Here is a 72,089-nt window from a genome sequence, read left to right as displayed (position 1 = left end):
CCACTTTCCATTATTTTAGCTGAAGATCTCAACTGTCTCGCCTCACAATCTTGGCAATCCATATTTCCATTGGTGGCCCCTCTTATTATGTATAGTAATCTGTCTTTCCTTTCATTCACAATGTGTATTGTCCTTTTATATAATCTCTGGTTCTTCCATATCCAAAGAAATATATTGTATCTTATAAGATATATTATAAATAAAGGATGAACCTCCATAGTGTAGCAAGATCTTGGATTCTAAGATAATATGGTATCAAAGAGCATTCTTTTGCTCTAATGAGCAAATTCTCGAAGCTCCACCAAGATAATTTGATTGATCCTGGGTTTTCCTCTTTTATAGTTGATGCATTCCGAGGTTGTCAAGGTGGCAAGGCGACCAAAGCGATTGGGCGGCGCATAGGCGACCAAAGCGATTGGGTCAAAAATTTTCAATACAAATACTTTTAAACTACTTTTTAATACTACTTTCTATAATGAGTTAAAAAAAAACATTCAATAGTCACATTCATCCAAAACAGAAAGCATTCAAGAATCATAATTATGAAAAACTATCCAAAAAAAAAGAACACAAACATAAGTTTATCATAACAATGAATATGTACTAACAAGACAAACATGATAAATTAATAGATCTCATTATTCCGATTTCCAAGTCATTGTCCATTAAATAATTCGTTGATACTCGATATTGAGTATGGCTCATGCTTCACATTCTATTGCCGACAGGCATGGGGTCTTAGGAGGCCACCCCGATAGGGGTGTGGGGGTAGCGCCCCCAAAGTTTATAGAGGTCCTATGTCACTTTGGGCCTCAGAATTCCTTTGCAATTTGGGACTCGATTCCGAAATGACTAAGCTATTAAATTTATATATGGTTTTATAGAATAAAAATACTAAAAAATTATTATGTATAAAATGTCAAAAAAAGTGGATGCTTTAGCGTCTAGGTGGTAATAAGGTGCACAAGGCGACAAAGCGGTAGAGTTTAGGTGAAAAAACAGCACGTCAATTAAGCGGTTCAAAACAAAGCGGTTGAAAAACCGCTTTGCTGCCTAGGCACAGATGCTTTGACAACACTGATGCATTCCTTTTCTAATGGGCATTGAATCTCGTCCCTTTGCTCCTATGAGCACCAAATCCCCTTCCACTGCTCCTACAACAACTTCAACCCCTCTCTCATTCTCTTCTGTTAGCCATTACTGCTTTTAGTCTGTTATTTGCTTTAACTCACACAAGGAACCTTCATATTTCACTGTAGAAGAATCCAAATCGAATTTTAAGAGTAGATATGGGGTCCTAGTAAAAAGCAAAACAAAACTAAAGGACTCCTTCACAACTTAGGAACCCAACAAGGACTCTTTAATAATTTAACATATATGGACTCAAATAAAAAACAAAAATAGGTCTAGGGTTCCACAAACATAATGGACCCAACTAAACCCTAATTTGGACTAAAAAAAAAGTGCTACGTTACCAAAATAACCTTGCTGGTACTAGGGGTCGTAAGGCTCCTGGAAACAACCCTAGGCGATATTTCGTCCCTGAATTTGGTTCACCTCAGCAAGGCTTAAACAACAAATTGGAAGATGTTTGTTTGTTAAAATATTTGAGAAATCTTGACTTATGTCTGAGTGACATAGCAATGCCTTTACTTATATTAGTAACTAGCCAAAATAGGAACATATCTCCCTAATGTGGGACTATTACAATGAAAATAACTTGATAAGACAAGTCTACTAGTAATAATAAAATAACTAGTACTATTGCCAAGGAACAAATTTCGGTTGAAACTGGAATTTCGACCTTGCAAAAGGCCGAAATTTCGACCGAAACTGGACACTTTTTTTCTTCAGGATTTTGGAACTTCAATTTCGGGCCTCATATGGACTCAAAATGATTTGGATTATTGCATCTACCTATTTCAAGCATAATAAACACTATAGAACTACTAGTTTACCAAAAAATCCCATTGAAAATGTAACATCCAACTTTTCAAATATATACTACATATGAGAAGAAGTGAAAATTTTACCAATTACTGGTCTACTCTATTCCATGTCTCCCTCTTCCGTCTGCACCCCATACAAATGACAATACAAGTCCCATGATGTTTACCCCATATAGTTGTTGACGTAGTCAGCAACTATAGCTTTGTACATGGCCTCATCCACATGCCTAAGATTTCCTGATGGCAGGAAGTGACATACATGCTTCTAGTAATGGCCTCCTATTTTTAAATATAATATATATATATATATATATATGGAACACGCAGGCTCCGACCGGTCATCAACCACGCAGGGTCGGTATTACATAAAAGCGAGAGACAGAGAGAGAGAGAGAGAGAGAGAGAGAGAGAGAGAGAGAGAGAGAGAGAGAGAGAGGTGAACTTCGAGGATCATCTAAAAACAGGCTAAGAGTCCTCAAAAATGCGTCCCTTCAATATAGGGGGGAGAGGTCCTTTTATAGAAGAATTTGTTCAGTGCCAAGAATTAATGTATCATTGGTCGTCCATTGGATTCTGTCGGCAAAACTTCAGCCGTTGGATTCTGTCGGCAGGACTTCGGCCGTAGGATTGCATTGGATTTTGTCAGCAAGACTCCAACCGTAGGATTGCATTGTTCTCTGTCTGCAAGATGTCGGTTGCTTGATTTCTTCAAAATTGATTTGATTGATAGTGACTTGTTTTGACAGTGATTTGGTGTGGTCTCGCAACGTCCCTTGGATTTGTCGGCAGGATTTCAACCACAGGATTGGTTTATTGTTTAAGGACCGAATCAAGGCATTCCACGTGTCTGAGACACTGTTTTCCCTTATGAATCGGTATCAAACGTAACCCTATTTGGATCGGCCGGGTTTTGGCTTAACTATTCATTGACTCGGAATAGTAACGATTTCAGGGACCCAATTTGGACCAGCCGGGTTATGGCCGTACTATTCAGACCGGAATAGTCAACGGGTGAAACAGTTTTAGCACCCTGTTTCAATAAGGTGGCCTGTGTTGACGCCAAGGCTAGCGTACCATTTTTTGTTGACGTCATGGTTGACGTATATCCAACTTCAAGTCCTGGATACTGGACTAATTGTTCAATTTAATTTTTGGGTACGGGGTCGACCTCGTCCTCGTCCTCCACCACGTCCTGATGAGGACTGGACAACAGAAGTAGAGGCAACAGATTCTTGAAAATGAGGGAGTAAGTCGATCTCAGCAAAGGGATCCTGAGCATATCCCGCGAGTTGACATTGGTTTAGTGATTCATACATGGAGCGTGAGTCACATTATTGCTATCTTGTTCGTCATCTTCATTAGCGGAATCCAACTTCGCTAGTTGGGCTTCGAGTTGGGCCTGTTGGGCTAAGAGCAAGGGCCCGCTTCGAGAGCTTGAGGAAGATGCATTTGTTGGGACTGGTTCTAATCCAGTCAAGGATTTGATAAGAGCTTGCTTTTCACATTTGCTAGTGTTGCAAGCATCCCACCACTTGATGTGGAAATTCCTAGCGAGGGAAGGGAAAGACCAGCTGTTGACTGAAGAGCCAGGACTCCTTGAGTATTGTTCAATGATACCATAATCCCAGTACATAATCCATGCAAGTTTGCAATGGTTATAAAACCTGAGGAGATCAGGTTGAGTGGGGACCGTGGCTGTGTGTTGACAGAACAAGGTGAAAGCTTCTGTTACTCTGATTGGTAGAATTTCTGTTGTAGGACCATAAACTTCCCACCATTGGTTAAACCATAAGGGAAACGTTCCTGCGAACTTATGGTCAAAGGCAAAGAACCACGAATGGCGCTCCTTCTTGTTCTGGAAAAGGAAAGCATGAGTCCAAGCCTCCATATAATCGTAGTAGTTGTACTTGGGGACAAATCCATAAGGAGTTGGGAATGTCCTTAGATCAAGGGGATGTTTTCCCCATTGTTCAGGAGTGATGATTTGTGTGATGATGACAGTTGTGTGAATCACCAAAGTTTTGTCATATTGGTCAAAATTTTGTTTTAAAATGACAGAATCAGTGTCAACGAGGATATATTCATAAAATTGTTGGTCTCTAGCAAGGCTTGTCGAGTGGTAATTCCAATCTTTGTAAAAAAGATGCCTGGCAATTTGTACTGGTTCCATCCCATTTTCGGTCCAACAAGGTTCCATAGGGAAGAGGGGGACAACATAGTCCTTTTTCACAAACTGGCTTTTACCGGTTGATCTGACGGACTCAGATCGGGTAGACCAGGTTTGCATTGTTTGTTGGGTTTGAATTGTGGCGGGGACCTGAGATGGGGACCCAATTAGTTTAGCAATTGATGAGGTATTGGTTGAAGAAGGAAGGGGGAGGATTCCTGCAATGACATGAGAATAAGGCACCAGGTGAGTGTTTGGTTGATTTGATGGAGAAGCAAGGTAGACTTTGTTATAGGAAGCTCGGGTTTTGCGGATAGAAAGAGAGGACTCCTTAGGGGGAGCCATTATAAGATTGATAGACTTCTGGCCCTGGAGGAATTCATGAGTTAAGAAGTCAGGAATGTAATTGGTTTCTCCTTTAATATATTCAATATCAAAATCAAAACAAGAAAGTAATGCTTGCCAACGAGCAAAAATTTGTTTTGATGCAAGATTTTTAACATCAATTTTCAAAATTGATTTCGCTGATTTGCAATCAACTCTTACCAGAAATCTTTGATTTAGAAGATCAGGTTCAAAAGCTTGGACGCATAAAACAATCAATAAAACTTCCTTTTGGACGGTGCTGTAATTGCACTGAGCATTGGTCCAGACACCTGATGCAAATCGTATTAGTAATTCTTTGCCTTGATCAATTTGTTTTAGAATGCCCCCATACCCTAGGTTAGAGGCATCAGTCTCAACTACCCTGGGGAGGTTGGGTTTGGGAATGGATAAAAAGGAAATATTTTTCACTAATTGTTTAAGTTGTTGGATTGCTCGAGTTTGGTATTAGTCCAAGCAGGAGGAGTTTACTTTAGCCGCTCATATAAAGGTTTACTAATTTGAGCAATGTCCGGGATGAAGTCACGAACGTAATTAAGGCTACCAAGAAATCTTTGCAATTGTTTTTTGTCAAGAATTTGGTCAAGGAAATGGTCAGCAAAGGCCATAGATCGATCAATAGGGATAATGGTTCCATGATAAATGTCATGACCAAGAAATCGAATTTTGGTCTTGAATAATTCTATCTTCTTGGCACTTAGTACTAAACCATTGTTTTTCATTATTTGGTAGAATTTATAGAGATGTTTTACATGTTGGTCTAGGCTATTACAAAAGACGAGAACATCGTCAATGTAGGCCAAAGTAAAGGATTGGTAAGGATTGAAAATATTGTTCATTATGTTTTGGAATTCACTGGGAGCATTTTTCAATCCAAATGGCATTACATTCCATTCATAATGACCAAATGGGACCGTAAAAGCGGTCTTATACCTGTCCTTTTCATGGATTTGTATTTGCCAAAATCCGGATTTCATATCAAATTTGGAGAAGATCTTGGCTTGGTCAATTCTCCCAATAAGATTTCTGCGATTCTGCGATAGGGTAATTACCAGCCTAGGTGAACCACGCTCAATTTCAGATTTTTTATTAACATAAAAGGCCACACAACTCCAAGGAGATTTACTGGGCCTAATTAACTTCTTTTTCAAAAGATCTGCTATTTCAAGCCTACAAATTTCTTGTAGTTCATGTGACATTTGTATGGCATGGGCCTTAGTTGGGATATTGTTTTCATTGAAATCCTTGTTATAAGGTAGGCTAACAATGTCTTGTTTGCAATGCTATAATGCATTAGGGAATTCAGAGCATAGATTTTGTTCTAATAATGATTTGAATTTATTTATTTGTTTGTGGACGAGAGGGAATTAATTTTCTCATCAACATGTTTATAAGAAATTTCTTGTTGAAGGAATTGGAGATGTTGTTCTTTTGTCTAAATTTGGTTAATTGTTGAGATAGCCAAGGCTTTTAATTGATTTATTTCTCTAGTTTGAGATTTTTCGAGAAAAGTAAAGAAGACTTCTTTACCCTTGAGATTAGCTTTAATACCATGTCAGTAACAGTGGAGGGTGATCATTTCGATGAAAGGCTGGCCAAGAATGACCGAGGTATTCATATTTTTCACCAAAATAAATATCTGTTTAAGGCAAAGTCCATCGTTACAGATATGGACGTCAGATAATTTATAATTTATGTGCAAAGGCGAACCATTTGCTCAGAAGAGTCGTTGGGTAGTTTTTTCAAAAAACTTTGTAGGGATGAGGCCTTCTTGGATGCAATTTAGAGCCGCACTAGAGTCAATTAGGGCTATAACAGATTTGGTACATGATCCGGAAACAACCAAAGTTACTCGGACATGCCACTGCTGGCATTGGACTTTAGCAATTAATTGGATAAATTGTTCGGTTGTATTTTCAAAGGGATTGATAAAATCGATGAACTGTTTGGGGGAGTGGGCAGTAGGATTAATCTAAGTATCCGCAACTTGTGCTTTAAGAATTTTCAATTCTTGTTTAATTTGTTTAATTTCGGATTTCAAATCATTGGTTGTAGTTTCTAATCGTATGATTCTAGAATCCTCATTCTTAAGTTGAGATCTAGAGCTAGAAGCTTGGAATCGGGTGAGAACATTGTTTATGTCATAGTTTGGATTTTGTTGTCGAATTGGTAATTCGGGGCTCAAGGAATCTTTAGCCTTTTGTAAATATTCCTGTTTAAGAACCGGGTCTTGGATTTGGTCGACAAAATCAAGAAAGAAACTTGGAACAGTATCATTCTTGATCATGAAGACTTGTTCAGAATCGGGACAGTGACATTGTCCTAAAGTGTCACAATTGCAGGCCAATAATATATTGTCCGAATCAGACATATCATCCGTCTGGGAAGTAATGTGATTTATTTGTTCAGATTCGGAGGAAGAATCCTCAACGAATATTTGGTTGATTTGTTCTCTTAAAGTAGGATCGTCAATAATCAAATTAATTTGTTGATGAACTCTACAGTATCTAGCAATGTGACCGGGTTTACCACATTTAAAGCAATTTCCCGTTATTTTTTGTTGGGGTGATTTTTGTTTGAATTGTGGAGTTCTTTGTGGTTTATGGAATTTATTAAAAGGTTTGTTGTGTGTTTGAGGTTTCCTATAGTATTGGTTTGTGGGTTGTTCAAAATTTCTTTTATATTTTTCTTTAGATTTAAATTTATCTGATTGTCTAGTTTTTGATTCATTTTTTAAAGGAGCCAGGCCAAATTGGTCACAAAACCCCCCTAATTCTTTTTTATAGTGCTTAGATTCCATTTGTATTTGTTTCTTAAGACGTAAATCAATACAGAGGGCAATGGCCTCATCATTGATTAGGCTAATGAGATCACCATATGTCAAATTGTCATATGGTATTTCTCCATTGTTATTTTTTCTTAAGACTTGTTTAATTTTTTCAGAAAATATAGTTGGCAAACCAGTTATGAATTTTTCTTTCCAAAAAGGAGAATTTATATCTTTTCTAGTTTTAACTTTGGTTAAGAAGGTATCTTTATACCATCTGAAATTTGTTAATTGTCTGCATTTCAAATTCGTTAATTGTTCAGAAGTTCTGTCTTGGAGTCTAGAAGGATCTCCAATAAAGTGCGTAACAATAGTATAAATTAAAGTATTAACAGTATCAGAAATTGGTTGATCATTGTTATCAAGGATTGGTTGGTTATTTTCATTTTTCTGGACAGAATTTAGGATTTGTTGTAGTTGAGGAATAGTGAGAATGTTATCCCACCATCCCTTTAATTGGCCAGTGAAGCCAGCTATTAAAAGCATGGTGACAGCTTGGTCATCTGTTTCTTTGAGACGATACGCATTGGCCACCATTGTCATTTCTTGAAGTTTATTGATTAGTTGATATTCAGTGAGGCCATCTACGTTCCATTCGTAGATGATTCCAGATTGATATTGGGCTTGGTAATGACCCCGTTCTTCGAGCAGAAGATCAGGATAGGTTGGTCTTGGATAAAATTGAGGTAATTGGTAATGGGAAGTGGGTTCATTTTTAATTGGTTGGATGAGACTAGCATTCATAGAGTTAGAATCATACTGCATCATATGTTCCATATCACATTGCATTATGTTTGTTCTGTATGTGTATGATTTCTCAATATGGAATAACTACCTTGCTGAGTTCTTCGAACTCATTCCTTTTGTACAAATGTTTTTAGATTATCCTACAGGTACCGAAGACTACGATGGCACCCCCTTCGAGATGGACTATGATTCCGTATACTACCCTTTGGGTAGTGGCATCTGTGAAGATCCGAGTGTTGGTGCCGAGGAGGATTACTACCCGCACCAGGGTTAGCCCCACGGTTGTGAGGGAGCGGCAAAGTTGGGTTTACTTCATTCGTACCATTGAGGAGACTATTATTAGAGTAGAGGAAACCCTAGCTTAGTGCCCCATTCCCCTGGTGTATTTTTGGAGTATTTGGGCCTGTAATTAACTTGTTGGATTTATCTTTCAGATACTTGGACATGTAATTAACGTTATTACACTTCTTTTCCGCTGCTCTAAGAGAGTGGTTATCATACCCTCTCTCACCTTTATGATTATGTTCACACTTTTCCATTATCTGTCTTCCGCACTCTGATTTATTTAATCTTATCTTATTCATGATACTTAGTATTAATTGTTTTTACTTTGATTATCTTTGTTCATGATTATGTCATTGTGTATGTGGGAGGCATGGACCTACGAATCTTGATCCTTGGACTATGGATCACATTCCCGGGTATTCCAAATGGGGTACCGGCTGGGTGGATGTGATAGTTTGAGTCCATAAATTGCTTTATGAAGCCTGCAAACACGAACATTGTCCTCCCCTTGAGCAACATACCCTGGAGGTTGCTCCATATAAACTTCTTCATGAAGATCACCATATACAAATGCATTTTTTTTTTGTCAAGCTGAAAAAGAGGCCAATCATAATTCACAGCCAAAGATATCAAAACACGGACATAATTAAGTCTCTCCACGGGAGAAAAAGTCTCAAAATAGTCCACACCATATGTTTGTGTATAGCCCTTAGCCACCAAGCGGGCCTTAAGCCTTTCGACCGTACCAACAGAATGGTACTTAATAGTATACACCCATCGATAGCGGACCACATCTTTCCCAAGAGGTAAGTCTACTAAAGACCATGTATGATGCGAATGTAAAGCATCCATTTCCACATCCATGGCGGCTTTCCAGCCAGGAATTTTAAGAGCTTCAGTAGGATGGGTTGGAATATGAATGGCAAACATAAACAAAGCAAGGCAACGAAAGCTAGGAGGGAGATGAGAGATAGAGGCAAAATTGGAAACAGAATAAACAATGTTAGAGTGTAAAGTACAAGTACGAGTACCTTTCCTCAAAGCAATTGGTAAGTCATCTGAAGGCGGAGTGGGATCTCCACTAGAAATCCGCCAGTGGAGAAGATGAAGAAGGAACATCTGTAGGGCTAGCTTCAGGCTCCACTAAAGGAGAGCCGCTAATATTGTTAGGAGGAACTCTACTATCCACAGTATGTTTTGCCAACTTATGTCTCCGTTGATAAACCTACAGAGGAACATTGCTAGTGGAAGGAACTAAAGAGGGAATAGGAGGAGTATCATCCAAAACACAGTTTTCAACAGATACAGATTGATTAGGATAATGAGTGTCTTCAAAGAAAGTCACATCTGCACTTGTAAATTGTTTGCGAAGAACCGGATCATAACAGTGAAACTTTTTTGAGTACGTGAGTACCCAAAAAAAACCCACTTAACGGAACGGGGGGAAAGTTTATCCAAATGATGTGGTATGTGAACAAAACACTCAACCAAAATTTTTGGGTGGAACTAAAACGGTTCTCTATTGGGAAAAACAATTGAAAAATGAGATTTTTCAGAAAGCAATGTCATAGGCATTCGGTTAATTAAATGACCAGCAGTCAAAACCGCATCACACCAGTAACTCTTGGGAACATTCATCTGAATCAAAATAGCATGTGCAACCTCCAAGAGGTGACGATTTTTGCGTTCAGCCACTCCATTTTGTTGGGGAGTGAATGAACAACTAGTTTGATGAATCATTCCATCACATAGGTTAGATATATCATGTTGCACATATTCAAAAGCATTATTAAACCGAAAAATTCTAATAGGAAGAGAAAATTGAGTCCGAATTTCATGAATAAAACTTTTAAATGTAGTTAAGAACTCTGTCTGATCCTTTAAAAGATACAACCATGTAAGACGGGAAAAATTGTCCACAAAAGTGATAAAATATCGAAAACCATGCCTATTACTAATTCTAGAAGGACCCCAAATATCGGAATGAACAAGAGAAAATAAGGACTCACTACGAGGGATAGAGCATGGAGGATAAGTGGCACAATGATGCTTCCCTAACTCATACACTTCACAATTAAATTTAGACATTGATTTAAAAGAAGGAAATAGAAATTTTAATCTAGGTAAAGATAGATGGCCTAAACGACAGTGCCACTGGAGAGCGTCTACACCATCATCAGAGAGAGCCGCAATAGGGGTAGCATAGTCCAGACAATAGAGTCTGTTCCTTTCACACCCTCCACCAATCATCTTCCTTGTGTGAAGGTCCTGTAAAACACAAGAAGTGGGAGTAAAAGTCACAGAGCAATTTAGTGCTTTAGTTAATTGACTAACAGATAATAAGTTAAAAGGAAAGTTAGCACATGAAGTATGGAGGACAAAGTAAGAGAAGGTGTAAGAGAAACACTTCTAGAGCCTAGAATAGGTGTGGAAGTCCCATTAGCTATGACAACAGAATTTTTAGTGGTAGATTTAAAAAAAGAGCTGAAAAGTGATGACTTACCAGTCATGTGGGAAGAGGCTCCTGAATCTATGATCCAAGGGGTGGGAGTAGAGTGACAAGTGATGTGTTTCCTGCATGAGAAAGTGTGGCAGTAGAAGTACCAATGGATGTGGGAGCGCCAGTCTCAATATTTTGCAATTGGCAAAGGATATGGCTTACATCTTCTCTTAGAGTCTTAGACAAGTCCTTGAAGAAGATCTAGAACCACTATTGTTGTTTGCTACAGTATCAGTACCACCATAAAAAATGACATGATTGGCAAGGTGCTTGGCCCTGGCTTTCCATGTTTAGCCCAACAAGCTTCCACTAAGTGCCCTGTTTTATCGCAATGAGTACAAAGTCGAGATGTCTTATCAAACAGTTGAACACCACAACCTCCAGAAGACTTGCTAACTCCCCCTGAACCACAACCATGTCCCCTTCCACGAGAGGTAGTAAAGGCTGAATTTTCTCATTTAGAACTTTTTTCTGGAGAACTCGCTTCAAGCAAGGCAATACGCTGAAGTCTAGAATATGCTTCACTAAGGTTAGAGACATGCTCACCAACAAGAAGATGTCATTTGACAGATTTCAGTTCAGGGTTCAATCCTGCAAGAAAACTTGGACACAAAAAATTCATTCCATTGGGCCTTAGAGTCCCTGCCTCAAGATTTTGAAAGCTAAAGCTCGAGCCCCCATGTGGGCTCCGCATATGCCTTCATGTACTTCTGCCAATGCGTACTGGGCACCTGCGAGGCCAACACACTTCAAAAGTGGTCCCTCGATCGATCTTTTGTATAAGATTCCCTCAACCATGGTGAACTTCGCGGCGCATCTTTTCACAATGTTAGCCTGAGTTGGATCTTCAGGCAACTGGTCTTGTCTTAAGTACGCCACCAGTTCATCCATCCAGGATGGCTCCGGTTCTTTGATCTCCATCATATCCAAGGCGTCGATGCTAGGTTCGTAAACGACTTCCTGGTAGACCAAAGCTTCTATATCTACGATGCTAGCAGAAGCCAGCTTGGCCAGGAAGTCGGCTTTTGAATTTTCTTCTCTGGGAATCTGAAAGAACTTGCATCGATGGAATTGAAGCTTTAAGTTGTTTGCCATGTTCAGATAACTTGCCATTTTCCCCTCTGGCCTCATCATCACCTTTCACTTGGCTTATTATCAATTGAGAATCGTTGTGGATTCTCAGATTTTGAACACGCAGAGAAGTTGCTAGACGGAGGCCTACCAACAAGGCTTTGTATTCGGCGACATTGTTGGTTGCCGGGAAGGCGGAGCGCAACGCATAGTTAATGACAAATCCAGCACTAGGCCGGCTCCGCTTCCCGCAGCGTTGCTCGCTCCGTCCATGAACGAAGTCCACATTTCTAATGGTTTTTCTTTACTTTTACCGTCATCCCATCCAGCCACAGACTCTACAATGAAGTCTGCCAAAGCCTGGCCTTTTATTGTTGTTCTTGGCTGGAACTCTATTAGTGTTCGCTTAACTCCACGGCCCAAGCAACCATTCTCCCCGCCAAGTTCGGTAGATGAAGGATCTTCTTCAGGGGGCATTTGTGAGAATAGTTACTGGATGAGATTTGAAGTAAGGCCTTAGCTTTCTGATAGATACTATCACAGCCAGGGCCAACTTCTCGATTTCAAGGTATCGGGTTTCAGCATCTAGGAGGACATGAGAGACATAATAAACAGGCTTCTGGATGCCTTCATCTTCTTGAATTAAAACAGAGCTTACAACTTTTGGAGATGATGCAAGGTACATAAACAGATTTTTCTTGGGAGTGGGACACACCAATATGGGAGATGAACTCAGCTTGTCCTTCAGTTCCTCGAAGGCATTCTAACATTCATCTGTCCAGATCATCTCTGCCGTAGTGTTAAGAGTTCTCAGGGCTGCAAAGAAGGGTTGACAGCGCTCACCAGATTTAGCTAGGAAGCGGCTCAAGGCTGCTACTCTTCTCGTCAGACATTGGACTTCCTTCATGGTTCGCGGCGGCTACATGTCTAAGATTGCTTTGATTTTCTCAGGGTTTGCTTCTATGCCTCACTGCGAAACCATGAATCCAAGGAACTTCCCAGACGACACTCCAAAGGCGCACTTCTCAGGATTTAGCCGCATCTTGTGCTTTCGGAGGACGTCGAAGGCCTCCGCCAAGTCGCAGATGTGGTCATTGGGATCAACGCTTTTGATCAACATATCGTCTACATAGACTTCCATGTTTCTTCCAATTTGTTCGTTGTAGATTTTGTTGACGGCTCGCTGATAAGTCGCACCGGCGTTCTTCAAACCAAAGGGCATCACCCTGTAGTAATAACTTTCGCGGTTGGTCATGAACGCAGTGTGAACCTCATCCTCTGGTGCCATCAAGATCTGATTGTAACCAGAATAGGCGTCCATGAAGCTCAATGCTCCATGCCCCGCAGTTGCATCAATCAACAGATCAATCCTTGGTAAAGGGTAATAGTCTTTTGAGCAAGCTTTGTTGAGATCAGTGTAATCTGTGCACATTCTCCACTTCCCGCTAGCCTTCTTCACCATCACCACATTAGCTAGCCATTTAGGGCATTCTATCGGTGAGATGAAGCCTGACTTGGCAAGTTTTTCCGTTTCTGTCTGGATAGCGATCTGCTTCTCAGTGGAGAAATTTCTCCTCCTTTGGATAACAGGGGTGGCCCCCTTGTTGATCCATAAATGATGTTCTGCTATGCTCCAATTGATTCCAGGCATATCTTCGGCTAACCAAGCAAAAATGTCAGCATTCTGGGATAGGAAGGAAGTTAGTTCCTTCTTGAAAGTCTATGGTTGTGAAACCCAGCCCTAACCTTGACCCGGAAACTTTGTTATTTGTAGGTCCAGTGACCCGAAGTAAAGCAAGAAGTCAGCTTTGGGCCATCCCAGTGGAGGACTTGGTGTCTGGCTTTGAATCCATGAGTGTTGATGATGAGGTTCTATTTATGGAAACTGAATCTTGATGAAGATCGGATTAGTTGATGGACTTGGAGTGCTCTCTATCATGGTTTGAAGGCATTTCTACCTATTAGGCAAATCACTTGGTATGTGTGCAAAACCCCTTTAGGGTTGGATTTGATCTGGGCCTTCAATTCCCTGTTTAGAAGTTGCTGAACTGATTGGTCGACTCATTGGTCGACTGGACCAGTCGACCAATCCAATTGACCAATGGGTTCTGTCTTTGGTAATTAGGTCTTGCTTGCTCTATTTAAGTCCAATCTCGAGTCTACTTCGTATTTTCTGCCTCCAAACTCTTTGGAATGAACCAAAGACCTCTGCAAGTCATCTCCCTTGCGTCCTTGGTGTTTATCTTGACGGATCTTCGTCAAAACTCGTGTTCTTACACAAAAAGGTATGTTTACACTCTCTTCTTCTTCATCATCCTTGTTTTCTTTCCTTTTTGAGTTGAGACAGTAGAGGAGATGTTGCATTCTCTGTTGCAAACATCTCTGAACTTATCTCTCATGATCTTCCTAAGGATTAATGGCTAATGCGATGATCTTAACCATGATCATTGCAAGCTTTTGAAGGAATCATGATCAAATCATGATCTTGTCTTTGTTCATCTTTTGATTCAAATTCTGATCTTCTTAGATCTATTATATTGATCATATTAGTAGTCAATCGCTGTGTTTTCTTTACATAATCCATGATCTATCAATCTCTAGTTGTTTCTCTTCTATCATACCATGCTTTCTTCAAGAATCATGACTGATACATCTATGGTAGGTTTTGTTTCCTTATTTAGATTTATGTTCTTAGATCTATTTTCTTGAAGATCTAAGTATGCCTTCCATGATATCTTTATCAAAATCAATGATTCATTCTCCTATTGTTCGTGTCTATGATTTGTATTCTTGAATTCTTCAAGAACCATGATTAATCTAATTATGGTAACTTTTGTTTCCTAATTTGTAACTTGAAAACTTGATTCGATTAGTGTTTTGAGGTCCTCTATATGTTAGGATACTACCAATGTAGTTTACTCCTTGTTTAGTACCCTTTTGAACCACCAAATTCGGTTCTGTATTCTTAAAACTCTGATTTTGTAGGCCACTGTCTCCATTGGTCGACTGATTGGTCGATGGGACAGTGGACCAATCCATCGACCAATGAGTACAGCAACTCCAGATTTGGTCTGTTTTGGATGTTTTTATATCTTTTCTGTTAGGGATCTTTCCTAATATATTGTATACACTTGTTTAGGACCTTCTTTTCAAGTTTGTCAAGATCTTACTTGATTTCTTAAGATTCCTTTGCAAGTTATAAAAGGTAAGGATGGTTACTTCCTTAACAACATAAATTGCATATCTTAGTTTCTATATTTGAATCTTGTTAATTTATTTCTTTAATTAGATTCTTACAATGTTATACTATTGTGGTACTGTTTTGATATCAGTAACATTACTTGTTTATATTAAATTGACTCATGTATGATTTACTTACCAGTTATACACAAGATGATTGTAATTATTGATTTCTTTCCATATATGAAGTTACCATATATGTGATGTTATGAATTGATGCTTGTGTATGCTTAAGTATGGTTTGGAAAGGAGAGGTGTCCTTTTGACACTTCTGTCCTAGGACTACTACGGGAATATTATGGGATGTTTCCGGAGATGCCCTCTGGACACCTTCCTAAACTGTTGGATGACATATTTAGGACTGTCTAGTAGTGTTTGGCTAGGATGTCCTGTTATGTCAGACCCTAATCGGAGGGGTATTGAGACCGAATAACCCGTGGTAGCAATGGGGATTCATGGGCGCTCAAGACCGGTAACCAACCCGTGAGAGGACAGGAATCACATTGTGGGGGCCATTTATCGGTAGGGTTGCATATGGTTAGACTTGGGCTCACGGGCACTCAAGACCGGTAACCAACCCGTGAGAGGACGTGAGAGCTTCCCGTTTACCATATATGGATGACCAATAGGGTTGATGAGTCCGTAGTCAGGGACTATGAGGACTCTAGTGTGAAGGATACCGGAAAGGATCGCCAGGGGCAAGGAATGGACGTATCTGGATTTGACTTGATGTAACTGAGTAGAAGACTTGCATTTGGCTAGGCTTTAACCCTGACATGCGCCGGTACTTAGACCAATGGTGATGTGAGAGAGTGGTGACCTATACCCCAGCCATGGAATGTCCTGAGGGATGAAGGACCCATTACCAACTGATGATGAGTGAATGAGACTTTCCTAAAGAAGTACGGTGCTATGACTTAAAGCATGTCTGCCATTAGAGACCAGCATACATAGAGTTAGATTCATACATTCATTGTTTGTCTCATACCACATTGCATTTATGTTTGTTTTGTAATCCTGCCATTTATGTTATTATGGATTTAACTGCTTTATTGAGTTTCTTTGAAACTCATTCCTTTTGTACAATGTTTGTTAGACTACTCTACAGGTTCTGAGTATCATGACTGCTCGTATGAAGAAGCGCAAGGAGAAGAGGCATATCTCCAGGAAAGTGATTGCGGTTACGACAATTACACTAAAGATCCCGCTAGTGGTTATGCTCCATACGATGCTTAGTCCGACCATAGAGTGGAAGCGCCCTTGTGCCATTTATGAGATTTATACTTATAGGGATATTGTCTATAAGATTTAGAACAATTTAGTTACCTATTGTACCTGCTATTGGGATTAGATTCTATTCTGTTTCTTCTCTTTTAGAACTACATTTCTGCTGGTTGTAGAGTGGGATTTCGCCTCACTTTACTTATTTGATTTAGACACTCTGATTATATTTAGTACTCTGATTTATATATGATTCATTCTTTCCTTATTTGGATCTATGGTTTATCTTTCGCACATCGATTTTTATTGTTCATGATTATGTTATTGTTTATGTGGGAGGTTGATTACTCGATACCTGATCTTCGGGCTGTGGATCACACTCTCGGGTATGCCAGTTAGGGTACCGGCTGGGAGGATGTGACAATGGTTGCTCCAAACCAATGCTTGTCTCCCTTTCTGGGTGCTCTGAGCTCAGGGGAACCTTTTGTAGCTTTTCTACTGGTTCACTACGTTGCAGCTGGTTTTCATCCCTATCATCGCGGACCTCCACAACAAAAGTTGCTCCTATGACAGGAGTTGCTGGTTGTTTGTGGATGAAGTTCAGGTAGCATATTCTAGACTGCCTTTGGTCCATCTTGCAGGTACATATTCCTTCGGCAATTGGGAATTTCATCATCATATTTCTGGGTGAGATGACTGCTCCCAATGCTGTGAGCGTTGGGCGTCCCAGGATGATGTTGTATGCTGAGAGGTTCCGTACGACCATGAACATGTTGGGTATGGTCACCTGTTGAGGGAAAGTTTCCACAGTCAGATCCAACTGGATATTGCCTTCCACTGTTGTGGAGCTTCTCGCAAAGCCATAAAGCGAGCTGCTTGTCGGCTAAAGGGCTTCTTGGTCTATCTTGAGCATTCGGAATGCGTCAAGGGACAGGATATCTGCTGAGGACCTTGTGTCCACCAAGACCCGATAGATCATATGATTCGCCAATCGAGCTTTGATGACGCCGAGGTGCTGACATCAACAAGCTCTTTCTTAACGAAGGTGATGGGCTCGCTTTGAACAAAGTGAGTAACTGCAGTGGGCTCCACGGTGCTAACGACGCATGTTTTCTGCCTCATCTGGCTAACTGACCCGGGATTAGGCCTCCCGAATATTGTGTTTATTCGAGGGAGATCCTCATCCCTGGGGGCCATTGGAGCCTTCCCCGAGATCTGTCATCTTCGGCCGGGGGAGTGCGGCTGCATCTTCTGGGAGACTATGATGGTTCTCGGCGATGAGATCCCTTTACATGCTGATCCAGTTGCCCTCTGGCTATCAGCTTCTCAATTTCTATCTTCAACATTCGGCAATCATTAGTATGATGCCCCTTGTCTTTGTGGTATTGGCAGTATTTTGACATGTCGGCTCTATTTTGGGGCTTCGCCAACAATTTTCCGGGCGTCCTCAGAAGTTTGGAATCTCCCGAATTGCGAATCTGCATCAATACCATAGATCGTGACTTGTTAAGAGGAGTAAAGGCTTCATCATCCTCTTTGATCACTTTCCGGCCACACCATTCCTACCGAGGCTTAATGTCCTTCTTTGCGTAGCGAGGTTAGGAACTAGGCTCAGCAGCTTTCCGGGCAGGTGGACCCTCTTGGTCCCTAAAATGGCTCCAATTGGCCTCCAGAACTTCTTCCACAATTGCCATTTCGTACCCCACGTCCAGGAGTTCAGCTAGAGTTTTCGGCTTCTTTTTGACAATGGAAGTGATTAGCTTTTCGTTGGTCACAGCTCTTTTGAATGCTGTGAACGCCACATTGTCGTCAAGATCTTTGATCAGTATAGAAATATTGTTGAAGCGAGAGATGAAGTCTCTGATGGACTCCTGTCGGCCTTGTTTGAGAGCCAGCAAGTTGTCATCTGTTTTGTCCTTCTTAATGCCACTCTTGAACCTTGCCGCAAAGGCATACCCCAACTCCGTAAAGTTGTGTATGGAGTGCTTGGGAAGTCTAGAGAACCAGGTAGTGGCTGGACCAGTTAGAGACGCTGGGAAGCATCTGCACTTTATGAAATCTCCACCTCTGCACATAGTCATGATCGACGTGAAGTGACTTATGTGGGCCATTGGGTCCGTCGTTCCTTTATAGGAAGTGAAAGTGGGGGTATGGAACCCTACCAGCAAAGGAGCCGTCATTATCTCCGGGTGAAGGGATCCTGACTCAGCACTAGTTGTACTTCGTCTGGGACCTTCTTGTCTAGCTGAAAGAGACGTTCATTCATGTCCTAGACCTGGCGATATAAGCTTTCATCGCGAATAGATCCAGAGATGTCAAAGGACTCACCACTTCGGCGAGGGCCCTTAGACTCTGCCACCTGCTCCTTCATGGGTCGTTTGGTTCCTGCTGTCTGGGCACGCTTAGTGACAACTTTGGGGCAAGAGAAAGTATCGTTGAGAGCTCCCAGCCTATCAAAGACAAAGCCGTTAGCTCCCTTTCTGGTAACTTTAGTCTTTCCCTTGTCCTTACGCTTGACTGGCTTTTGATAGCGTGTGTTGCCATCGTCCCTCAGGGCCTTATCGACAACGTCAACTTGGGTAGGGTTACCAATTTCATGAGGACCGGTTGGAGGAACAGGAGAAGACACAAAATGTCCTCCCTGAGCAGCCATGGAGTGCAAGGAGCTGAGCATCTCGAACATCATCTGCTGCATGTTAGGTTGTGTTTCTGGATTGGAGACGGGAGGAAACATCTGGTGGGGGAAGATCACCAGGAGGATCAGGAGCAATCTCCTGCATCTCACATCCCACGGTGGGTTGTACTTCCTTCGAAAATCCTTCCCTGGTCTTCCGATCGAGAAAGGGATGCCCGCTCTGGTGACTCTTCTCCAGCCATTCTCGTGACTCAGTTGTAAGGAAAGTGACTAAGCTTTTTGTCAGCGTTTTCCACAGACGGCGCCAAATGTTGGTGGGGAAGTCAGGCTTCTCGACCAACCCCGATTCTTCTTTATTCCGGTCCTCCTTAGCTTCCTGATGACAAAACAAGGGTGAGAGTGGGCCGCCTCTGAGGACGGGAAGCCACCTCCAATGATTAAGTCAGTCTCAAGGAAGAAGCTGGGAATCAATGCTAGCGAAATAAATGCTAAGGATTTGCGGAGGAATGTTTCTCATGGAGTTATAAGGGAGAGTAATGGCTGGAGAAGCTCTGGTTATACCTGGGAGTGTTGCCTTATTTATAACGAACCTGTGACCTTTTCTCGCCTGCAATGGCCGACTGACCCTTCATGATATAGCTCAACGGTGGAGATGGCTTCTAAGACCTGGTGACGTCATCCTCTGATGGTTGCAGACCCCAGGGCTGCTGTGAACACCTTTTGTAATCAAGGAGTCAACTCAAGCATCAGCTGGATGTGACATTGTTCTTTGGTTGAGGAGACAAAAAGTGGTGTCGCTGTTCTTGTAGCAGTCGCAGAACGAATGTTGGACATCCATGCTGTCTCTTATCACTGCACGGCCTTTGGGACATTTATTGCTGAAATTAATACTATGAGACACCGCAAACGAGGAGATATCAAGGATCCCCCAAAGGCTGCTGGCCTTGTTGAAAAGACACTGGGCATCTGGGCTTGCCAGTGAGTCATTCCAGTACCGCCCTTCGTCAGCCAAGAAGCCTCTTGTCTCATCTGGCGAGCAACAGTTGGTTTAATCAAACCACTATGGTTTGGTGGTTCCTTTCGGGTTACCCACAACAAAATTGAACATCATCCACTCTATGGTTGGTTGACCTTTGTAAGTGTTCAGACGGTTCAGCAAAGGGAAATACAAAATAAATAAATTCCGTGATACCATAAAGACATGGCAGTCATTAAGATTAATTAATTCCTTTTTTTTGGTAAAATGTAAGTTGCATTCTGAATTTAATAATTTCTGAAATGTCAGGGGCATATTATTAAAACTTAGTCCGGTTTGCTAAAAAGATTCATCCGAAGCATGCAAAAGCCCACATTTTCTTCTTCTTCTTTTTTTTTTTTTTTTTGGTAAAAGCACACATTTTCTTTCAAAAGTTGATAAGTGATAACAGAAGAAAATAGAAACAGAAAAGCCGGAAAAAACCGAAGAGCAAAACAACAGAAACAAAACAGAAAACATCGAAACCCATAAACCCGCGAGGATCTTGCTTCATTTCCTCGTACTCCCAAGGAAGAAACAATAAGAGAAAATTGATGATCCATGGAAGAAAACTAATACAACCGAACGATCCTCAATCAACGGAAAAGCGAAAAAACTAATATCTGGATCCTCTGCTTCATCATTTGGTTTTACCTGGTAATCGTTTCATCGGTTGATTTCATGAATTTTAAACTGATATGTCGCCGGCTTTGGTAGATTATCAAACTTCGACGACAACATCAGGAATGCAATCAACAAACCCTAACGCTTCCAAAGGTCAGATCTCTTCCCCCTTCCTCTTTGGTTTCAGCGATTTTTCTTCCAACAATTTGCAACGGCAATCATCGATTACAGATTCTGAGGCAATGAACTCCTCAAAATTCGGTCATGGAGCGGCTTCCAGAAATGGGAATGCAAATGAGGCTAATATCGATTACGGTTTTGCTTCCCCTGCTGTGAATCGCGTAGCCTCTGGAAAGCCATCGGTGACACCAGCATCGGGTCTTTCGAAGCCTCGGTTGGCGAAGGTGAGGAAACACTTGGGTGGGCAAAAGGTGAGGTCGACACCTTTTTCGCAGACTCAGGCCGATTCGAGTTTCAATCCATTCCGTTCAGTTTCGGTTGGTTTGGATCAAACTGAAGTGCGTGATAAATGGCAGAGTTTGAATCCCATCTCGCCAGGTTCTGCTCAGAAAAATGAAGGCTCCAATGCTTTTGTCGCTGCAAATTCTATTGATATCAAGTTCGGCAAATCCGAAGATGCGGCCTTCATATTTGGAGCGAATCGTTCTTCGGTTCCGAATTCAAATGTGGAAAAGGGCGGGCTTGGTGCAGGGGTCGGCAAATTGCCTCACGAAGAAAGGAATAAGTTGAACATTGGAAGCGAATTGGAACAAAAGGTTTCTAAAGATTCTACTTCTAGTCTTAGCGCGGGTGGAAAAGGTTCTGATTTAGATGGAGGCAATATAGAGCCACCGGCAAATGCCAACAATGTACAGAAGCCTGAAGAGGTCAATGTTGGTTCTAAGAATTTTGGGGGGAGCAATTTTGCATTTGGAGGAAGTGACAATGGGGAAAGCACGGCATCCAAAATTCAGGAGCAAATGAAGAAATTGCAAAGAGAAGACCCTGGGAAGGTCGATGGTCCAGAGCATCGTACAAATGCTGATGCAAACCCTAGAGCTAAAGATAATAGCACTTTTGTCTTTGGTAATGGCAAGTTTACTGCAAGTTTTCCTGATAGAAGCCACCTAGCAACTATGCTTCCTGATGAGATGAAGAAGCTGAACGTGCAGGACTCTGGGAATAATGATGGTGTTGTGAAGACAAAAGAGAGTAACCATAAGGCCAGAAACAATGACAGTTTTTTTTTTGGGAGTAGTGAAAAGTATGCTGGTGGTTGTGCAGAAGGTGTGCTGCCTGAGGAGACAAGGAAGTTGAACATCGGAGATGGGATGAACGACTCCACTGGTCAAACGAGTATAAGATCCTTCTCTAGCACACCAAAACAACAGCCTGTCACCTCTTCAGGCAGCAATCTATTTGCTGATATAAATAAGAAGTTAGAATTCACTGCAAAAATAGGTGCAGTTAAGGATCAAAAGTTAAAGCAGAGAAAGGGAAGATTCAGGCAGTCTGCCCCGCGTTACCATCTGGCTGGGCAAGAGCATTTTTCTTGGGTGAATAGGTCCCGTGAAAATTCAGAATCTCCTAGATCTTATTCGCCGATGGATTTTTCTCCTTATCAAGAACCTCTAGCAGGTGATGAGGGTTCTCGAGAAACTTCAATGGCATCAGATGAATCCTTCCACATTGACAGTAGCCCTATGTCGACTGATGCACATCAAACAGTCCCTACTGATTCAACAGCTGAGGCGTTGGCCGCCGAAGCACAACAGTTACATAGATACAATGGGGAAGGCTTCAAGAGCAGTTTTGAGCAAGCTATCGGTGTTCATCATTCTTTAGATGAGTGTCTATCTGGTGCAGAAACTGAGGGTTTTAGGTCGAAGATGGAAGATGTTGACATGGATAGCAATGCCAGTGCTGCTACAACGACTACTGAAACTAGCTTGAGCTCAAACATGGAGAAACAAGAGACTGATGCAAGGATGCCTTCTATTTTTGCTTCAACAACAGAAGATGCTAGTGAAACTCGTTTCACCTTTTCTGCGCCATCATCTACAAAAGGTCATCTATCAACTGCAAAACGTCAGCACAGAAAGGATCGATTTAGGGCTGGGATGGATCCATGTGACTCTGCACAAAATTCAAAACTTCAGATGGCATCTACACCATTGCCGTTTCTTCCTTTTCCCAGTAGTTCCTTGCTTTCAGGTGCTAGTCAGAGTCAGAGAGGAAATTCATTCACTTCTGAAAGCAAAGTGAAGATTAGATCTGAAATGTGTAAAGAACCAGATATCAAGCAAGAATCGGTTTCCATCGCAGCACCACTTGCTCAGGAGTCTTGTGAAAAGTGGCGACTCAGGTGAATCTTTGTTTAAAACTTTTAACTAGTTGTGTATCGGAAATTTGAAGGGAATTTACTCTTATATATGAATTCTGTTATTCTAGATTTTGAATGATTACTGATGCTTGGTAATTTAGTTGTGGCTGTGATTAGAAAAATGTTTTATCAGCCACGTTTGTAAGCACTGTATTTGATTTGCATCAGGGGGAACCAGGCTTATGCAAATGGTCAATTATCTAAAGCTGAGGACTATTACACACGTGGCATAGATGGTAATTCTTCAAATGAAACACCTAGGAGCTGCCTCAAGGATTTGCTGCTGTGCTATAGCAATCGTGCAGCAACAAGAATGGCTCTTGGGAGGATGAGAGAAGCACTAGAGGACTGTAAGGCAGCTGCTGCAATAGATCCCAACTTTCTCAAGGTTCAAGTTAGAGCTGCAAAGTAAGGTTTCGTTGGGTTATGAGTTATTATTCTTTTGTACTATTGATGCTTCTTTCAATTTAGATGGATTAACCATGCATGTCTTAGAGATTCATACATTTCACTGGATCTTTTTTTCTGATGAGGATAAACTTGTATGGTTCATTGTTCTAATGCTCTACAGTTGTATGGATATGATTCTTGTTAGGAAGATGCCATGCTAAATAACTTTCTGGTCTTTGTCTCTAATTGGATAATCTTTTGCATAACTCTTAATTTTTTTTATGGAGTTGTCGCATTTAACATCAGACTTATCAAAATGCCACTGTTTCTCTTCTAATGGTAAAATCTTTCATTTTCCACACTCCAGTTGTCATCTTGCTTTGGGGGAGGTTGAAGAGGCGGCAAAATGTTTCAAGATTTGCTTGCAATCAGGACCTGGTGCTTGCCTGGACCGGAAACTTGTAATTGAAGCTTCTGATGGTCTGCAAAAAGCTCAGGTATTTTGTTTCTTTTTTTCTTTCTGGTATGCATGGCTTTAACTTGATTTCTTTTTCTTTTCTCCCCTAATTAGCAATTTAGTGATGAAAAAGAACGAAATCAGGGAAAAGTATATTCTAGCTATGCAAATTGACTTGGTTCAACTTGTTTGTGGGTGTGCTTTAATATTCCATTGTATCACATGTTGTAGTTGTGATTTTTATTTGTTTATATGAGTCTGAGCATGATCCAAGAATTTACTTGCTATGCAAACTTTACGTTCTCCAGCTGTTTGTTGGTGAGCTTTAAAATGTTCATCAAACCACATGCTTTTGCTAGGTACTGGTGCTTACTTGTTTGTTCATATTTTTATGTCTCAACTGATGTGGAAACCTAGTATATGGGTTTTTTTTTTTCCTGGATGGCAGCAAGTGGCTCAGCATATTGATCGCTCCATTGAACTCCTATGTAAGAAAACTTCAAGTGATGCGGAAAAGGTGTTGCAAATTGTTGCAGAGGGTCTATTGATAAGTCCATACTCTGAGAGATTAGTTGAAATAAAGGCAGAGGCTCTCTTCATGGTCTGTGCTTCAATTGATTACTTTCAATCTGTTCCCACAACTTATCTCTGTTTCCTGAAATTTGATAGCCTGCTGTAGTTTCACTTTTCCCTTTTAATTTACTGATCGAAAATTAGTCCTAGCATTGATATTCTCATTTACGGAATTAACAGCTACGGAAATATGAAGCAGTGATTCAGCTTTATGAGCAAACTCTTGGTTCTGCAGAAAGGAACTCTTTGACAATTGGTTCTGATTGCCAGTTTAAAAACATGGATGGCAGTTCTAAAGGCAATAAAAGTTCTGCTGAGAGATTATGGCAGTTGCACCTGACCTCGAAATCATACTTTTACCTAGGAAAGCTTGAGGAGGCTCTTGATTTACTTGAGAAACAAAATGATTTGGGAACTACTGTGGAGAAGTAACACTTCATTCTTATTTCACATTTTTAACTGATGGTTTCTGTTCAACATTAATTAGGATGTTTTCATGATATGGGGCTTCTAATGATAAAGCAACTACACAGGGAGAAAAGGAAGACAGTGGAATCGTTAATGACCTTTGCTGCTACTTTGCGTGAGCTATTGCGACACAAGGTGGTTATTTCCACATTTCCATGAAAAGTTTGGTTTTACCTCATGTAGCTGCAAGTTTGTCTGCAGGCTAACACTAGTCAAAAGAATATTAAAGCAGTCATTTAATTTTATTAGTCTGTGTTCAGTAAGTTCTGTCTTGCTTTTCACAACTGCAGGCTGCTGGGAATGAAGCATTCCAGTCAGGAAGGCATTCAGAAGCAGTTGAACATTATTCTGCTGCTTTATCATGCAATGTTGAATCACATCCTTTTGTGGCAATCTGTATTTGTAATCGTGCTGCTGCATACCAAGCTTTGGGCCAAATAACTGAAGCAATTGCGGACTGCAGCCTAGCAGTAGCCCTTGATGGAAATTACGCAAAGGTTTGGCGTTGGATGATATATTCTTTTAGTTCTTTTGTGGATATTAGAAGTTGAAATATTCCATTTAAATTTAGACACCTTTTTCTTTTTGTTGGGGGGTGGGAGGGACATACTTAAGGTGGTGAATTGACTATGGTGTTTAAGGGTCTTCCTAAGTGCCTTAGTGATAGGGCAGCTGTATGGTGTTTCCCTGGCAAACAAAGCATTCCAGTGTTCTTATTTTGATATAGCCATTTTATTTGGCACAAACAACATATTAAAAATAATGTAATACACTAATACTATTTATTTGCTAATTAACTAGTAAAGAATTAGATAAATGCAAGACAATCACAAAAAAGTAAACAAGAAACAAAAACTATGTTTCTGATACTATCATAGCAATGTAGCATATAATTGTGTTCATCTATTAGAAATTTGATTGGTCAAATAATTTTTTGGGGGACTTCTTGTATTAGATACTGCACAAATCAGTTTTCAAAAACCCAAGATTGTTTAAGTCTTATTTATGTTGAAGGAGTTATGTTCTGGCCAAACATAGTTTGATGTGCAAATGCTGTTGATATCACTCTGAATGAAAATCCTTTTTAGATATCAGAAAAATTGAATATTTCACCACACTTTTGGTTTTTATTATGTTTACTATAGATTTATGAAAATTTTGGATTTGAGAAAACCCACCATTAGAAAGTCGAAAAGTTCAACTACAATGAAAATTATTCATTTAATTTTTTCATTTTGGAATTTGATTTTTAAACTTTTTTATTTATTTTTTATTAGATCAAATAGGGGATTTTTTTTTTTACTAATGAATAATTTCTCAAGTAAATGATATTAAGTATAAATAAGGGCCAAAACAGGATTTGACGTGAATTTAACAGTGCTAGGTGCCTTGCAATAAAGAAACCAACTGCCAAGTGCCCCTCCTCCTCCCCCCCCCCCCCCAAAAAAAAAAAAAAAAAAAAAAAAAAAAAAAAAAAAAAAGTGTGTGGATACCTTGGTGATGCCACTATTGGTTGAGAAGGACGGTGATGTAAACCCATATCTATGGCTGGGTGTATTTTAGTGATTCCCTAGATCTACGGGTTGCTCAGGAATTCCAGCAATTAGAGAGGTTGAATTTGGAGGTTTGGATTAATCCAAGGCTCTAATGCCCTGCTGTCATTGGTAATTCAGATCTGAAAATTCACAAAAAGGCCTAAAAAGGGTTGAGTATGGAATGATTCAAGGGTTTGGTTATGCTGGAATTAACTCTTTTTGTTGTTTTACAATTTCAGAACTAAGCCCTTAAGGCTATGGTCAAATGAGTTCCTACTTGGCTTAGAACTCTTGGTTAGGGTTAGGACTTGGTCTGATTGGGTTGAAATTGGGATGGAAGGTCACTAGGGTATGGGGGATGATGTTCCTGAAGTTTGGGACAAATATAACGGTTAGATTGCTGTAGTCCAGAAAAAGGTCCAAAAATTCCAGTAAATTTCTAGAAAAATAAAAGTATGTGGGGAGGTGAGGGAAAGCTTGCGGGTGGTCTAGAAGAAGAGGGAGGGGGATAGGAAGGGCTGCAATGGGGTTGGGAGGTGACTGAACTAACCTGGGGTTGACCTGGAGCTGTCGTTTGATGGCTGTAGCTTGTGGAACTTATTGGAAATTGCAGAACAGAATTAAAAGCTTGAAGAAATCTGCTGGAATTTTTTTTTTTTTTGGATGAATAAATAATAATATAAAAGAACTAACACCGAACTACAAAAAAAGATCCAAACTAAGAAGGATCAGGGAGAAGGGATGATTTGGGAGTTGAGACCCCAGGAGACAACAATGAGCTTGTTCCGTGGGGAATCAACAACCGGGGGATGGGGAATACAAATGAGTCTAGCTGATACATCAAAATAAATCGCATTCCAAGTTGAATCGAGAGAGCGGGATTTAGAAGTCCAATGCTTGAGATTCCGGCCCCACTAAAGATGGTGGATCATTGCACCAAAGACAAGCTTAACAATCTGGTTACAAATAGAGGTACCTGGGAATTTACTCAATATCCAAGACTAGTCACGATCAAAACCCAAATGAGCGACGGGAGCAGGGCCAAATGTGAGCAAGGGCTTTTCTCTAGAGGGAGCTAGAGAAAGGGCAAGAGAAAAATAAATGCTCAATGTCCTTAGCACCAGTCCAACAAAGGATACAATTGGGGTTCGCAGGGATGTGGCGGGAGATAAGGAATGCCTGGGTTGGAAGAGCATGGTTTAGGGCTCTCCAAAGGGTGAGGGCGTGCCAGGGGATGTGTCCTTTGAACTAGACAAGGGGGGCTAGGTGGGGGAAGGGGAGGGGGATCGAACCAAGTTCCAAGTAGAAGCTGTGGTGAAGGATTTAGTGGTAAGAGGGGAGCCAAACTAATGTATCATGGGTGGAGGGGATGATGGGGGGGGGGGGGGAGGGAATTCCAGACTTGTGTGAGACTAGGGTGAGGGGGAGAGGTCCAGGAACCGTCGGTGATGAAAATCGATAAGAGGGATGACTTGGGGATGTGGGTGTCATAGACAGTGCAGGGGGGAAGAAGAGAGAGGAGAATACCCATTGGATGCTACGGATTTAGCCATAATTTTGTGGAGAGGCCCGAAGAAATTTGGGTGGTAATGGCAGGGAGAGCACGGGGTCTGAGAACGAGTTTCCTCCAGATCCAGGAAGGGTTGGAAGGGATAGGGATGGTTCAGAAAGAGTCCGATTTGAGGAGGAAAGAGTAAACCCAATTGACCCAAATGGAATATTGTTTAGAAACAATTTTCCAGATGAGTCGAAGCAAAGCAGCGGAGTTGGCATCTTGGATCTTTCAAATTCCTAGGCCCCCCTCAGCTTTAGGCTGACAGATGTTGGACCAACTGATGGGGAGGAGGAAAGGTGAGGATTCCTGCCATTTCCAAAGAAAGGCATAGAAGATGGACTCCATTGCGAACGAGATAAACCTGGGAAGTGGGAAGATGTTACACCAATAAAGGTAGGAGGATTGGAGGATAGACCAAATAAGCTCCACCCGACCAGAGAAAGAGAGCAGCCGACATTTCCAAAGTTGGAGACTCTTCTGGATGTGATCCAGCATGGGTGAGCAGTGATGGCGAGAAAGTCTACCAGGGATAATGGGAAGACCAAGGTAGACAACAGAGAAAGAGCCAAGCTTGAATCGTGAAAGATTTAGGAGATTGGAGCGCAAGTATAAGAGACTCCAGAGAGGAAAATGGTGGATTTGTCGAGGTTGACCTTGAGACCACAGATGGACTCGAAGAAGTTAAGAGCAGATAGAATAGAGGAGATGGAACTATGATCGGCTTTGGAGAAAATCATGAGATCATTAGCAAAGGTGAGATGGGTAAGATTAAGGGATTTGCATTTGGGAATAGGAGAAATCATGAGTTGACCTGTTTTGGATTGGAGGATACAGGATAGGACCTTCAGAGCTAGGGAAAATAGGTAAGGGGAGAGAAGACATCCTTGATGAATCCCAACTTGGGAGGGAAAGAAACCAGCCGGAGAACCATTGGTGATAATGGAGAAGGTAGGAGTGGAGATGTAGATTTCGATCCAATGAATGAAGGGAGGAGGGAACCTCATGGCAGAAAGAACATCACTGATAAAATCCTAGTGAATGGATTCAAAAGCTTTATGGAGGTCCACTTTGAGGAGAGCAGCAGGAGAATGAGATGATCTCTCAAAACCCCTGACAACCTCTGCACAAAGAAGAATGTTATCTGCAATGCTACGACCCGAAAAGCGGTTTGGTTGGCACTGACCAGGTTAGGCATAGCCTTCTTGAGCCGATTCACAAGGATATTAGAGATAAACTTATAGAGGAGGTTACAGAGGGAGATAGGGCAGAAGTCAGAAAGGGAGGAGGCACCTGCCTTCTTGGGAAAAAGGCAAAGGAAAGTTTGGTTAACAGAGGAGAGCTAGGATGGGTTGAGAAAGAAGTTGTGAACAGCGTGAATCAGATCACCCTTGATAATATCCCAGGCACTAGAGAAAAATCTCATTCTAAATCCATCCGGACTAGGAACACGATTAGATTTGTGGGATCGGATGGCCTGAAGAATCTCATAATGGGAAGGGATGGAATAGAGAGAGGAGAGGGATTGGGGGTCAATGAATTTCTTGATGAGTTCGGGTGGGGGGGGGAGGGGGTTTAATCGGGAGGGAAGAGGGAGAGAGAAGATTAAAGAAGTAAGAAACAACTTCAACTTTGATTCCAGGAGGGTCGGAGATCAAAGTGCCATTGCTGGAGAGGAGAACAAGAATAGAGTTAAGAATATGGCAAGCTTTGAGGGAGCGATGGAAAAAAACAGTATTGGAATCCCCAAGTTGGAGCCATTTGATTCTGGCTTTTTGATGGAGGAAACTTTCTTCGAGAGAAATGAGAGATGATAATTCAGAAGAAAGATCCTTTTCATTTTCCACCAACGAAGGATTGAGGGGATCAGATTGGAGGAGGGTTTGGGTCCTCAGGAGATTAGATCGACTTTCAGAGACCCTAGAGGAAATGTTTTCGGAAGTGGAAGAGTTCCAGAGCCGGATAGCATTGGGAAGTGTTCCTAAGCCTACTGGCGAAAGCAATAAGAGGAAGAGAGTGGCAATGGACAGGCTTGTCCTAGGCTTCTTTGATAGTGGAGGGGAAATCAGGATTAAAAGACCACATATCAAAGAATTTAAAGGGCTTAAGGCCAAAGGAGGGGGGTAAAATGGACAAGGCAGGGAGAGTGGTTAGAGAGGCTAGGAGAAGAGAAAGAGGCTTGGGAGACAGGAAATTTGGAGAGCCAAGAGTGATTGATAAGGAAGCGGTCGAGTTTTGATGCGATTCTATCCTCACCAATACGACGATTGTGCCACGAAAGAGAATGGCCTGACCAACGGAGATTAGTGAGACTAGAGTCATCGATACAAGAATTAAAATCCTCAACTACAACAGGATTGGGGGAGCAGCCACCAACTCGCTCATGGGAAAATCTGACAATGTTAAAATCCCCTCCAACACCCCAAGGATAACTCTCACAAGAGGGAGAAATAGATCGGAGAGAGTCCCACAAAGGAGTACGCTCAGAGGCTCTATTGAAACCATAGACAATGGTGAGAAAGAAGTTGGTAGGAGCATTGGGAAAAGAGAAGGAGAGGTGAATGAATTGGGAGAGGAGGAATCAATGAGGGAGATGTTGATCAAAGTAGAATCTCAAAGCACCCATATTCGGCTATTTGGGGAATGGGAGTAATTGGATAGAAAAGATCAAGTGGGGGCTAAGAATTGGGCAATTTGATGGGAATTTTCCTGTTGAACATAGGTCTCGAGAAGGTCACATAGGGGAGCTTTAGAATCCAAGAGGAATTTCTTGACCTCCCTTTGCTTGGCAATAGAATTAAGGCCTCAAATATTCCAAATAATAAAGTTAGACATAAATGACAATAGGTGGGGGGGGGGGAGGGATACAACTAGCAACTAAATTCGGGATCACAAGGGCCTATGCTATGGGAGGGGCAAGTGGAGATAGCCTCACACAATGGGGAATCCCAAGGGGAAGGGGTTTAAAAAATGTTTGGGTCAATGGAAAAAGCTGAAATGGGGGTTGAATGTTCAGTGGAGGGAGATGAGGGTTGGGTTGAAGTTGATGGGTCAAAAGAATGAAGGTTCAAAGGATTGGACCTGGGCAGGGCCAAGTGTTTTAATGGCTTTGGTGAGTGGGTATCTTTGCTTTTAGAATGGACTAAGGACTTGGGCTGGGTTTTATTTCTTGATGAATTGGGCAGTTGTTGTGAATTTTTGAACCAAGTGGGCCCAGCCAAAATAAGAGCTGGAGTCCCAAGGGGAGGAGAAGAAACTTTCTTGATGGGCTTGGGCCCAAAAGGAGAAGTCGGTGGGTTTTTACTAAAGGACAAAGGAAGCTGGCGACGATTGGATAAGTGTGAAGTGGGTCCCAGCTAGAGGAGAGAGGGGGTGGGTAAAAGGGGGATGGAGTTAGCGTGTGTGAGATGGTTATATGGTTTTTCGAAATAGGGTTTGGGAAAGTGCAGGGTTCTCTGGATAGCAGGGTGTTTGGGTTTTCTATGCTTGAGCATACATCATTTGGGTAAGACGATGACATATGATCAAAGGGGAGAGTGCCAATTACCTCAAATGGCCGAACGGTAGCTCCGGCAGCAACATCTATCGCAGGAACAACAATCGTAGGGTTATTGACTTCTTCATCAGTAGAGAAGCAGTCTGGCATAACAAAGTTGTCGCCATCAGAGGTGTTAAGGAGCGAATCAGAGAGCAGAGGAGCAGGGGGCACGGCAACAGCTTTGTTTCTTCTCCTTCGACGACGATAAGTGTTGGCTGTCAGAGAAGCATTTTTGGCAGCCATCTCCGGGATTGCAGACGAAATAGGGATAGAGATAGTGATTTTCTCTAGCGCATCGATTGTGTTCTTCCTTGAGTGAGCTTCTACAGAACTTCTGAATTCATCAGGGAGCATTAAGTCAATAGGATTCAAACTAGAAGGATCAACTGCAGGAAGACTATCTTGCATGTCGAGCAAGAATGGGAACCATCGAAATCGCGTGTTGGAGGGATGCAAATGTACAACCTTTCGAGTCATGGCCGAACGAAGAGCAGAGCGAACAGCTAGAAGGGATCCAATCATAGACTATAACTTGGTTATACTTGAGGCCCAAATCGTCTGTGATGGTGATGAGACACGAAGGTCCTTAGAGGCAGAGAAGTCCACGCAAATTCTCGCATAGGAGAGCTTAGACATGTTAAGGGTTCTTGCATAAGTTCGGATAGGTTTTTCGAGAGTAGAGCCAATGTGGCTAAGGCAGTCTGAGTTCCAAAATTCGAGCGGGAGACCTGGCAAATTGATCCACAGGGGAAGGGAGCTGAAGTCGACCCTGCGGAGAGGAAGCGAGGGCTTCAGGGTTTGAGTTATAATGGAGATTTTCCACAAACCAGGGAGGCCCTTCAAGAGCACGGAAACGACAATCAGGGGAGTCAAACTTGAATAGGAAGATACCTGCATCAATAAGGTGAATATCCAAGATACCTTGAGCTTTCCATTGTTTGGTGAGAGACGACTTTATGATTCCAAAAAGGGGGGGGGAGGGCCAAGGAATTGGCCGAGGATTGCAGAATTTCATCGACGAATTCCATATGTAGTGGTGTCAGAGGGGCAGTGAGCTGAAGGGTTGGGGCCATCGGAGATAGGAGGGATGAAGGTGAGGTTAAGATCAGAATTATTAGAGGGCTGGTGGGTGAAAAGGGAGTTCCTAGGTTTATCAGGGGAGATGAAGGAAGGTTGACTCGAGGAAGAGGATGGAATAGTATGGTGAGAAGGGGGGAGGGGTGTGGGGTCATCAGAAGAGGGATTACTGGAGGAAGTATGCGAGGCCATGGGAGATAGAGATGGGTTACCGGAGGGGACAGGGGTTGAAAGGAAATTGGTTAAAAAGACCTTCTAAAGCCCGCCAAGGCCCCCTCAGAACAGGAGCCCTGGTGATGTGAACACAAGGACCCCTTGGTCGAAAGCTCAAGTGGGGCCCTAGGATGGCTCCAAGAAACCACTCTAAGCTGGCAGAACCTCTTTAGAGTGGTATATTTGGCATTTTATCCCTTATTTTAGTTCTGAAATCAATTTTAGAATTTTTCAGAATTCTTGTTCAGTCCAGTTTGTTAATTTGAGTTGGGTTGGATTTGTTTGAAAGAGTCTAGTTTGGTTTAAAGTTGTTTTAAAGGAGTCCTAGGTAAGTTAAGATTCCTTATCTTATCTGTTAGGAGTTTTGGATAAGAGTCCAGTCCAATATGTAATGGATTCGTATCAATAAGGAGATCCTAGTTGGAGTCAGAGTCTGTTATTCTAGGCTATAAATAGCCTCTTCATGCATTGTTATTTTTAGATTCGATGAATAAGATTTTGATTGTTTAATTGCTTGAGTGATTGGTAGGGTTCCTTTGAGGGGGGCCCTCATTGAGAGTTTCTTATTTTACTTCCAGCATTCCAACAACCCACCTTCAAGTTCAGTAGCATCAAATCATCAAGACCAGCAAGCATTCATGTAAGTCCAAGAGCTCCCACCACCACTCCCAGCCTCCCTCTCTTGTCTGCAGCCCTCCCCCACCCCTCTCCTTCCCTGCGCAACATCCCCAAGCCCTTGTCTTGCTGCTGCCTCACTTCAGCAGCCTCCCCTAGGTCGCACAACTACCCTAACCCCTTTCCCTCATCCCCATGACATTCCCAACCCCTTCCCTGCTTCCTCTAGACACCCGCAAGCTCCCCTTCTCCTCCTCCTCCTTCCCTATGGCTACCATAGAACCCCCGACCTGCATAATTTGAACCCTAGCCGCCTTAACCCCTCTTTCTTTCCCTTTTGGTCACCCCTGGCACTAGAACATAGTCTTAACATTATTTCCTAAATTCAGCCCAATTTTCTGAATTTTGAAAATTCCTGAACTTCATCTTCTTCAAGTGATTTTGCATATTTTTGAAAAATTCCAGAAAACCCTAATTACTTATAACTCAGTCCCTCATTCTCTGAAACAGCCTCTGTATTGCAAAACAGTAATATCCTCCAGTCTGAACTGCAGGACAGCAAGCCCAAGCCCCTCTCCCAACCCTAACTGAAATCCTAACTTGCCTTGAATTTTAAATTTAAAATCTGAACTTCTAACTCCAATAGAATTCAGATCTGCATTTCAGCAGGCTTAGATTACTTTAGAAACCCTAAACCCCCTCCTTTTGCTGCAATTTCCTGGGCAAACCCTAAGTCGAGGTAAATCACCAATTTACCCCTCACCTTAGACCTGGTTTACATCACTTGGTCCTTGCTCAATAACTTTTCATTCAAATCCGGAATTGGGGAAAAACAAAAAGAAAAGAAAGAAACTCTTACTTGGGTTGGGAATTCCTAATGATAAGGGTCCCATCCCTTAGCATAACACCCTAAATGGAATCAAATTGCTATAAGACCTCAACCCTTAGATTGGAATCTTCTAAAGGCACTAAACTTGGGACTCAAGCAAACAACTTTAAGTCAAAATAGGACTCCCTAAACAAATCCAAACTTAACTTTGACTGAGTCAAACACAGAAGAAATTTAAAGGACCACAATTCTTAAGTGACTAACCCAACAAAAAAAAAAAAAAAAAAAAATTGATCCATTACCCTTGGATGGAGGGGGAGTCTATCTAAACCCATATTTAGCCCTAAAGGGGCAAGTAAAATGACCAAATTACCCTGGGAAGGGTTTGGTCATCATGTTTAGGGGCCCACTCTAGGGTTCTGCTGGGAGGGGTTAATCTATGTTCACTTCAATTCTCCTCTTTTTGAAAGTAATCATCTCTTGATAAATGTGCCAATCCAACGCTTCTGCTTTGGTGCTTTCAAAATCCTTGGTGTGGACTCGTCCTCGCATCTTGCAATGGGAGGAAGTAGTAGATACATGATGGCCAATACTACTCCTAGATAGAAGTCTAGAAGAGTGATAGATTGGTGGATGTGATCTTCAAGTCTAGGAGCCTTTTTTCAACGAACCAACAAGGCAGCGATAAAGAGGTTGGTTTGACTCTTGGAGTCCTTTGTCATTACCTCTGTCTATATCACAGCTAGGGCTTGGAGAAATCTGGTGGTATCTCTACCGAGAAGAAGTTAGAGACCCAAGAGAGGGCCTGTCTTGCACGGAATAGGGGCTGGTATAGATAGCCCTGACGTAGGGGGTAGCATTGCCGTCTCTATGGTGCTAAAGACGCTAGGAATCTTCAATGGGATGGGTACCTCCTTACTTTCAATTCTGACTGGTGCTGCTGATTTAATCTTGTTTCTACACTCTGTGGGGGCACCTTTGTCAACTATTATGCTCAGGACTTCAAGGGCTGGCACCTCCTTCTGGTCCTTTTTTGTTCTAGCCGCAGGGTCATCACTAAACTCTCCTAGTGTAGCTGTAAGAGTCATGGACGGCAGCTTTACGTCTTTTGTAATCTTTCTAGGACCTTGATATTGGTCCAAGTAGGTTACCTTCCTTATCACTGGAGTTTTTTAGGGCTGCTTTTAGTGGTGGCTGTGGGATCTCTTTATCAGGGGTTGGTTGATGAAAGTTAAGGGCAGCAACTCCCGTTCTTTGAAGAGGCTCTTTGGCTTTGGGATCTTCCATTTCTTGGATATGTTTGTCAAATTATTCTGGCATGTCTCCTGGAGGGAGCTTCTGACTGGGTGGGATGAATCTTTTATCTCATTTGGCATGGTCTGTAGGGTCACTCAAGGTGTTGTCCTTTACTTTTAGAACCTCTTGGATTTGCTCTTCTGGCTTTTACTTTTCCTAGACTGGAAGGGGCTTGACTTCAGGCTGAACCTTTGGAAGGGGTCCTTCAGTTTGAGGTGTAAGGCTAGGACTAAACTCTTTTGGGACTAGACTCTGTACACCTCTCTTTCTACCTTCCTCTTGCAGATTCAGGGGAAGGAGTACAATATTTTTTCCTCTATGCCTAAAGTTACAAGTGTTTTCTGCCCATGGTACATCATTATCATATAACCAAGGCCTACCCAAAATTACATCAGTCACGCTCATGGGAATTACATCACACTAAATCTCATCAACATAGGATGCAAACTAATGGGAACTAGACATCTGAACTTTACTTTAATAATTTTGTGGTTGAGGAATCCAATTGTATAAGGATGGGGATGTGCTCCATTGGTAATTTGGTCTTCTGTACAGATAACTTAGATATGGCATTGGAGCTGCACCCATTGTCAATGATAGCTCTAGATGTGATCTTTCCAACCCTTAGTCGAGTGTGGGAATTCCTCCTCCAGTCTTCATCTTCAAGTTCAGTGATAAGAAGTTTGGAGAGAAAATTCATCGATGGTCCATACTCGAAGTAACCTTCAATATTGGGACCGATTACCAACTCTTCCATGACTAGGGACTCATCTAAGATGGAATCTAGGTTGCTAGAAACTGCATCTTTTATACCAATTGACGTAAACCCAGATGTAAGGGTTGCCCAGGAATTCCAGCAATTAGAGAGGTTGAATCAGGAGGTTTAGAGTACTCCTGAGGCTCTAAAACGCTGCTGTAATTGGTAACTTAGATCTGAAAATTCACAAAAAGGTCTGAAAACTAGGGTTTGGGTTTTTTTAAGGCTTCTAGGGTCGAGTATGGAATGATTCAAGGGTTTGGTTATGCTAGAATTGACTCTGATTTTGTTGTTTTACAATTTCAAAATTAAGCCCTTAAGGCTATGGTTCAAAGTAGGTTTCCTACTTGGCTTAGGACTCTTGGTTAGGGTTAGGGGTTGGTCAAGTTGGGTTGATGTTCACTAGGGTAAGCGATGATGTTCTTGAAGTTTGGGACAGATCTAACCGTTAGATTGCCATAAATTGAACCCGAAAATTTTGGGTCCAAAAAGGGCCGAAAATTCCATAAAATTTCTGAAAAAATAGAAGTATGTGAGAACGTGAGGGGAAGGTTGCGGGCAGTCTAGAAGAAGAGGGAGGGGGTTTGGAAGTGGCTGCGATGGGGTTGGGAGATGACTGGATTAACTTGGGATGCCTTTGGAGCTGTCATTTGATGGCTGTACCTTAAGGAAATGGAAATCATGGCTTAAGATCTCACGAGATATCTCGTTTTTTCAAATGAGAGATGAAGGGCGAGATGAGATAAAGGGCGAGACTCTCACAATTTTCTCAAGACCTTGCCTATCTTGCCATATCTTGCCACACCTCCCCCAAATCTTGCTATTTCTTGTCGGAATTCTCAATTTTCGCTCGATTTTTTGCGGATTTCAGTTGGATTTTCACGTGCAACTACTCTTATCACATCTACAACACTAAAGGAAGATCAATCGTTCTATGCTTGTCTTATGAACTTATAAGTAGAACTTCTAATTGTTGTATAATTTTATTAGTCTATTCTTGAGGGTCGAGATTGTGATACTCATATGGATAGAATTTTGATGACATTTAAGTTATTTGATGTATTTGATACACTTGCTTTTCATTTATATGCCTTAAAGGTTCTATATTATATGTTGTATAACCTTGCATTCTCTAACCTTCCATCATTTTAGTTTCACACTTAGGGTTGACTTAGAACTCATACTTGGCGTTTCTTTTTCCTCACAAGTCCAAGGTCGCCAGTGTGTTCAGAGGCCTAAATTAGGTTAACTACCAAGTTTGAGCCCAACTTGGACCCTATAACCCTCTAGATGGGCCATCGAGTTGGCAAAAAAAAAAAAAAAAAATACCATATCTCGATCGAGATCTCGCCAACTTGATTGAGATCTTGGTATTTTGAAGGGGTGAGATCCCTGGCGAGACCGAGTTCTTGTACCATGCTAGAAATTGTAGAACAAAATATAAAAGCTTGAAGAAATCTGCTGGAACTTGAATTATGCTAAATATTAAAGAATATTTTCTGAAACCCACCGAGGCCCCCTCAAAACAGAAACCCCGGTCCTTACTCAATAACTTTTCATTCAATCCAAAACTGAAAGTTACATTGCATGAATAAGCTATTTATTGCCTTAAAAAAAGACTCTGACTTGGATTGGGAATCCCTAATGGATAAGGATCCTATCCCTTGACCAAAACACTCAAAACGGAATCAAATTACTACAAGACCTCAACCCTTAGATTGGAATCTTCTAAAGGCACTTAACTTGGGACTCAAGCAAACAACTTTAAATCAAAATTGGACTCTTTAAACAAATCCATTCTTAACTTTGACCAAGTCAGACACACAGGAAATTAAAAGGACCATAACTGTCAAACAACTAACCCAAACCCCCCAAAAAATAAAAGATCCATAACCCATGCATGGAGGTGAGTCTATCTAGACCCATGTTGAGGCCTAAAGGGGCAAGTAAAATGACCAAATTACTCTTGATGAGTTCAGCTAGCATGTTTACTCTAGGCTTTGGCTGGTAGGTGTCAATCTGTGTTCACATCAGAGGGTTTCTTTATTCCTTTTTTTCTTTTTTGGGGGGGGGGGGAGGCGGGTTACAGCCTACCCCAGCTCCTTCCCAACCCTGTCCCCCTTCTTCCCTACCACCCCCGCCTCCTCCTCTGTACCAGGGCAGCAGCTTACCCGCTATCCATCCTTCCCACTACCAATAGGATCACACCTATCCCTCCCATCTGTCCTACTTTTAGTTTTATGAAAACGCCTTCATCCATTAGGTTTTAAAAGTCTGCACTTCATCTTTAACCTCTAGACCTATGGTTCATCCTACTATGTCAACCACACTCCAAAACCGCTTAGGATTAGTGTCTCTCCTACACCTACTCTACTTCCCCTTCCAAAATCCTAAAAATCCTAGTCAACATCCTTAAGAGTCCTACTCCAAGTAGGAAACCTAAATTTGAATCTTAAACCTATAGAACCTAACCTGAAATTGCAAGATACCAATAAGAGTCCTATTCCTAACCTAACCCTAACTCTAGGAGCTTGAGAACTTCTAAAACCCGATTTTCCAAACCCAAACTTATAAAATTGAATGGTGAAAATATTATAAAACAGCAACAGCCAACCTAGCCTAAACCTAGTATCCTTCAATTTGAGCTCTAGGGTTCCATAAAGCTAATCCCTGCCTGAAATCATAAATTACAGCAAGTTATGAACCCTAAACCACCCTTAGAAATTATCTATTGCTTTAATACCATACATTAAAGTCCAATTACAGCCCTAGAAGACTGCTGGTTCTCAAGAGAGAGGATCCTGGAGTGTGAGCTAGAAGGGCAGTCAGTATTCCAAGGACTAAACCCTAGAATCTGGTTCACATCACTGCATGTGGCATTTCACAACTGAAATTGAGCAGTTGATCAATTCTTCAAGTGCAACTTTAATTGAACATTGCACTTTTACTTGATTGTTTGATGCGGATTCTGCACCAGAAGGCCTTTTGTTAGGTTACAACTTACAACCCATGGGTTGGGCCAAAACCAGAGAGGATCCTGGAGTGTGAGCTAGAAAGGCATTTTCCAACAACTAAACCCTAGAATCTGGTTCACATCACTGCATGTGGCGTTTCACAACTGAAATTGGACAGTCGATCAATTCTTCAAGTGCAACTTTAATTGAACATTGCACTTTTACTTGATCACTTGATGCAGATTCAGCACCAGAAGGCCTTTTGTTAGGTTACAACTTACAACCCATGGGTTGGGTCAAAACCTAAACAAACTATCCAAATAAATTCAGTTACAAACAGATTAACTTAACTGGCCCACTATGCTGCATTTAACAAAATCTTCCATTTAATTTGACATGAACTCCATTGATCTTTGCAAGAGATAGGCATGAGCACTCATCAACCCAATGATGTGAACCCAAATCTAAGGTTAGGGTTTCTTGGAAAGATTCCCTAGAATTAAGGATTCGCCCAGAATCCTCCAGCAAATGATCTAATAATTTTAGGGGAAACTATGGGTAGATGGCAATTGGAAGGAAGATAAAGAAACACAATTGGGATCCTAAGGTTTGTTAAGGGTTTGACAAAAATCTCTATGGGATGGAAGGGAAATTGGGTGATGTGAGAACAAGGACCCCCTGGCCGAAATCCTTATTGGGGCCACGATGGCTCCAAGAAGCCACTCTAACCTGGCCGAACCACTATTAGGGTTTACTTTTGGCATTTGAGCCCACTTTTTAAGTTTGGAATTATTTCCAGACTAATTCAGAATTTTATTTGAGTTCAAATCAGTAAGTTGAGTTGTGTATGGATTGGTCTTAGGAGTTTATTTTGAAGTTGTTTTGTGATTCCATATATATTGTAAATCAGGCACATGAGTTTTAATTAAAAAAAGGATTCAGCATGTGCTAATTTAAGTAAACTGAAAGTCTAATTTAATCATGTCTGTTTTGTTATCAGTAGATTCCAATTCAAGAGTTTGGTCAAGTGGTGGGATCCTTGTCTATTAAGGAATCCCACCCAAGTTAGTCTCTTTTGAAAGCTATAAATAGCTGAACAGTCTTGTGTAATTCTCAGTTTTGCTTATTGAATGAAATTCAGTCTTTGTTTAAGGATTGTGGTTCCTTGTTTAGGGGGCCACGGTTGAGTTATTAAGAGTCTTCTTCAAGAATCAGCATCTTCTTCAAGTTTCAAGCAGCTCTTTTAAGAACTACAGCAGCAAAGCAAGTATACCATCCCAACCCCCATCGCAGGCCCTTCTCTCTTCCCCTTCTTCCCCAGCAAGCCCGGCCCCTCCCTCACCCTTCCCTTCCCTCCAAGGCACCCCCAACCCTCCCCTGTTTCTGCGCGATCACTCCCCACCCCCTGCCCTTGCTGCCACACCTGCGCAGAGCTTCTCCAACCCCCCACGACACCTCCAGTCCCTCCCCTACCATTCCACGACCCTATTAGGCTCCTCCCCTACACTGCCCCTACCCTTAGACCCTTCCTTTCCCCCTCCCTACCCTCTTGGACTCTCTCTCTGTCTCTCTTTCTTGCGGCAGCAGAAAAGAAAAGAAGAAAAAGAAAAAAAGAAAGAATCAAGTTGCCCTAGTTTTTCAAGAATCCTTGAACTGTTTTCCCTCCAAAGTTTTCCTTTTTTTCTCCCTTCTACCCAAACCCATACCAAAATTTAATTAGTTTCTTCCTATCCGTCCTAGGAATTCTGTTTTCCTTCCTCTTTGTTTTTGTTACATCCCATGGAGATAGAAATAATGTAATTTTACCTTCCCTCCCAATTGCCTAACAATATAGATTTTGTTAAAATCTTAAACTTTAATTTTTCTTCCAAAGCTTTCCCATATAATTTCAGGTTGACTCCTTCCAACCCATAATAGTCTTAAAATCATCCTTGGTTCTTTATATCTTTCCATTAAATTGCTGGAAGATTCTGGGCAAATCCCATATTCTAGGGAGATCCTCTTAGGAGCACTAACCCTAGAATTGGATTTACATCCTTGGGATCCTAATAGAATTGGGTTTTGAGGAGAGATTTTGTAATGGATATGGGCTGACTGTAAAAATTAGGAAAATTTTTGAGGGAAAGCAATTCAAGGAATCGAAGATTTTGGGCAACTTCTCTTCTTTCTTTTTTTCTTCCTTCTTCAATTTCCTGTTCTACTGTTGCCGCCAGTCAGAAAGGAGAGGGAAAGAGAGTCCGAGAGAGGGGAGGGGGTGGGGAGAAGAGTGCTAGTAAGGGTCCTTAGGGGTGGGAGAGGGGACCGGGAAGGTTGTAGGGGCCTGGGATGCTTGCTGCCAAGCTGCAGCAGCAGGGGAAGGGGGTGGGAGTTCTTGTGCAGAACAGGGGAAGGGCAGGGGTGACTTGTGAGGGGAGGTGGGGAAGGGGTGTGATGGAGGTAGGATGCAGGGGAAGCAGCTGGGTCTGTGTATATGTACTTGGAAGCTGCTGTTGAAGATGACTGGTTGCTGGAATTTGAAGAGATACTGCTATAATTGAATCTAAAGAGCCAAAAATCCACCGAGGCCCTCCCAATGAGAACCCCGACTTATTTCCCACAAGCAGTATTCAATCTTTATTCAATCAGACCAAAGTTTACAATCATAGGTTGGTTTATTTATAGCCTTACATCAAAAAGAAAGAACTTAACTCAAATAGGGAGACTCTATCTTGACTCAACTAGACTTAGAGACCAACTTAACTAGGGTTTCCTTTATAAGTTAGGATACCCATTTACAATTATTTAGCAATCACCTAAATAAAAAGAGTTCTTGAAATAAAAGACTAAGTTATCTATAAGACTTCTCTTTAAAGATACTCCTTATTTAAGTAGATCACAACCACTAATAAAGACTAATTCAATCAAAAGCAAACTCCTAAAAGATAGGAACTCTTCTAGTAAAAAGAATCTTATCTTATCTACAACTTAACTAATGAAACCAACTCAATCACAACTCGAATAAGAAATTTAAACTGAACTGGGCTTTACTAATAAAGCTAGAATTAGATTCCAGCAGTGAAATAGGGCCTAAAATGCCCAAATTACTCATGTACTAGGGTTCAGCCAGGGGGTGTCAATCTGTGTTCACATCACCCAATTTGTAACTGGTCGACCTACTTGGCCAAAATAGGCTAAAAGCTTATGGCCTGTACTTATTAGGGGCTTGCTTCTCGTCGAACCAAAGGACCCTAGTGTTGTGGTAGGCTGGTAGGTTTGGAACTTCTTGTCCATCCATATTGGGGCTGTAATAGGCTGATCTCTTTGCCAGTGCCTCTGATTTACCCAAAACTATTGACCCATAAGCCTGATGTCCTCATCACATCAGGTTTAGTTACAGAGAAACCAAGTCTCATTGTTAAATAATTGTGAATAATATTTTCCACCTACCATGCATCCACCTTAAATGAGTATCTTCTGGTAATTTCTCATCCATTAGCAGTCTAATGGACAAATGCCTTTTATCCTATGGAAGTCTAGTTGCCCTTTGGTTTTGAAATTGATAAGGCCTCAACCTTTTTGCATCTTTCTTGATGATTGTTTAAGCATCTTTTACTGCCTATTAGATCAAATTGAAAGATTCTACGGATACTCTGTAGTGGAAAAGAAAAACTAAAGTTTGACTGTATTGTGGCAGGCAATTTCTAGAAGTGCCAAATTACATGAGATGATTAGAGACTATGGGCAAGCAGTTAAGGATCTTGAGAGATACATCACTCTTGTTGAGAAGCAATCAGATGATAAGACTGGAGTTGGAGGTAAATCATCTAGCAATGTAAATGATTTAAGACAAGCTCGTTTGCGACTTTCTACAATGGAGGAAGAAGCCAAGAAAGGAATTCCCTTAGATATGTATCTCATCTTGTAAGTTTTTCCTCTCACATTGGGGTCTATTTTTCTGATTTGTGTTTAGTCCAACCATGTAACATATCACTGCCCTTAATAATTTAAATGGTGATTGAATCTGGTTTGCATCAAGGTTTATTGATAGGAGAAGTTGGATTTGAACATATTTTTTGTTATCATGCTTTTCCAGCATAAGTCCTGTGGCCCTCTAAGGTCTTGACAATATGCTCTTTTTATGCAAAATAAAAAAATAAAAAAATAAAAAGAAAAAAGAAAGAAAGAGCAAGACATAGAAAAGTATTTTGGTTACAGCCAAGGTGTGCATCACTAGCTTTATTTTGTGATTGTCGATTATCTGTCCTGGTTGATTAGAGTTGGCTGATTCTGCACTGAGCAACATGGTTTGTGTGCTATGATTTTGTTCTAGGTTTTATTGATTTAAAATGGGACAAGGATAATCAGCTTCTGAAGGTTTGATATGCATAGAAAGTTGTAATATTTATTGAGCAACTCAGAAGTACTTAAATGTTGTAATAAGAGCTTTCTAGCTATTTTGGTATATTTTTAACTCTCTAGTTCTAGGGGCCTACCTATTATTCATACATGTCTCTTCATATAAACGGAACATGGCTATGCTCTCTTGAGACATGTGGCATTATTTCCCCCAATTCTATCTGATGTGAACCAAGATCTAGGGTTTGACTGATTAGGTAATGCCCTAGATTTAGGCTCATTCAAGGATTCTCTTCAATAGAACACAGTTGATAAGGGTTTAGAATGCCCTAAGGTTAAAGGGAAGGGGTTGATTATGGGTTCCAGGGTTAGGAGAGGTCTAAGGTTAGGTTCTACCAGGCTTAGGGGTCTAGGGTTTAGTATGATGCAATATGATATGAGACAATATGCAAGGATGCAACTAACTTTAATAGAAGCTAGTCTCTAATGGCAAACACACATTAAGATAGAACGCCAGCCTCTTCTGGGAAGGTCTCGTCACTCTAATCCCTGACGGCTTGGCTACCTCTTTTGGGATCACGGGCAAGGGGTTACGGGCATCTCTCGAACTATCACCATGGTTGGGGTTTAGCTCACCGCTCTCTCATCACACCATTTGCTTTGAGTACTGGCGCGTGTCAGGGTTATACCTAGTCCAGTGCAATTCATCTATTGAGTCACATCAACTTAGAGTTGGATACTTCCCCTTATGCCTCTCACAATCGGTTCCGGTATCCTTCCCCTTAGAGTCATCGTATTCTATGGCACCAACCAACTTGAACTACATACTCTTAACCCTATTGGTCATTCATATATAATAAACGGGAATCTCTCATGTCTTGAGGTGCCCATGAGCCCAGACTTATTATGATGCGACCCTACCAATGAATGACCCTCACAATGTGATTGTGTCCTCTCATGGGTTGGTTACTGGTCTTGAGTGCCCACAATCCCCATTGCTGCCACGGGTCACTCGGCCTCAATACACACGCCGATAGGGTGTGATATGACAGGGTTTCTAACCAAACACTTCTAGACATCCTAGGTATGACATCTAGTAATCATACAAAAGGGGCATTATAGGATTGTGCCCCATACCACCTCCACTGATGTCCCAAGGCAATAAAACCCAAATGGCATTCCCCAATTCACAATCACAACCTAAGCATTCACATTACAATATGATTCCAAACACATCATTATATCATAATTCATTCTCATTCCAAACATTCACATATTTAATAAATATGCATAACATCATTACTAACAATATTCTGATTACAAAGGCATAACAATCATGTTTAAGTCCTAAAACAACAATATATAATATACATTCAAGTCCTATTACAAATAAGAATGTAATTAAGGTCATATTTAAGTGAACACCCTCACCTTGTTGTCAATTTGAAACCTTTGAAGAGTAGATCAAAAGATGAGTTCAAACTTGCCAAAAAAGTCCTAATAATATGATGATTCAATGTTAGGAACAAACCCTAAAGGTTTGAAAATGAAAAGAGGGCAAAACTAGGGATTCTACTGTCAGCAACATGGTTGGTCACTTGGCTTGATCATCTGGGGCTGCCAAGCCAATCTACCAAGGCTGTTGTGTACGGATGGACAGCAAATCCTAAAGTCGATAGAAAACTCATTGTTTGGGTTCCAAACCACTCTGAAATTAACTAGAAAATTCTGAAATCATGGTAGGACATTATCTAGTATGGTTTAGGCATTAATCATGGCTAAAGGAATGAAAACCTAATGAGTCCTATATTAGGTTTCATCCGAAATCAAACTGCAGATTCATGGATAAACTAGAGTTCACTCTAGGGGTAAAGAGAATAGTAGAATAAGGTCTGAGAACATTATAGAATATGATCTAACATGGATTGAAAATCAGACTAATGAACGAGAATAAAATCACATAGATTTATACTAGGTCTTTACCGAAATCATACTGAGAAGTTCATGGAAGAGCTAGAGTGAATGGAGATTCACTCTAGAACTACGAGAATAGGAGAATAAGTTATTACAGTAGATTTAGACCTTCTTCTAAGTCTCCACAGTAGGTAGAAACTATAGAGAAAGAAGAACTAGAAATACTAAAATGAATGCTAACCTTGTAGAAGAAGAATTGTTTGATGGAAAACTTGACGGATGCTCCCAAACCTTCCTTCACCTTGGAAAGGGTTCTTTAGAGTGTCTCTGACGGCTTTAGAACATAATGACACTTTTTAGAATGAAAAATAAATAAATAGGGCTTCAAAAACCTAATTTCCTAAAAGTGCCATTTTACCCCAAGACAGGTTTGGTTGCCTGGGGCGACCAAGGCAGGCTGCCAACCTGACACGTTTGGTCAAAAAGTGTATTTTGGTGTCCAAAAGCCCTCACTTCCTCTTGTGTCATTTTCTATGTTATAGAAGGGTCTTACCTAGTTTTTTGAGACCTTCCACTTGTGTTATTGTTGTACTCTTGATCTATCTACCAAGTCAGTCAACGTTCAAGTTTGTTCTTCTTCTTTCAAAATCTGACAAAGTTTCCAACTTAGCACGATCTCCATCTACTTCCATTGGTTCAAAGTCAAATCCAATGATTTCAATTCGGATGGCTTACAGTTGCCTTCTTCCCGCACTCCGGGTTTTCGGACCTATAATATAGATTTTCGGGTTAGGGTTATGAGGGATTTCACATTCTCCCCCCTTAAAAGAAATTTTGCCCTCGAAATTGGAAGTGTACCTAGGTTTCCAATGAGGTAGGGACACTTCAATCTCATCTCTTCTTCTTTCTCCCAAGAAACTTCCTCGGGGGTATGGTTCTTCCACCGGATCTTCACTAAGGGTATGGTCCTATTCCGCTGTTTGTCCTTCTTATCCAAGATCTTGGCTGGCTTTTCATTATTGGAAAGATCAGCTCTCAGACCTATTGGTTCTCGCTGGAGGAGATGCTCTGGATTTTCTACACATTGATGTAGCATTGATATGTGGAACACATCGTGCTCATCGGCTAAAGATGGAGGTAAAGCTGATCAATATGCAACCAGTCCAACCTTCTCAATTATCTCATATGGGCCGAGGTACCGAGGGCTAGGCTTTCCTTTGATGTTGAATCTCATTACACCCTTCATAGGTGATACTTTCAGGAAAGCTCTTTCCCTACTTGGAATTCTAGATCAGTCCTTCTCTTATTTGCATAAGACTGTCTTGATTGCGCTGTATTGATTCTTTGTCTAATCATATCCACCATTGCACTTGTAGCTTCTATCATCTCTAGACCTAGAATTTTTCTTTCACCAGTTTCAATCCAATACATGGGTGTTCTACAAGTGTGTCCATACAATGTTTTGAAAGGAGCCATGCCTTTCGTTGATTGATAATTGTTGCTATAGGCAAATTCCACCAAAGCTAGATGTTCATCCCAATTTCCTCCCATATCTACTATATAAGATCTGAGCATATCTTTTAAGATCATAAATTTCAGCTTAGACCGTCCGTCGGTTTGTGGATGATGAGCTGTACTTAGGTTCAGTTGAGTTCCCAAGGCTTTTTGCAGACTATTCTAGAATCTATAGGTAAATCTTGGATCTTTATCCGATATAGTACTTACTGGAACTCTGTGTAAACGCACTACATTGTCCACATACAATCTTGCTAGCTTATCTATGGTATATGTGATCTTCATAGGAATGAAATGGGCTGATTTGGTCAATCTATCAATAATCACCCACAGTGCCATTCCCTTTACTGGTATGAGGTAAACTAGTGACGAAGTCCATAGTAATGTCTTCCCATTTCCAACTAGGTACGGGAAGCGGCTGTAGAAGTCCTGACGACAGTTGTCGAATAGCTTTATCTCGTTGGCAAGTGTCACACTTGGCCACAAAGTCTTCCACATCATTCTTCAGTCCAATCCACCAATAGTGTTCCCTCAAATCTCTATACGTCTTAGTACTTCTAGGATGTACAGTGAATATTGACTAATGTGCTTCTTTCAAAATTTCCTTAAGTTCTTCTACTGTTGGCACACACAGTCTTCCTCTAGAAGAGGTCTTCTCAATCTCTTCTTTTAATTCCGGGTTCGAATCTTGTAGAGCAATTATTCTATCTCTTAAGGTGAATCTTGTTGTCATAGCTGCAAGCATTACTTCAGATCCTTTCGGAACAAGTTCCAGTCCAAACTTCAAGATAGAATACAAAAGTGGTTTGCTTAATGCAGTCAAATCTATTTCTTCCCGCTTACTTTTCTTGTTGAGAGTATCTGCAAGGCTGCAAACTACATTGGCTTTTCCAGGGTGATACTGAATATCATAGTCATAATCGTTAACCAATTCCAACCACCTAAGTTGTTGCATGTTCAACTCCTTTTGGGTAATGAAGTACTTTAATGATTAGTGTAAATGACGATTCTTTCTCCTAACAAATAATGGAGCCAAATCTTCAAAGCAAAGACTACTGCCAATAACTCCAGATCATGAGTAGGGTAGTTTCGCTCATAATCTTTCAGTTTGCCTTGAGTCCGCCGAGTCATCTTGTATAGTCAACATTGGGGCACATGTCAGTTTATCCTTCAATTCTTGGAAGTTTTTCTCATAAGCATCATTCCAGACGAACTTCTCCCCTTTTCTAATAAGCTTAATCATCGGAGCAACTAATCTAGAAAAGTTCTCAATAAATCTTCGGTAGTAACCTGCCATTCCTAGAAAACTTTTAATCTCAGTCATAGTCCTAGGTCGGTCCCAATCTGCAACTATTTTGACCTTATCAGGATCAACGCGAATTCCTTCTGCTGAAACTACATGACCGAGGAAAACTACCTTAGATAACCATAAATCACACTTGCTAAACTTGGCAAAAAGCTTCTTTTCCCTTAGTCTTTGCAAAGTGAAATGAAGATGTTTAATACGTTCTTCTTCATTCTTCGAGTAAATCAAGATATCGTCTATGAATACAATCACAAACTTATCCAAAACATCATGAAATACCCGGTTCATCAAATCTATAAAGACCGCATGAGCATTTGTCAAACCGAAAGGCATTACCTTGAACTAGTAGTGACCGTACCGAGTCCTAAATGCTGTCTTGCAGATATCACTTGGCTTCACTCTAAGTTGATGATATCCAGACTTCAAATCTATTTTTGAAAACATTGTTGCTCCTTTCAACTGATCAAAGAGATCATCTATTCTAGGCAGTGGGTACTTATTCTTGATGGCAACTTATTTAGCTTCCGGTAATTGATGCATAGACACATGCTACCATCTTTCTTCTTTACAAGCAGAACTGGAGCTCCCCAAGGTGATACACTTGGTTGGTTAATCGTTTTCCTAAGAGCTTGTTTAGTTGGTTTTGTAGTTCTTTTAGTTCTGTGGGTGTCATTTTATACGGTGCCTTTGACACAAGAACGACTCCTGGAATCAATTCTATTGTAAATTCTAGTTCTCTTTCTGTGGCAAACCCGACAAATCTTCTGGAAATTCATCTATGAAGTCTCTTACTACCTTGACTTTCTCAATTTTCTTCTCTTTCTTGCTTTCATTCCTGGATGAAACATTAAGTGATGCACTTTTCACTAATGCATTTACTTGCATATTTGCAGTCAAGGTCTTCTTACAAAGTCTTCCTTGATCACCTTGAAAATCAAAAGCTGAATTTCCTCCTTCAAGCTGAAACTGTACTCTTCTTAAAGAACAGAGGGTAACAGCGCATCTGCTTTGTGTTAGAGCTTTTGCTCAGTGAAGAGGATCTTCTGAGCCTTAGTACACTGCAGATTCCTGAAGGCTTTCTCCAATTCCCGAAGCCTTTTGTTAGGAAATAGAGTATCCTTCGTCACATTGGTGAAGTTCGGCACTTGAAGCCTCAGAAAGCTTTCCATCATCTTAGAATGGGGTAAGACTGCATTACCACCTACAGCAAGTATGCCAGTTGCATTAGGGTTCACTTGAGCAGCACGGTTTTCATTTTGGATGGTCATAAACCCAATCATCATTTGGTTGAATTGATTGCTCTATTGTTGCATGATGTTCTCCATAATATTCATAACATCTTGAAAACTCACAACTTGGGGAGCACCGGGTGGATTTCCAGCAGGTTGATCATTTGGGAGATTCTGATTTCCAGCATTTCCAGGAGATGCAACTCCATTGGGCACACTCCCATTCACATTTTGAATAGAAGAGGCACTTCGATTCCTTGTGTTAACCATCTTGCTAATCCAACAACAAGGCAACCAGTCAAAAATTTTGTCAGAAACTCAATCTCATACTTCAAGCATGCATATTACACTTAACTCATCAATATAGGTCATCACAAAATCAATCATATGTATAAAAATCAAAATTTTCTCCTAAAATCAAAATTCACAAAATTTGTCTAGGTTGGTCGCTTGGGGCAACCAAAGCAATGGACCAACAATGTCTTGTGTGAATTTTTTCTTTAAATGGGCCCACAATGCTTCATTCTTCTCATTTCCATTCTACACCACAACTCATTCGGGCTCTGGAGAAGGGTTCCTCTTTGCAAACCAAGTGCTTTTGGGTTTCCTTTGGGCTTCCGCAACATTAACAACTTCCATCTTGCTCATCAACCAAAGGTATGTTATGGTTTAGCTCTCAGATGGCTTTACTTCTTTGATGTTTTTGCTTCTAACCATGTAATAGGTAATGCTTTAGGTTAGAAACATGCCTATGAGTATTTTTCTTCACATTACAAGTATTTGCACTCAATGCCATGCTTAAACATCATGATCTTGCATTCTTTTGATGCATTTTCACTATTCATCTCAAAAGAATGCCTAAATGGTGATTTTCTTCCAAACCACAAATGCAAATGGGTTTTTGATTAAAACCACACTACACACATACACACCTGATTTGCTACAAATCATGTTCCCAAACTTTCCATTTGATAACAAATCCATGATTTTAAATTTTTCTCAAAAAATCACATATTAGGCTTCTTGCAAAAATGGCCTCTTGCTGAATTTTTTTTTGGGGTAAAACCTCGGATTTTGGTGAGTTGTTCACTAGTAATCATTCTTAACTCACTAATCCAACTACTATGCATATTCCAACCCATCTAATTTCACATTTTTCATTGAAATCGCATTTTTCCAAAAATTTACCAAAATACCCATTTGCTAAAAACAGGCTTGCTGAATTTTTTGCTAATGCAATGTAAATCTTGTCTTGTCATCTCCAAATTTACATCATGCCACGACGAGGGAGATGTTTAGGTGCTATGCACCGGCTCCACGTCATGATGTCCAACGTCCAGACTTATTCGACACTCTGGATGTAGAGTTCCTTTTTCACACATACTACGAGGATTCTCATATAGAGTACAGCCAACTGGTCATGATGGATGAGTTGGAGGCTTTTCGCATTCGAGAGAGATTCCACGCTTTAGAGTGGGATCATCTCCTTACAGAGACTTGCCCGTATACCCCTATCTTGTCAGGTACTTCTATAGTAACATGACCTACCAGTTCGAGGATGGTGGTCGTGGAGGTACTAGGTTGGTGATCTCTACATGGGTTCACGAGATAGAGCTCCGTTTCTCCACCAAGATGCTAGCCCGTATTCTATAGGTACCGCATGTTCTAAGTGTGTGTCGGTGGATTCCGGTTGGTATAGAGGGCAATGATCTTTTACTCCCTTTTGAGCTTAGTGAGATCTGTTCCTTACTTTAGGACGATGAGCGTTGCGTTAGTCCTAGATGTGGTACTCATATGCTTCCATTAGCTAGGGTCATTGCTCGCATCATCGGTAGGAACATCGTGCCTAAGGGAGGTCATCACAATAGGATCACCGTGATGGAAGCACTCGTGACATATTTAGTGTACTTGGGTCTTCCCATAGACTGAGCTTACATCATTTAGCATGTTATGATCGACAAACTAGAGTATCATGGGGTCAAAAATCTCGCTTTCAGCCGGCTTCTTACCCTTCTCTTCCGCTTCTTTGAGGTTAGCTTGGAGGATACTACGGTGCTTTACCGTAACATAGGAGGGTTTATAAGGGCTTAACTGATATCGATGATGGGTCTCCAGGGATATGAGGCATCTGAGGATGAGGATGAGGATGATGATGATGATCAGGCATATGGTCAGACTCATGCTGGTGGGCAGGAGGATGATTAGGCACACGAGGAGGATCAGGATGATTAGGATGATCAGGATAAGGAGGATAATTAGGGCAAATGAGGTGGAGGATGATATTCCGCCTCGACAGTTTGAGGTTAGGAGTCTTTTGCATCAAGCTCCTAAGATGCCACCAACAGATTCTCAGTAGTCCCTGATTGCTACTACACTTGAGAGGATCGAGGCTAGACAGGAGAGGATGGAGTCTCGTTAGGTGAGGATAGAGACTTACTTGACCGCAATGGATGGAAGATTATCACGAGTAGAGGATGAGGTCTGTGTTCTCACAGGTCGTCACAGTTTAGGATCACAGAGGTGATCACCTAGATAGATCACTAGGATTTTGATTTATGCTGACTCCAGATGTACTTATTCAGTTTCATCTTGTAAAGCTTTTCTGATCAATTAATGAAATTCAGATGTTTCACTTGACTTAATATACATTATAAATTTTGTCTTTCGAAATATAATGTATGTTTGTTTCACCATGGTTATTGTGTATTATTCATACTTGATGTATTATGCTTCATTTTGTTCAAGTATCTAGTTTGATGTTTTCTATTATTCACTCTAATAGAGTTGGGTCACTTTTGGATCTATGACCTGAAGATGCTTTATTACTGTGTTTTTCATGGTTAGGATTATATAACACTTTGGGCTTTGATATCACTCTGTCACATCCCCCCAGCTGATACCCTAACTGAAATACTCAGAGGTGTGATCCACAACCCCGAAGATCAAGTCTCAACAATCATCCTCCCACATAACACAATAGTACAATCATGAGTAAGAAATAATCATTGTATTAATGTAATTAAAAGAATAGTCAAAGTATGGATCTCAGAAGGATCTAAAAAAAATATTAGAGTACGGAAGTGATACCAAAATAATCAGAGTAAAAGTATGCGGAAGAATAGTCAAAACTAAAGTATTTCAATTGAGAGAAAGAAAAAAGACTATCAAAATATTCTATGTCTTTTACTGGTTATTCTAATTCTATTTTCACATTTTTCTCCGAGGGTTTGCATTCTTGTACCTTGGGATCAATGTCAAGTTGGTAATCCCACCGGTGACCAAGCGACTTTTATCACTGTTGATCGGAGTAGTGATAGAACTCCATACAGGTACTCGAGTCGCACCACGAGCTACTATCAACTCCTATTGTTTCCTCAGTTGCATAATATAAGGAAAGGACCTCTGAACAAAGGCTCATGATCTCTTCTTCACCTGCAAAGTCATCTGAAACAAACGTTGTTCCTGAAGGGTGAGCTCAAAAGAACTCAGTGAGTAGTTCACATACAAATAACAATTACAATCCAATTCAAGAACATAGCATGATGCAATATGATATGAGACAATATGCAAGGATGCAACTAACTCTAACAGATGCTAGTCTCAAATGGCGGACACGCATTAAGATAGAACACTAGCCTCCTCTAGGAAGGTCTCATCACTCTGATCCCTCACAGACTGGCTACCTCTTTTGGGATCACATGCAAAGGGTTACCTTACAGGCATCCCTCTCGGACTATCACCATCGCTGGGGTTTAGGTCACCGCTCTCTCACCACACCATTTGGTATGAGTACTAGTGCGTGTCAAGGTTATACCCAGCCTAATGCAAGTCATTAACTGAGTCACATCAACTTAGAGTTGGATACTTCCCCTTATGCCTCTCACAATCAGTTTCGGTATCCTTCCCCCTTATAGTCATCGTATCTTATGGCACCAACCAACTTGGACTACGGACTCTTAACCCTATTGGTCATCCACATATTCTCTCATGAGTTGACTATTGGTCTTGAATGCCCATGAGCCCAGGCTTATTATGATGTGACCCTACTAATTAATGGCCTTCACAATGTGATTGTGTCCTCTCACGGGTTGGCTACCGGTTTTGAGCGCCCACAATCCCCATTGCTGCCACGGGTTACTCGGCTCAATAACCATGCTGATAGGGTGTGATATGATGGGTTTTCTAACCAAATACTTCTAGACATCCTAGGTATGACATCCAGTAATCATAAAAAAGGGGCATTATAGGATTGTGTCCCATACCACCTCCACTGATGTCTCAAGACAAAAACACCCAAATGGCATTCCCCAATTCACAATCACAACCTAAGCATTCACATTACAATATAATTCCAAACACATCATCATATCATAATTCATTCTCATTCCAAACATTCACATATTTAACAAATATGCATAACATCATTACTATCAATATTTTGAAATTACAAAGGCTTAGCAATCTTGTTTTAGTCCTAAAACAACAATATAGAATATGCATTCAAGTCCTATTACAAATAAGAATGTAACAGAGGTTATATGTAAGTGAATGTCCTCACCTTGTTGTCAATTTGAAACTTTTGAAGAGTGGATCAAAAGATGAGTTCAACCTTGCCAAAAAAGTCCTAACAATATGATGATTCAATGTTAGGAACAAACCCTGAAGGTTTGAAAATGAAAAGAGGGCAAAACTAGGGATTTTACTGTCAGCAACATGGTTGGTCACTTGGCTTGGTCACCTGAGGCTGCCAAGCCAATCTACCAGGCTGTTGTTTACGGACAACAAATCCTAAAATGATAGAAAACTCATTGTTTGGGTTCCAAACCACTCTGAAATTAACTAGAAAATTCTGAAATCATGGTAGGACATTATCTAGTATGGTTTAGGTGTTTATCATGGCTGGAATGAAAACCTAACGAGTCCTATATTAGGTTTCGTCCGAAATCAAACCACAGATTCACGGATAGACTAAAGTGAATGGAGATTCACTCTGTGGTAAAGAGAGTAGTAGAATAAGGTCTAAAAACATCATAGAATATGATCTAACACGGATTGGAAATCAGACTAATCGACGATAATAAAAATCACATAAATTTATACTAGGTCTTTACCTAAATCATACCGTGAAGTTCACGAAAGAGCTAGAGTCAATGGAGATTCACTTTAGAACTAAGAAAATAGAAGAATAGGTTATTATAGTAGATTTAGACCTTCTTCTGAGTCTCCACAGTAGGTAGAAACAATAGAGAAAGAAGTACTAGAAAGAATAAAGTGAATGCTAACCTTATAGAAGAAGAATCATCGGATAGAAAACTTGATGGATGCTCCCAAACCTTCCTTCACCTTGGAGAGGGTTCTCTAGAGTGTCTTTGACATTCTCTGACGGCTTTAGAACATAATGACACGTTTTATAACAAAAAAATAATTAAATAGGGCTTCAAAAATCTAATTTCCTAAAAGTGCCATTTTTACCCGGAGACAGGCTTGGTCGCTTGGGTTGGTTGCCCGGGGTGACCAAGGCAGGCTGCTAACCTGACACTTTTGGTCAAAAAGTGTCTTTTGGTGCTCCGAAAGCCCTAATTTCCTGTTGGATCCTTTTCCAAGATATAGAAGGTCTTACCTGGTTTTCCGTAATCTTCCACTTTTGTCATTACTGTACTCTTGATCTATCTACCAAGTCCGTCAACGTTCAAGTTAGTTTTTCTTCCTCCGAAATCTGACAAAGTTTCCAACTTAGCATCATCTCCGTCTACTTCCATTGGTTCAAAGTCAAATCCAATGGTTTCAATTCAGATGGCCCACAGTTGCCTTCTTCCCGCACTCCAGGTTTTCGGACCTACAATATGGATTTCCGGGTTAGGGTTATGAGGGATTTCACATTAAGGGTTTGGGCATAAGAGTTCTCAGTGCTCTAATCAATTGATGTCCTGCATTAACAAGGACAATATATCTTTAGAACCAAAGGAGGGGCAATTAGTTTGGTGGCTGAAAGTGATCTAGAGCCTTATGATCTTAATGACGGGAGTGATCATGAGCAGCAACACTGCTATGTTATTCAGCCCCTCTTAGCTACACAAAGTTCCTGATGAGGAAGTAAAGACTGGCATGGGAATAATATTCTCCACACTAGAGTATGATGGGATTACACCTTATGTGATATGGTGATCGATCCTGGCAGTTGAACTAATGTTTCTGCTGAAGATGCTTAGAGAAGCTGTGAGAAAAGATATGCATGGCTTAGGCCATGTACTAATGTACCCACTATGGCCTCGAATGGATCTGATGTAGCCAACCCCATTTAGTTGGGATAAGGCTTGTTATTGCTCTTTTCATTGTTGTGGTTGTATGTATTTGCTACTTAACTATTGGGATGCACCTTGGATTATGACTTCCATGGTTTTTGGACCCATATAAGTGGCTTACAAATTCTATGCCAGTCCTCCTGTATATAAAACGTGAAACAGTCTCTCTTTATTTGGAAATGTATATAATGGTCAGTGGAAAATGGTAAATTGATTGCTTCAAACGTTTTGTCAGTTCTAGGATCCCAAATTATGTTGTGGTTTGGAAGGCTAGTGGCTGTTGGGGATACTTAAAGAAATCTTTCATCATCCATCTCTCTTTTAAGTTTTAACAGCTTAAGTTGGCTTGAGAACTTGGTTATTCAGTTAAGAGTATGTTCAGTTTCTGCCTTTCTGGACAGAGTTTGGATTACACATTCTATAGATTCCTTCGTAAAATAAATTTCAACTTGGATGGGAACAGTTGGTCATGTTTAGTAAGATGTCAGAAGGGTATATGACTAATTTGTGCTAATTTGACTCAAGAATCCTTAGGTAATGGTCCAATTAAAGACAGTAACCAATCTCATCTTCATAAAGGGTATCTAAGCATTGTTGCTCTTTTCTGTTCTCTCCGAATTGACAATTTCTTAGTCAATAGTTACATCACTCATTTTTCTCTATTTTCTTGAATTTTTGCAGAGAAATAATTTTAATTCTCCCTTCCCTCTCATCAATATTGAAAACACATGTGGGAGAAGTAACAACCTTCTAAATTTGAGTCATGAATTCATCTTGTCCTTTGTTTTGGTATATCTAGGGATCTTTGCTTCTGGTTGTTGTTCTATTTAAGCCATCCTAACAATGTCCTCCTTAGTGGACACCATGTTCTGTACACACTTAAGTATGTTGCTATAGTCGTATTGCCTTTATGGCATTGATAACTGATACGGCTGACTACTTGAAAGAGCAGGAGCAAATAATAGGCATATGGTGATTCTACTGCCGGGTCCCTAGTAATCAAGGTAAGTTGACATGTTAAGCATGCACGGAGTGCATCCATAATAGTAGCATGTTATCAAGTGCAGCAATGCACTAATGCCATGTTCTTTTCACACGTATGAAGTGCACATGTTACATGATGCATCTAAGTGCACCTCATAATAGTCACATCTTCCCGCTTTCTCTTTTTCGGTAATTCATGTAGCAAGGTGTAATGGAGTCACATATTCATATAATTAATAGTTCCTTTATCCTTGATAATCTTCCACTTCATGCTTGTTCCCTGGGTATGGGGATTAATCCACTAGTAAATAGCACAATTTGATGGGCCCCCCTCGCTTTTTGTAGTTTGGTTGGATTTGTTTTTTTTTTTTTTTTTCAAATTTCCTAAATTCCATGACTTATAATTTGGTACCTGAGTGTGCAATGTAGGATTTGCTTATTCAAAAGCTTTATTAACTGGGTAGTAGTGTGAGGCATGTGAGGGTTCCATACCAGCCATGGTTTCTGAGACACCTTTTTTATATTTGGCTTTCCACTGTTGTCTTTGTGTAACCAACCCCCACCCCCTCTCTTTTAACAAACAAAAACCAACATTCTTAATTCAGAAGTCCTATATTGATTTCTAATTTAACATTCTTAATTCAGAGGAGTTGAACCAATTGCCACAGCATCAGATATCAAGAAAGCCTACCGCAAAGCAGCACTTAGACATCACCCAGACAAGGTCTTTAGCCTCTCAGATCTCCTAGTTAATTTTTTTGTACAGTGAGTTAGCTATACACTCCACTAACAAATTGGGTCACTATAGGCTGGTCAATTCTTTGCGAGAACAGAGAATGGAGATGATGGCCGGTGGAAAGAAATCGCTGAAGAGGTTCACAAGGATGCTGACAGGCTCTTTAAAATGATTGGAGAGGCATATGCTGTACTTTCAGACCCCACTAAGGTATGTCACTATTGTGCAAGTTCCAAATGACTTCGTGAATCTATTATCTTGTTCTTGTCTAAACTTTTTGCCCCTTGTTAACCACCTCCCTGTATTAAGAAACAACTTCAATAGGGAAAATGGTTGAATGATTTCATATGAGAGAACCTCAAATATATAAGCAGCATACATCCCATGCTATTAGGTAACTATGAACAATAAAAGAAAGATATAAAACATGGAAATACAATATATGGAAATGTTTGTATTAGGATACTGATGAAATGAAGGATGAGATGGTATGTAAAGAATTCAAATAGAAGGAAGGATGAATGGAAATAATTCAAATGAGAGGAGGAAATAATATGGAAAGAATTCAAATGAGAGGAGAAAATAATATGAAAATAATTCAAATTAGAGACAATTAGGAAAATGATGAAAATCATCCTTATCATGCCTAATACTCCCCCTCAAGTTGGAGAGTGAATTCAAGAACTCCCAACTTGCCCTATGACTGAGAAACAAATATTTTCCAAGGGCCTTGGTGAAAATGTCAGAAACTTTGGCAGCACTAGTGGTGGAGGTGGGTTGAATGAGACCATATCGAACCTGATTGTGAACCACTTGACAATCAATCTCGATGTGCTTGGTGCGTTCGTGAAAGACTGGGTTCGCAACGATATGTAAAGCAGTTTGATTGTCTAAAATAAAGGTATTGGTCGAGGGACCATGACACCAAGATCTTTGAGCAATGTAACTAACCACATGAGTTCACAAGTAGTGACGGCCATAGCACGATATTTAGCCTCAGCAGATGAGCGGGACACAGGGGCTTGTTTTTTAGATTTCCAAGATAAAGGGCTAGGACCAAGGAATACACATTATTCAGTGGTAAATCGTCGTGTCATAGAGCAACTTGCCCAATCCGAGTCACAATAAGCACGAAGAGATAACTCACTATCAGCAAATAAAAGAATCCCTTGTCCTGGAGTGTCATGGAGGTAACGTAGTAAACTACTAGCAGCATCCATATTAGGTTTACGAGGCGCATGCATGAATTGACTAAGAACATTCACAGTGTGCACAATATTTGGATAAGTAATTGTGAGATAAATAAGTCGGCCCAATAACCGACGATATGGTGTTGGATCAAGTAAGGGCTCACCATCAGAAGTAGTCAACTTGAGGTGTTGTTCCATTGGAAATTGAGTCGGATTAGCACCTATGAAACCAACATCAGTTAAGATGTCCAATGTGTATTTTTGTTGGTTGATGAAAATACCTTTCTTGGAATGTGCCACCTCAAGACCAAGGAAATATTTAAGCAAACCAAGATCTTTAATCCGGCAACATTGCTTAAGAAGTGATTTTAAGTTGGAAATCACAGTTGTGTTAGACCCAACAATTAAAATGTCATTAATATAGACAAGAACAAAGGCAGATGAAGACTTTGTAAGTAGAGAAAATATAAAGTAATCTGCCTTAAATCATGTATACCCAAGATTAATAAGGGCACCAAAAAACTTGGAAAACCAATTACGGGATGCTTGCTTAAGCCCATGTAGTGATTTGTGCAAGCGACAAACCAATTTCTCCCCCTTTCGATGATAACCAAGCAGAAGTGTCATACATAACTCTTCATCAAGATCGCCATGGAGAAAGGCATTGTTGACGTCCAATTGATGCAAGGACCATCCTTTGATGGTAGCAATGACAATAAGTGTTCTACAAGTAACCAACTTAGCAACTAGGTCAAATGTCTTATGGAAATCAACCCCCTCAATTTGAGTATAACCCTTTGCCACCAAACGCGCTTTATAAAGCTCAATTGACTCATCTGAATGCTGTTTAATTTTGTAAACCCATTTACAACCTATGGGTTTCTTGTTTAGGGGTAAAGTTACAAGAGACCAAGTCTTGTTAAGTTCAAGAGCTACAATTTCACTATCCATTGCCTCCTTCAATCAAGTGAAATAATAGCCTTAGCAACGCTTGTAGGTTCAGTTATAGCATTGAGGGCCTTGAGATACCTGAAATCGAAGGATAATTTATGATAAGATAAAAAACAATTAGCAGGAGTGAGAGTACCTGTGCATGAAGGAGGAGCTTGGGTATCCATGTTGTAACAATGATAGTCTTTAAAATGGGGTGGCGGTTGATGAACCCGAGATGGCCGAGAGATGGTAGTGGATGGGAGGTTGGGTGAAGGAGGTTCTTCAACCGGTTGGGGAGAGGGTGTGGTTGATAAGGGTGGATCCGACAAAATGGGTAAACTATCAATATCTGGAGCTGCAATGGGTAAAACAGACAATAATGGGGAGGGCAATTTTGAAAAAGGAAAAGAATCTTCAAGAAATGTGACATCACGACTAATGTAAACCTTATGTGTTTGTAAATCATAAATCGTATACCCTTTTGTGCATATATCCACCCAATAAAAACACCTAGAGATGCTTGGGGATCAAATTTATGACGGATGGATGAATGATTATGACCATAACAAAAGCATCAAAAAGTTCGAAGATGAGAATATGAAGGGATCTTGCCAAATAAAACTTGAAGTAGTGACTTACCACGTAGCAGTAGGATGGGTAAATGGTTAATTAAGTAAGCGGCTGTCAAAACACAAGGACCCCAAAACTTATGAGGTAGACTTGCTTGAAAGGATAGAGCGTGGGCCACATTAAGAAGGTGGCGGAGTTTACGTTCAACAACCCCATTTTGTTGGGGTGTATCAATGCAACTATGTTAATGAATAATACCATGGATTGTAAAAAAGTCATTTGAATGGTAATTAAAAAAATCACGAGCATTATTAGTTTGGAGTTGTTTAATTTGGTATCCAAATTGGGTTTTGATCGTAGCAAAAAATTCCCGTAATTAGGACCAAGCGTCAGATTTATTATTTAACAAAAACACCTAGGTGCATCGTGAAAAATCTTCCACAATAGTTAAAAAATATTTTGCACCACAAATTGAGGGAACGAAGTAAGGTCCCCCGTATGTCACAATGTATCAATTCAAAACAAGAGGTGGTAGAAATTGTACTAGATGGAAAAGGAAGTCGAGTTTGCATAGCTAAAGAACAAATGGAGCAAACACAATCTTTATGAAAAGAAATATGCAGATCCAAACCTACAATATTACTAGACACTTTTAAAGATGGATGGCCTAAACGAGAATGCCAAAGGTCCTTGGCGGGTAAAACAATGACAACAATGGGATAATCCAACTCCAAATAATAAAATCCATTGTATGCTTTACCCAACCCAATCCTCTCCTTCGTGCTTAAGTCCTGTATCACACAATGATCAGGATAGAAAGTTAGGAAACAATGAAGTTGTTGGGTAAATTGGGTAACAGATAACAAATTAAAACCAAAGGAAGGAACATGCAATACGTTCGTGAGAGGTAAAGTGGGTATGGGGCTGCAATTCCCAATGTGTGTAACAGGAGCAAAACCACCATTTGGAAGGTGAATAGATTGGGTGTGGGGAACAAGACTGTCCGAATGAAATAAAGACAAATCTGAAATCATATGAAGACTAGCACCAGAATCAATAACCCATAGAGAAGATACTTTACCTACAGCATTTGCCAATGGTGGAATGTTACCAGATTCCAACAAAGATAGAAGTTTATGGTACTAATCTGTGTTGAAAGATGGTGCAATAGCAGAAGGGACCACAGTTGCAGCAAGAGAGTAAACCGTAGGAGAGGAATCGAAATCAACAAATTTAGTATTGGTAGCCTTTGAAGAGGAGGTAGAAGATGAGGTAGAAGAAGATGTGGCTAATTAAGATGTAGAATCATGTGTTAGGCTGATACCATATTAAGAAACAACTTCAATAGGAAAAATGGTTAAATAATTTCATATGAGAGAACCTCAAATATATAGGCAGCATACATCCCATGCTGTTAGGTAACTATGAACAATAAAAGAAAGATATAAAACATGGAAATACAATATATGGAAATGTTTGTATGGAAAATATTCAATAGATTAACCAATCAAGCCAAATTAGGATATTGATGAAATGGAAGGATGAGATGGTATGGAAAGAATTCGAATGGAAGGAAAGATGAATGGAAAGAATTCAAATGAGAGGAGGAAATAGTATGGAAAGAATTCAAATGAGAGACAATTAGGGTAAGGATGACAAATCATCCTTATCACGCCTAATACCCTGATTTTGCTAGCTTTTAAGTTTTTGCCGCATCACTCGTATGACCTGGGAATGAAACCAAGTTCAGTGCTTGTGATTAAGAAGCTGCTGAGATATGTCCTAATGCTCTTTCTACAATCCCATCTGAACATCACCCCATCCCTTTTTTCTCCATGCCGGGGGTTCAGCCTTCTTATCTAAACTAAACTTACATTTGCAGCGTTCTCGTTATGATCTTGAAGAGGAACTTAGGAATTTCCAAAAGAAAGGCAGTGGAAATGGCTCAAGAACTGCAGATGCTCACAACCTTCCATCTGAAAAAAGTGGCAGCAGGCGCCAGTGGCCAGAAGCCTGGAAATCTTATGGGAACTCAAATCATCGTTGGTCGGAGACATCTCGATCAAACAGGTTCCCTTGACAATGAATGTGAAGTATGTTCATAATCACAATTCTTTGGTTCTGGTTATCTACTTGATCCTGGATTATTCAAGACATTACAAATAGCTACATCAAATGCCAGCTTATTTCTTCCAATGGAGTTTCAGAGAATGGTAAGTGACTACATCAGTCCATGAAAGAGTGACTTAGCTGTAGGTTGAGATTTTGCACACGTTTGAAGAGCTCAAAGAATTTTGAGCATTATTGGAGGCTTCAAAAAAGGTGTTGATCCTCCAAACATCAGAGGAGGGATCGGGTTTCCTACCCTCTGTGTTAATGTATTATACCGGCCATCTGTACAGCATACAAGAGAAATTTTGCCACGTAAAAGGGAAGTATGAAACTCTCAGCCATTTCCAGGTCGATGCTGATATGATTGTTTGGGACTTAAAAGTCCTGCTATACCCGGGGAAAAAGGGTCCACAAGTATAGTAATGTTTTATGTCATCTTTTGTTTTTATAACTTGTACTTCGGCTACATCTTAAAGTATCGTGAAGCAACCATTTTTCTTCCCTCCCCCCCCCGCCCCCACGCCCAAAATAAAATAAAAATGGAAGCGACCATTGACCAATCCAGGTTGAAGGATATCATTACTTATTTGAGCGGAAAGCACATCAAACGAAGAAGCAAAGCGAAACCATTAAGTTTCACGGCAGGCTCTGTCTCACTCGCTCCCCCCCCCCCCCCCCCCTTCCCCCAGCTCCCCTTTCTTTCACATGGTTTGGAGTGGGTGGGGAAGAACGTTGCATTATATACTCCAATTGGCATTTTAAACGTTACGAGTTACTGTATTTTTCGTATTTAGAATATAACTTTTTTGAGGTTTTTTTTAATCACTCCCTTAGACTGTATTTACCATCAAACTTTCAAATCTAATTCCTCGAAAGAAATCAGACTCTCGCCTCTCCTTCTACACTGATGTTTTGAAATCCCAAGTTATCCTTTTTTCTTTAACCCAGTTGGTTTCTACTTTCTAGTTGAGTCAGTTTACATTACTTGGTTCAGATTTATTAATTGAACCACTGAACTATCCTGTATTTTCTCAACCACTGAAATCAATTCAAGTGAATAAAGAAATGATGGGAAGTGTTGCTGCAAATGGCCGAGGGAGAATTGGATTTGGTACAGCGATCTTGAGGATCTGGCAGTGGGAAAGGATGCTGAAAGGTTACAAGCCAGAGCCAGTATGACAATAGAGCTGTAAGCAATGCAGGAGAGCACGTGTATCATGGTAAGAAGACTGGGTAGTGGAAACGATAGAAGGTAAGGAGGAACTTATTGAGGAGAACTCCATTGTTGGAGTTAAACCAAGAGGCAATGGAGTTAAACCAAGAGGCATTAATCAAGGTAGTGATCTTATTGGGAGAAAATAAGCCACACAACCAGAGTGGCAACTCATTAACTAAAATCACAAAAATTCAACCAATGTAAATTTTATTTAAAAATTCAGTTTTTATTCCTTCTTTTGTTTGCTTTGCCATCTAATTTCATATTCTTAACCAAAAGATACAATGTAGCAATGAATAATGAGATCCTGAAATATGTCTTTTGTCATATTGTTTGCTTTAGGGAGCTTAAGGAGATTCATACAGATTAATCATTGCTCACTCATTTTGTTAGACGTTTTGGAGGGATACAAAAAATGTTACGGGTATGTATGAATGAATGGGGCCAATCTCCCTAAGCTCCCCGTCCGCTAGATCTCAATTTCCTTTACTTGTTACCCGACCATATTGTGAGGAAAGAGAACATCTGGGAGTGACTTTGTGTAATGACCTGACCTGAAGCACACAACATGATACGATTTCATCTCTGAGAAATTGGAGCGGACGGGGTTGGGAAAAAGAATTAGGGAAGAGTAAGAGGAGCAACATCGAGAGAGGGGAGGAAGAAGATGACTTTCCTCTATATTTTCCTCAGCTCATTGTTACATCTATATTTGGCAAATTCATGCCGTTAGGGCAAATCATTCTCTGATTTCACCAATTTACAATTTAGCCCCCGATTCCTGCTCCAGCCGAAGGTAGTTATCTGCCTTTATAGCTTGTCGTCCCCTAGAAAAGCCAGTTGTCTTACTCTCCTTGATGACCTACCTATCCCATGGGATGGTCTCTTTCTGCATCCTTAGCACTTAGGGCCGGATTGGTAAGTATCATATTGATGCGTCCAAAATCTGCTCAGCCCTTGGATCTTCACGTGATGTCCTGCAAAACGAAAGCGTCAGATGTGGCCCGACCGCTGGGGTCGGGAGTCCACCTCCGAAGGCTAAGTCAGTTGATGAACTTAATCACAAACGGCTCTGCTAGAAGCACAGAGCTAATGAATGAAGAAACGGGAAAGGTGATCTAGATAGCAGGACGCTGATAGTTTTGATCTATCAGTATGTATCTGAACCTGAGTCTCAGATAGTATTCTTTTTGATCGATTGATCCGTCCCCTCACCTTGTATGGTAGTGAGGTTTATATAGAGTGTACCTTCGAATCTCCTTCGTTGGATGCACTCGAGCCTTCTTCGGGTAGTCGTTGGATCTTATCAATGAGATCCGTTGAGCGATAGACTTCTACTAGTTTGGGCTAGTAGAGGACTCCTGAGATAACCGTTAGGTTATGCGATAGTTATCCCTTTGATGATGATTATCCGCAGCCGTCAGTTTGAGTCTGCTGTCATCAGGGTGATTACCCTAATCCATAAGTAAGATTAGGGCACGCTTGCAGCCGAATAATCTTTCTTCTTCAGCAAGCCATCTTCTAGATCCGGTTCGCTCGGGAGCGATTCGGTTTTCTCCGTCTCGACCGGGGTCGAGGGTCGGACCAGGTATGAACCCGATCTGATCATAAACTCTCCATATCACGAGCCCCCCAGACCAAGCGTTCGGTCGATCCCGAGGGCTTGGTTTTTAACTCGGTTCGTCGTCGGTGATGATGATCTCTGCGTGCTTCATTAAATGTCATATCACATTTAATGCGGTGGTCACTTTTCCTCGAGCGTTGTGAGTGTAAGGCCACGTATCTCCGTTGCAGTTGATCTGTCGTGGCTCACGTCATCCAAGCGACGGTTTCCGAACGCCTATTTCGGATTTGTGAGTTCAAACTTTCAAAACGTCTTTCAATCTTGATCGTTGATTTTGAATCAACCTCGATCGTTCAGATTCCCAAACACTCGTGCGGGAGTTTTAAAAGCGGTTCGTTGTCCTCGTAGGTTTCATTCTTCCTGTCTGGAATTTGAACCTTTGTTGTCCGCTTTGCGCCTTCCCGCTCTCAAGCTTCCTTCTCACCGAATCGAGTAAGTTTACTGGTCTTTTCTTTTTGTAGTTTACTTGAAACGAGTAATGGCGGACGATAGGGCTTCTTTAGTACCCCATGTTGGTGATAGCGATGATGCTTTTGCTTCTCCTACTCCCGAACAGTCGGATAGTGATAACAAAACCCTAACCGTCCTCTCGGCGAGTTCGCTGAAGTTTCTCAAAAAGGTTTTGATAGAAAAACCGAAACTTCCCCTGTCCTTCTCGAGTTTGGATCTTCCAAGATCGTCGACTCTTCTAGACAGCCTCAAACCTCCGGGTCCAATGGTGGACCTGGCTCAGTTCCTTCCATTTACAATGGAGAAACCCTTCTTTCAGCTGTCCAAGATTTTGACCTTCCTTCCTCCTATCAGGTTAGGGCTCCCCACCCTGATGAGAGGGTTGATTCATCCCTTTCGGGTGAATTTTCTCTGTACATAGATGCATTGGAAAGCGGGGTTCGCTTTCCCTTTTTTAATCCTTTATTCTCCGCAGTTTTGAATCACTGGAACATTTGTCCCGGAATGTTCCTCCCCAATAGCTGGCGTCTCATCGTTGGCTTCTTGGGTTTGTGTTTTGAGCTTGGCCTCACGCCATCTCTTTCTCTTTTTGTACATTTTCATGTTCTTTCTATCTCCCATCCTCCCGGATGGGTCTTTCTTTCCAAACGCAATAAGGCTGAACTTGATTGGAGGGGCAGCATCCTTGTCAAAGGAACTTGCCCTTCTAACCACAAAAGATGGCGCGAACGATACTTTTTCTGTCGAGCGCCTCCATCAGATCTTAACTTCCCGACCACCTGGAGGAGGTTTACTTCTTCGTCCGAAAGTAACCGGGGCCTTCCCTTATCCAGAGAAGACGAGGCGGCCATCAGGAAGATCAAATCCATTCCGTGGTATCAAGAGATACATGGATATGAAGTGGAGTATAATTCCATCCTTCAAGATCTTGGGGCTTGGCTCATTGTGAGCTTCTAACCATCATCCTTTGATTTGACCGAAATGATATGTCTTGAATTCCGATTCTTGTCCTTCTTTTTGCAAGTGCCTCCCGGAACGAACCCCCGAAGCTCGCGGGTGAAGGCCGCTAGGGCCGTTGTCAGCAGCCGAGCAACGATCGCCCGGGGTCTTGACTACAGATCAAGAGGTTTCTCTTCCCTCTCCCGACCCCTCTTACAGGGGTATCGGGAATATCGGGCCCGTAGCTGATGCTTCGGGTAAAGGGAAGAAACCAATGGTGGAGAGGGCTAACGTCTCTTCCTCCGTCCGAACCAAGAGGAGGCATGACACAATTGATGCTCCCTCCAACAAAAAATCCAAAGCTTCGGCGGATGGTGAGGAGGTCTTCATCCCCCGGTGGACCCTTAAGATGACCGACAGGGTCACTCGGGATCCCGAGAAAGCTACAGAGTGGAGCTCCCTCGCTCTTGCTCCTTCGATCACCAAGAGTTTGAAGCCCCGGATGACACCTCCCTTGTTAGTCAATCTACAAGGTAACGGTCTTCTTGCTTACTTATGTTTTCATAATTTCTTATGACTTCTTCCGATATCTTTCGTCTTCCCGGGAATGCTTGTGTTGAGCTTTTATCAACACATGGAAGCATTGAGCCGGGTTGGTCGCACCAGCCTCCTTGCCGCAAACTTGTGAAGAGAAATTGGCCAAGGCCAATTCCGAAATAGACCAGCTGACCGCAGCTACCGTGGAGCTGCAGAAAAAGCATGAGGAAGAAGTGATCTCCCTCAAGGAAGCTCTCGAAGCTTCGAGAATTCGTGTCTCTGCTGCCGAGCGCGAGGCCAGGAAGCAAAAGGCAGCTGCCACGTTGTTTGGTGACATCCTTGAAATCAAAAGTAGGGAGCTCGAAGAACATCCGAAGTTGGCAATCCCTAGCAAGCCCGAGCATATAAAGCCGGACCTTCGGAAGGAGTGCATTCGGAAATACCCGAACAGCGTACCTTTCTCCGAATTGCTAGGTTTCTACAACATTCAGAGCTTATCGCATGGGGCGTAACAACGTTTAGGAGCAGATCCTTGGAACGATCCCCGACTTCGACACTCGCTCCTTTTCACGAGGTATGCCACCCAGAGGTCTTCGGGAAAGTTGGTATGGATCTCCCAGATTGGGCTCAGGGAGAAGATGATCCTTTTCCAGCTGACCCTCAATATGAGGCATATCTAGATGACGAGCCGGCACTTCCAGAGGAGAAATCACAAGCCGAGTCTCAAGTTGTTGCTGTAGAGGATTCAGCCGATGCCACTCTTGAGGAAGGCTCTTCTCGTGGTCCTGAGAAAAGTCATCCCGACCAGGGTCCCTCGAGCAACAATGAAGAAAAGGCTTAGGGAGTTGTTCTTTTGTAAAGATGTACTTTCAATTTAATGAATAGACATTTCTTTATTCATGTTGGCCTCAAAATTTCCCCGTCTCCTGCCGAAGTCTTGCCTTGAATATCAAAGTATTAATGATAAAACTTATCACTTAACTTTTCATTCCTCGCCGAATAATGATCTTATAGAAATATTGTGAAGATGCGTTCAGGAAGATGCGTTAATCTTCCCCACTACTTCATTTATTGCAAAGTCCGCACGTTTCCCTTCTGCGAAGTTCAAACGTTTTCCTGCTTTTGTATACCATTCACTGTTTCCAATGAATCGGAAATGCATCCATTATTTTAATGGCAGTGCGACGATTGGAGGTTTCTCTGCATCAGGTGCTCGCTTCCACATGTTTCCATGTGGCATCTCTTCGACCGTTGATCTTGCTTTTTGCGGATTTCGAAGCGTCGTTTCGATCTAGGTCGTCGGTTGTCCTTAGCCTTCAACCGTCTTCTTATACTTTAGGCTATTTAAAGCCTTCGTGGGTACTCTCCATCTATCCTGACTTCTGCAAGATAGATTTGCTAAAGTGCCAAAGCAACCTTTCGTCCTTCGGCCCGCTTCCGTATTCCTCGTACTCCAACGACGGCTCTATCCATTTCCGAACAAGTGAGTTTTTTGATTTCTCATCTCTTTCCCCACTTCCCCCCGAAGTAAACTGCACAGTAGTTATACTTGGGGTTTAGGTTGTTGGTTTGTCAGAAGCTTTAGAAAACTAGGGTTTCCCCATTGTTGCTGTTGTTTATTTCTCGATCGATACGGCTAGTTTTTTTGTTGTTTTGCATAGTGGCTCCCAAGATCAACCCGAACTTTATCAGAGCAAAATCTTGCAAGAAAAAGGTTGCGTCGGTCGTGGTTGGGGCCAGTGCGGTGGTTTCAGCTAGTGAATCCTCCAAGCGTAAGGCGACTGCTGGCGGTGAATCTTCAAGTCGATTCCCGCAGCTTCGTTGATGCCGTCCCTACGCCTCCTTCGCCCGAAGTGATCGCTCGTCTTTCCCAAGAAGATCTTGATCACTCCGTTGCCGATGGTGCTGCCGGAACTCCCGCCGGTGAGCCTCATTGGTGAGCCTATTGGTGCACCCCCGAAGAAGACTCTTCGGGCATCCGAGGCAACTATGTTGGCGTCCGATGAAGGTGTGGTCCCAGCAGGTGCTGCTCCTATTTCTAACTCTAGTGCTTGTTTGGCATCCTCCTCCTCTCCTTCCGAGTTGGAGGATTTTGTCACCGGGAAGCGCCGTCGGGTGACAAGTGATGAAGCTCAGCCTTTGCTTGATGTAGTTCATCCTTCTCATCCTTCGCTCGAATTAGTGTCAAACGAGTTTGACAAAGCGTTGGAATGGTGTACTGCTGCTCGAATGACTTCGAGAGCGCAGCTTCTTTCCAAACTTCCGGATGAAGTCTTTACGAAGTCATCGGTGATGTAAGTCTTTCTTCATTATCCTCTCGATTCTGAAAAATTACTTTTCCGCTCCTCGCTAACTCGAAAGTTGTTTGCAAGAGTCTTGCTGGTAACTTCCACAACCAAGTGGAAGCAAGTTACTAGACTCGAGAGGTTGAGCAATGAAGTTTCTAGGCTTCGGGAAATCTCTGAAGCTAAAGATGTTGAGATTGCTCGCCTTCGAATCTAGCTTGGGAGGTGGCGGGAGAAAAGAATTCGATGATTGGTCGTCTTCGGTCGGATTTGGATGATGCCAGGGAGAAGATTCGGCGACTGGAGCGAACAGTTGGAAAGTCGGGAGCTAAAGGATCTGAAACATTACCCGAAAGGCAAGCTGTCGTTCCTTTGCCCGAATCCCTTCCAACCGATGTTCGTAGAGCTGCGTCTTCAAGTATTTACACAAGTAAGCCTTTTGTTGATATGCTGAATGCTTATAACTTGCAAAGGCGTCGGGATGGTGAGAATGAAAAATGGGAATCAATATTAAGGAAAGATCCTCATTTTGATACGACTCCCTACGATCTTGTTTGCCATCCCGAAGTATTTACCGACCCGGGTATTCCTCCTCCCGATCGGACCAAAGATAAGATTGATCCTCCACCTTCCGATCCGGATATTATGCAATATCTGGAAGATTCTCCTGTTTATTCTCCGCTGGAAGAAGTCAATTATGACGAGCTTGCGCCGAATGCGAGTTTGGTCGAGGACCATTCTCCTCCTGGACAAGCTGGACAAAGAGTATGAAATTGCGGAGGATTTTCTAAATATCGAAATTTTTTTTGTAATCCTCATTTCTTCTCTTCTTTTCCTTGACTCCCCACCAATGGTTGACTCATATGTTTGTTCTAGCAAAGTCGCGTCGATCTTGTATAACTTGTTAACAATCACTGTAATGACTTTCTTCTTTGATCAGAGATTGTATCCAGCTCTTGTAATTGTTTTGATACTGGCCTCTTTGGATCTTCTGAAGAAATAAGAAATTACTTTATCTTGAACTTTGCTAGCCACTTGAATCGCCGTTGCATTAGGTCTTAGTTGTCTGAAACAATGCCTTTACTTAAGGATTTACCGGAGAAATACAATAAGTCTGAGAAGGAACTCACTCGGGTTTTAAACCGATGCCTTATACTTAAGGATTTCCGGAGAAATACAATAAGTCTGAGAAGGAACTCACTCGGGTTTTAGACCGATGCCTTATACTTAAGGATTTCCGGAGAAATACAATAAGTCTGAGAAGGAACTCACTCGGGTTTTAAACCGATGCCTTATACTTAAGGATTTCCGGAGAAATACAATAAGTCTGAGAAGGAACTCACTCGGGTTTTAAACCGATGTCTTATACTTAAGGATAATTCAAAAATTCAATAAGTCTCGAAGGAACTCACTCGGGTTTCAAACCGACGCCTTGCAAAAGGAACTCACTCGGATTTTCATCCGATGCCCCGACTTGAGAAAGTTCGAAAGATTTTCCATAAGCGTTGAAGTGTTGAAGGACCCACACGAATTTTCATCCGATGCCTTATAGTTGGATCTTGTTCTTGAATGTGATGCCTCCCAATCAAAAGATAGTTTGTTGAAAGCCAAAAATTGCATTGATTGAGTTGAAAATGATTACATCGCGAACAAAATTGAAATCATCCTCAAGGATAAAACTTTTTGAGATGCCTAGCATTCCACGAACGATCCAACTCTTTCTGGGAATCAATGTTCTTCAGCCTGTAAGCTCCTGAACCGACCGGTTTCACAACCATATAAGGGCCTTCCTTGGTTACTTGAAGGGATTCCAAAAATTTAGACATTTCAAATCTACGGGCTTCAAATCTCTAGAGTCATGTTTCGTCAAATTAACCGTTTGGTTAGTTTGACGATTTTTCGAATCGAGAATTTCTATAATGAGCCCAAAAATATTTATCCAATTCTGGTTCATAATCTTGAACGTTCTGATAGCTATGGTGCCTTTGCCCGAACTTCATCCAACAAATCAAGACTATCAAGAATTGAATCTCTTGTTCATTTGCTTTTTCCTCGAACTCACGATCCCGTAACGTCCTCCCGGGGGGGGGCTCTTTTTTTTTTGTGGCGGGGGGGGCTGGTGTTCTCAACACCAAATCTCCGGCTATTATCTGCCACGGACTTCATCCAACAAATCAAGACATCAGCGCCTGTTCATTGCTTTTCCTCGAAGTCCCCGCCATTACTCCAGATCCATATGCCAACCTTGAATGGAGTTTCTCCCGTAGGTGTTCGAACCGTAGTTCTATAAGCCCACAATACATTATGTAGTTCTTCGACCCAAGAAGCTTTGTCGGCTTCGAGTCTTCTCTTTATTCCTTCCAAAGAGTGTTCGGTTAGTAACCTCTACCTGGCCATTGCTTTGGGGGTATGCCACCGAGGACATACGATGCTCGATCATATATGTTCCACAGAATTGCTCAAATTGTGGACAATCGAACCGAGTACCATGGTCGAGTGACAATTATCTTTGGAATCCCAAAGCGATATATGATTGATTCAAGCACAAATTTCTCCACTTTTTCTCAAGAATTGTCGCCAAGTAATCGGCTTCTACCCATTTTGTGAAGT

General features: G+C 41.3%; 2 protein-coding genes across 3 annotated transcripts; one reads left to right on the top strand and one right to left on the bottom strand.

Annotated features, from left to right (window-relative positions):
• Positions 1–11,492: 11,492 nt before the first annotated feature.
• LOC149023934 (uncharacterized) lies at positions 11,493–11,972 on the bottom strand. The gene has a single exon (XM_089143382.1). The coding sequence runs from the start codon at positions 11,970–11,972 to the stop codon at positions 11,493–11,495; it is 480 nt and encodes a 159-aa protein (XP_088999508.1).
• An 8,446-nt stretch (positions 11,973–20,418) lies between these two features.
• LOC149023933 (uncharacterized) lies at positions 20,419–62,935 on the top strand. 2 transcript variants are annotated; one of them, XM_089144369.1, is made up of 12 exons: positions 20,419–20,818; positions 20,897–23,030; positions 23,217–23,456; positions 23,806–23,935; positions 24,344–24,496; positions 24,649–24,896; positions 25,002–25,071; positions 25,227–25,433; positions 42,976–43,202; positions 57,533–57,611; positions 57,696–57,833; positions 62,199–62,935. In XM_089144369.1, the coding sequence occupies exons 1-12, from the start codon at positions 20,740–20,742 to the stop codon at positions 62,394–62,396; spliced, it is 3,903 nt and encodes a 1,300-aa protein (XP_089000495.1). In that variant the 5' UTR covers positions 20,419–20,739; the 3' UTR covers positions 62,397–62,935. The 2 variants fall into 2 exon arrangements, with proteins under 2 accessions (XP_089000495.1, XP_089000494.1); XM_089144368.1 differs by having other exon boundaries at positions 20,419–23,030.
• Positions 62,936–72,089: the final 9,154 nt, after the last annotated feature.

This window comes from Hakea prostrata, chromosome 2, assembly GCF_041222555.1.
Source record: "Hakea prostrata isolate BN-2017 chromosome 2, UWA_Hpros_2, whole genome shotgun sequence".
Classification (NCBI taxonomy): domain Eukaryota; kingdom Viridiplantae; phylum Streptophyta; class Magnoliopsida; order Proteales; family Proteaceae; genus Hakea; species Hakea prostrata.
This window is presented reverse-complemented; position numbering and strand designations above follow the sequence as displayed.

Excerpts from the sequence above, each read along its gene's own strand:
- LOC149023934 (XM_089143382.1), bottom strand. The coding sequence starts at position 11,972 with ATGGCAAGTTATCTGAACATGGCAAACAACTTAAAGCTTCAATTCCAT.
- LOC149023933 (XM_089144368.1), top strand. The coding sequence starts at position 20,740 with ATGTCGCCGGCTTTGGTAGATTATCAAACTTCGACGACAACATCAGGA. Across the intron at positions 25,072-25,226 it reads GTGAGCTATTGCGACACAAG|GCTGCTGGGAATGAAGCATT; the intron begins GTGGTTATTTCC and ends TCACAACTGCAG. Across the intron at positions 43,203-57,532 it reads TTAGATATGTATCTCATCTT|AGGAGTTGAACCAATTGCCA; the intron begins GTAAGTTTTTCC and ends TTCTTAATTCAG.